This window comes from Hippopotamus amphibius, chromosome 10 (assembly GCF_030028045.1).
Source record: "Hippopotamus amphibius kiboko isolate mHipAmp2 chromosome 10, mHipAmp2.hap2, whole genome shotgun sequence".
In the NCBI taxonomy this organism is placed as follows: domain Eukaryota; kingdom Metazoa; phylum Chordata; class Mammalia; order Artiodactyla; family Hippopotamidae; genus Hippopotamus; species Hippopotamus amphibius.
This window is the reverse complement of record NC_080195.1, coordinates 114706313-114775695: the sequence shown is the minus strand read 5'-3', so window position 1 is coordinate 114775695 and position 69383 is coordinate 114706313. Positions and strand designations below refer to the sequence as shown.

At 52.1% G+C, this 69383-nt stretch overlaps 2 protein-coding genes across 5 annotated transcripts; one reads left to right on the top strand and one right to left on the bottom strand.

Moving 5' to 3' along the window:
• Positions 1-18439: 18439 nt before the first annotated feature.
• NDUFV3 (NADH:ubiquinone oxidoreductase subunit V3) lies at positions 18440-27980 on the bottom strand. Of its 2 annotated transcripts, XM_057697586.1 has the most exons (4): positions 27871-27980; positions 26770-26890; positions 20526-21611; positions 18440-18667 (listed from the first exon to the last, which is right to left on the bottom strand). In XM_057697586.1, the coding sequence occupies exons 1-4, from the start codon at positions 27922-27924 to the stop codon at positions 18516-18518; spliced, it is 1413 nt and encodes a 470-aa protein (XP_057553569.1). In that variant the 5' UTR covers positions 27925-27980; the 3' UTR covers positions 18440-18515. The 2 variants fall into 2 exon arrangements, with proteins under 2 accessions (XP_057553569.1, XP_057553570.1); XM_057697587.1 differs by lacking the exon at positions 20526-21611 and having other exon boundaries at positions 27871-27938.
• Positions 27981-39246: 11266 nt separating this feature from the next.
• WDR4 (WD repeat domain 4) lies at positions 39247-69123 on the top strand. Of its 3 annotated transcripts, XR_009047723.1 has the most exons (12): positions 39247-39359; positions 41008-41073; positions 42216-42359; positions 48188-48344; positions 48773-48885; positions 50303-50363; positions 55203-55301; positions 56991-57055; positions 57824-58007; positions 58732-58801; positions 59072-59990; positions 60172-60309. XR_009047723.1 is itself a non-coding variant. In XM_057697054.1 (11 exons), exons 1-11 carry the CDS (start codon positions 39271-39273, stop codon positions 60366-60368), a joined length of 1245 nt encoding a protein of 414 aa, XP_057553037.1. In that variant the 5' UTR covers positions 39247-39270; the 3' UTR covers positions 60369-69123. The 3 variants fall into 3 exon arrangements, 2 of the variants coding, with proteins under 2 accessions (XP_057553037.1, XP_057553038.1); XM_057697054.1 differs by lacking the exon at positions 59072-59990 and having other exon boundaries at positions 60172-69123; XM_057697055.1 differs by lacking the exons at positions 39247-39359; positions 59072-59990 and having other exon boundaries at positions 41028-41073; positions 42216-42307; positions 60172-69123.
• Positions 69124-69383: the final 260 nt, after the last annotated feature.

Sequence of the window (69383 nt, the reverse complement as noted above, 5' to 3'; positions counted from 1 at the left end):
TAACCAACCAGAGGGCGGAGCGCGCCGGCCGTGGGGACCAGACGGCAGGGCAGGAGAAGGCTTGGGGTTCCGGGCAGACCCGGGCCTGGGCGGGAGCCAGCGCGCACTTCCCATTTTAGGGGGAGCCAACGCGCTCAGGCAGGCGGAGGAAGCACAGAGGCAGGAGCTGTGAGATGACCAGCGGGTGCCGCTGGCATCGGGCGCGGGCTCAGCCGCCTGGGGCCCGGTCGGGAGTCCTGGGCTTCGGAAGCTGGGCTGGTGAGTTTCGTGTGCCGGCATGGCTGGGCTGCGGCGCCCAGTTGTGCGGTCAGACACCCGTCTGGATGTCGCCGTGAGGTATTCTTCAGACGTGATTAATGCTGAATCGGTTGACTTGGAGTAAAGCAGAGCAGCGTCCTCAGTGCGGGTGGGCCTCACCCGATCAGCTGAAGGCCTTCAGAGAAGAGACGGGGGTTCCCTGGGGAGGAAGGAACTCTCCCAGCAGACTTCTTACAGAGCTCCCAGCCTGCCAGCCCACCTGCAAGCTTCAGGCTGGTCAGCACGCACACGGCACCAGCCAATTCCTTAAAATCAATCTCTCTCTGTCTGTGTCTCTCTCTCCCTGTGCATATGTCCCTATCTACCTACCTATCGTCTACCTATCTATCATCTCTCTATCTGCCTGTCTATCATCTATCTACCTGCCATCTATCTACCTATCATCTACCTACCTATCTATCATCTGTCTATCTGCCTGTCATCTATCTACCTATCAACTCTCTACCTGCCATCTACCTACCTATCTATCATCTCTCTATCTGCCTGTCATCTATCTGCCTGTCTATCATCTATCTACCTGCCATCTATCTACCTATCATCTATCTACCTGCCATCTATCTACCTATCATCTATCTACCTATCTATCATCTATCTACCTATCTATCATCTGTCTATCTGCCTGTCATCTATCTACCTATCATCTATCTACCTGCCATCTATCTAACTATCTATCATCTATCTACCTGTCATCTATCTACCTATCTATCATCTATCTACCTGCCATCTATCTACCTATCTATCATCTATCTATCTACCTGTCATCTATCTACCTGTCTATCATCTATCTACCTGCCATCTATCTATCTACCTATCATCTATCTATCTATCTATCATCTATATACCTATCATCTATCTATCTATCTATCTATCTACCTACCTACCTAATCTCCACCCTGTTGGTTCTGATTCTCTGGAGACCCCTGAGACAGCACCCCTTTCTGTCTCTACTTAGGCCCTTTGTAATGGCACTTTGAGGCCACCAGGAGAGCGGGGGACAGAGGAGGTTCGTTTATTTACTGCACTGTTTCGTCCTTCCCAGTTGTGGATGGCAAGGTCACCGTGGGAGGACTCTGGAAGGCTCAGGTCTGGGTTCTTCCTAGAGGGACGATACAGTTGGGGCTCAGCCTCAGAAGACGTGCTTTCAAGTCCTCCTTCCTCTCTGCCTACAACCGCTGTGTCCCTGGGAAGGGTGCCCTCCTGCCTGGAGGGGCTCTGGCCGCCCACCTGGGTGAGGAGGAGTGGGGGGTGGGGGGAGTGGAGAGGATGGGGGGGACAGAGGGACGGCGGCCTAGCTGCAGGCCCCTCTCCCACCCCTGCCTGCCACCGGCAGCACTGACCTTTGCGGGGCCTGGGGTCTCTGTGGCTCTTGTGGGGAGGTGGACGATGGAGGCCCCAGGGGAGAAAGAGGCGGAGTTGACACGTGTTCTCCTGCGCCCAGGACAGCACAAAATTAGCACAGAAAGGAGCATTAAAATGAAAATTTTTTCTTTTTCTTCTTGCCCCCTCACTCCTGGCTGTTCTCCTGCTCTTGCTGAAACGAATGTTTACATCTCTTGAGACATCAGAGGACAGAGCCGCTGTTGCTACGACATATTTTCAGTGAGAAGCAAAGAAAGAGAAGCAAGTGGGGGCGGGGCGGGGCGGTGGGCCGTCCCCGGGGGCTGTGCCACCCTCTCGCTGCCTTTGGGCTGGGCGGCCTCTTGCTCGGCTGTGTCACCATGTGTTACATTATCTAAATGCGCTTTTAAACAATGCAAATCGATGCACTTTTCTTACGTGCAAATATTAGTCAGGATCAGTGGAAAGGTTAAAGCATAGACTCGGACTTCCTAGGTGGCGCAGTGGTTAAGAATCTGCCTGCCAGTGCAGGGGACACAGGTTCGATCCCTGCTCCAGGAAGATTCCACAGGCCACGGAGCAACTAAGCCCGCATGCCAAAAAAATAAATAAATAAAAGGTAAAACACTCATCTCTTAAAAAAAAAAAAAAAAACAAAACATAGACTCGTTACTGGAAAACAGAAAGCGCTCATGTAATGAGAGACCTGGAAGGAAACTCCGGGTCCTTGTACAGGGAGAAAACTGCTGGGACAAGTTGAGGGTTCGCGGTAGCTGCAAGGGGCCGTGCAGACGGGGCCGGGCCTCGTCCCAGCCAGGGCTCCTCGTGCTTCGCTAACTGGGCGTCCTCTTTCACTGCCTGCAGTGTGAACAAGGAACACAAAATTTGCCTCCCCAGTAAGGATTCAGAAGTCTTGTTTAACGATGAGGTGGAATCACTCAAAATTAGCTAAGCTTTTGCTGATTGTGTATAAAAGTTCTCAAAGCCTTTCAAAAAGCATTTCTTACTTATTCCGACTCCCCCGTAAGCTTATTCACAGCATCTGATTTTCTCACAGCCAAAGGGTTTGCCAACAAAGATAAGCTTCCACTTCCTCCTGTTCCAATCCTCAGCCTTCCTGCATTCCCGAAGACACGTTTGCTCTCTGTTTTAAAAAATTAAGGAGGCCTTGAACTTCCCTGGTGGCGCAGCGGTTGGAATCCACCTGCCAATGCAGGGGACACGCGTTCGAGCCCTGATCCGGGAAGATCCCACATGCCGTGGAGCAACGAAGCCCATGAGCCACAGCTACTAACCCTGTGTGCCTAGAGCCCATGCTCCGCAACAAGAGAAGCCACCACAATGAGAAGCCCACGTGAAGCAACGAAGACCCAATGCAGCCAATAAATTAATTAATTAAAAAAAGAAAGAAATACTGCAGGAGCTTTAAAAAAATTAGGGAGGCCTTGAGCTACAGAGTAATTTGAGGTACACTTTTCAGCAAGCTCCACACTGCCTTTCTCCACAATTATCATTTCTCCAAACAGCTGTGGGTCCCTGTCTCCCAGGCCTGGAAGCATGAACTGCTTCCCCTCCATCAGGCCGCTGGCAGCTCACACAGAGCAGCGCACACCCTGACCTGGGAGGGATGCTCTTGATAGAACCATGAGATGGTCTTTCCCTTTCAGAGCGTTTTGCACCAGTCTCTACCTGATGCTCTGTATCCTGTCCCAGAAAGCGCAGCAGTTTGTAGGAAGCTGCCCACATCTTCTCAAACACGCATCTTTCCAAGCAGGGGTGGGTGTGTGGATCTGCTGCGATGCGCCGACGGCCTCTGCCACGGGCCCCGATGCTCTGTATGACGCCGCCCCGCATCCCACAGCGTAGCCTTGGGCTTGTGATGAGCAGTTTCCTGGATATAGTGGCCTCTCCCATCAGCTCACGAGTCCCCCACGCTCAGGGCACCAACGTGAGTCGGGCTGGTGGGAATTAACCAGCTTCTGCAGCTTGCTTTTATTCCATGCACTCGTCTGTCTCTGGGAACCAGTGATTTATAAATAAACATTTATTATTCGTCATTTACGAGACTGGAAATGTTACACATATGGAACTCCAGAAATAAACTGTCAGCGACCGGGCAACATGTTTCTGATCTATCGCAAGTGTATTTCCTATGTCAACGATCTGCCCAGATGGCCTTTCAGGTTGTCATATGAAGAGATCTTCCCGTGTAGCATCCAATGCTTTGAAAGTTTTATCTTCCTCTCTCATGGCCATGCTTCCCATGGGTTCTAATCTATTCTCTGTCTCCTTGTCAACAATACCTCAAGGTGTGATGCAATAATTGGAGGGCCAAGGAGTAATAACTCGGTCTTGTGTTTACGAGGCATCCTTCTCCAAGGGATGCAAGGTCCTCTAAGGACAGCTTGTACACAGGCGCAGGTATTACTGTTATCTTTGTAACCTTTTCATTTTGGAAATTTTTTCTTGCACACAAGCAGAGGGAAGAATATCATGAACCTGTGTGTGCCCATCATTCAGCTGTAAAATTATCAACATTTTGACAATTTTTATAACTTTTTTTTCATCAAAACAAACAACTTTTTATCAAAGTATAGTTGATTTACAATGTTGTGTTAGTTTCCGGTGTACAGCAGAATAATAATGTATGTAATCTGAATTCTTTTTCAGATTCTTTTCTATTATAGGTTATTACAGATATTAAATAAAGTTCCCTGTGTAGGACCTTGTTTATTTTAAGTATAGTAGTGTGTATCTGTTCATCCCAAGCTCCTAATTTATCCCTTCCTCACCCTTTCCCCTTTGGTAACCATAAGTTTGTTTTCCATGTCTGTGAGTCTGTTTCTCTTTTGCAATAAATTCATTTATATCATTTTTTTAGATCCCACATGTAAGTGATATACGATATTTGTCTCTGTTTGACTCACTTCACTTAGTATGATCATCTCTGGGTCCAACCATGTTGCTACAAAGGGCATTGTTTCTTTCTTTTTCATAGCTGAGTAATATTCCGTTGTGTGTGTGTGTAAATGTGTGTGTGTGTGTGCGTGTGTCTGTATATGCCATGTCTTTTGTATCCATTCATCTGTCAACATTTTGCCAATCTTGTTTCATCTATTTCTCATCCTTTTTTTCCCTTTACATAGATTAAAACAGCCCCAGACATCATGCTATTTCGCTGCAGTAGGATGCAAGTGTTAATAATTCCACTTTGTGGGGAAATAGAGGACTGAAAAGTACACCCAGAACGATGCCTTGAGTCTGCGGTGGAAGGTAGGTGCCAGAAGCCGCTTTCCCTCCATCCTAACTGTGCTCTGCAGATGGAAGCAGCCATCCCAGCACGACTGACTTGCTCATGCAGCCAGCATGGTGCCCTTGACACAGTGTCTGCTGGAGCGGAGGTCTTCAGCCAGATCATCACATGGGTAGGTTTATCTCAGCCCACAACTATTTAAATAAATTAAGAGCTTACTTCCTGAAAGTAAAAATCAGAGTCCCTCTAAAGAATAACTAGGAAGCTAAGTGCCCAAGATTACATTTACTCAGAAGAATGTTCTTTAAAATCCAAACATATGGAGTCGTAAAGAATAATTATGTGAACTTTTGTTCAACTGCAACCCTGAAAATACTTATTTTTGTTGTTGCATTGGCAGTTCCAATGTTCCTGTGAGGAGAATGACAGAAAACACCGTCTCCCGCCAAGACGGCTTAAGTGCGGGGGGTTTTCTGTTGAGCTTTGGGTGCTGGGATGTCACGGGAACATTGCCAGACGCATCCCTGCCCTCTGGCCTCCCCACAGGGGTGTGGCTTCCAGGGCGGCTCCCAGAGGCCAGAGGACCAGTTTGGGAGTCTCCTTGGCCCCTTGAGGGACCCATGGGCAGCTGCTGTACAACAAGAATTCAGCTCTCTTTGTCCCGGCTTCCTGGGAGGGGCCTCTACCCCTCAGACCACACCTGAGCTTATGCTAATGAGGGGACTAGTGTGACCCCTTGAGCGCTTCAGGATGGGGACCCATTTGCCAGAAAGACCACCCATGGCTTTAGGGGTGGGGACTTGGAGCTGAGTCATGTCAGGCTGACCTCTGACCTCCAGGGAGGGGAGGGGGGCCGGAGATTGGATTCAGTCACAAGATCAGCGGTTCCGTCGTGCGCCTGTAACAAGCCTCTGATAAGAACTCCAGACGCTGGAAACTCAGATAAGCGTCCTCGTTGGTGACTCCTGTGGCTGGGGGGGGTTGGGGGAGGCCCACCCGAGGGTCCCCCCAGACCTCACCCTGCAGCTCTCAGGACGGTGCTTTCCTGAGTTCCGTGAGTCATCCTGGCAAATAGTAGAACTGGAGGGGGTGGTGGGAACCCCCGAATTTGTAGCCAGCTGGTCAGAAGCACGAGGGGCCTGGAACCCCCAAAGTGCAGCTGTTAGGGGAACACGGACTGAAACCGCCCGCCCCGGCCGGGCACGATCGTGGCCACCTGCACGCGTTATCTGACAAGAGGTCATCCTGGTAAGGAACGCAGATCTAACAAGCCACCACCAACCAGGAGAATTCGGGAAAAATCAGGAGGAGAGAGGAGGTGCCAGTCCACATGTTCTACCCACCTCCCAGAACCCTCCTTGCTGGAATCCACCTTGGCTGAGTGATGTGTGTACCTCCAGGAGGGACCCTGAGTCAGAGTGACTTGCCAGAGACACCCTGGAATCTCACCCCATCACCATAAAACTCGGACTGTGCGTCACGTGGCAGAGCAGTCCTCGTGGGTCCCCTGACCCTGCTGCTCTCCGTCTGGGCGCCCCCTCCCAATACAGTCTCCTGCTGTGTCCGCACGGGTGTCTCCTCGGACAACCCATTTCCAAGTGTTAGACAAGAGCCTGCTCTCGGGCCCTGGAAGGGGTCCCCCTTCCTGCAACACAGCTCGTGTCCGGAGTGAGGGTGGCCTTGTGGGGAGTCTGCAGGGACTCTGGAGGTGGTGTCAGAGTCGCACCGTTCGCCCCAGCCCCCTCACCTTGGGCCCGGAGGTGCCTGGTCGAGGTCAGTCCCGCGATCACCCCCAGGTCACAGCACACCACCTCGGGGCCTGGGGGCCACCCTCTGTGGGGGAGGTGGGACCTCCACCGCAACCCTGAGCCTGGGATGGGTCAGGACTGGAGCAGGTGCCCTAGGATTTCTCCCTGTCACTGCTGCATGTGTGTTTGAAAACAGCTGTATTCGATTTTATTATCAAATAACACACATTGTTAAAAGCCCAAATATAGACGTAAACAAATAAAGATGTAGATGCCGATAAATGAAAGTATAGTAAGTTCCCTACATACGAAATTTCAAGTTGCAAACTTCCAAAGACGCGAACGTGCCCCTGGGTGCCAGCTGTTGTACTGCACTACTATACTTTTCAAGGTACTGTACTGTGAGATTAAAAATGTTTTCTTTTTCTTTTTTTCTTTTTTACAGTAAACGGCATATATTTAGGGTGTACAATTTGGTATCCCAATCTCCCAATTCATTCCCTCCCCCAACCCTCCCTGCCTTCCCCACTTGATGTCCATATGTTTGTTCTCTACATCTGTGTCTCTATTTCTGCCTTGCAAACCGGTTGATGTGTACCAAACAATGTTTTCTTTATTTTGTGTTTGTTTTTTATGTATGATTTGTGTGAAAAGTGTTATAAACCTATTACAGTGCAGTACTACATAGCCAATTGTGTTAGTTGGTACCTAGGCTAACTTTGTTGAGCGTATGAACGAATCGGACTTACAAACGGAATGGAACTCGTTCCTATGGAGGGGACGTACTATACCCCTCCCCCGTGTCCCATAAGCTCTCCCTGTGCCCTGGAAGAGATGGTCTTTTCAGGGAGCTCCCAGGGTTTTAGGGGAGAGGGAGGAAGGCCAGCCTGGCTCCCACAGGGAAGGTGGGGATGCTGCCCCCCCTCCCCCAGCCCTCACCCTGCCCTCTCCTTCTCTGTGTCCTGAGAGGCTACTGCACTGGCTGCCCGTGGGCTCCTCCTCTGGCGCCCACGTGGGCTGGCCAGTGTGGCACCTTCCGAAGGCAGAGGGTAGGCAGAAAGCAAGGGGGCCACCACGGGTGCAGGGTCCTCGCCCCCGCTGCAGCCTCATGCATTCACCTGCCTACCCCAGGTTCTGGGACCACCCCCCCGCCCTCCCCGTGCGGCTCTCGGCTCTGGATAACCCCACGTGAGGAACCGGCACTGCCCCATCCCTTGGCCGCAGCTCCCGTCCAGTGCCCGCAGGAAGTGTCCTCAGATGGCTGGGTCTCTGTGCCCTGGGACTGTGTGCCACTAGGCCTGGCCAGCGCAGGAATGCGGAGGGGGCAGCAGAAGGCAGCCTGTGCCCTTGGGGAGCGGCCACCACCCGACCAGCCCTGCGGGTCATCGTGGGGAAACCCGGCTGTTTCTGGTCCGACCAGGTCGTGGTAAGAGGGGACAGGCCTGCAAAGGTGACTGAGGACAGAGGGCAGAGGACAGGTGCCCTCAGCTGCAGACCCTCTGTGCGGTGGAAACGGTGAGGCCCCTCTTCCTTTGTGGGCCTGGGGTCTCCCCGGTGTCAGGTGTGGGAGACGCACCTCACGGGCCGACAGCAGCAAACACTGGAGAGACCGCGGTGCCCACACCCCGCTGTCTCAGGTTATCACAGGACCAGGAGATGCCGAAGGTGTTACCGTGGCAACAGGGGCCCTCCCGCATCACTGCGACGCCCCGGAGTGGAGCTTCTCAACATCTGGTCCAGTCCCACCTGCTCTCAGTTACTGAGCATTTGTCCAAAGTGCGGGTTATTGGTGCTAAGCCCCAGGAAACCCCCCTGCCCCACACGACTTAGATAAGACGGGCTGTCCGAGCTCCCTCACGACTCCCGCAGGACACACAGAAGCCACCCTTGTACACAGAGACCCTCCAATGTCCCATTCTTTGTCTCGTGAATGGTGAGCCGAGAGTAGAGTTGTTCCCCTGAAAGCAGCTGGACGCAGAGACCAATATTTCCGTCCAGTGAAGTGACTGTCTCCTCCCTCGATGGCCCTGCAGATAAAGCCCAGGCAGGACCACCCTGCTGAGGTGCTCTGATCTCCGGTGGCGGCCTCCCCTCACTGCAGCGGCCTGAATAAAACCAATCCCCGCTCTCCTTTGTTTTGTCCCCCCAGCTCCCACCCTGGGCCCAGGAGTCAGCGTTCTCGCCGGTGCTCTTGGGCGATTCCTACTGGGTCAAGTTTGAGCAGCTCAGTCCTGGAGGCGGCAGCATCAGGGCATCTCAAGGGCTGCACAGTCCAACCTCAGACAGACACTACGCACAGCAGGTGAGGGACACGTGGGCGTCCGGATGGCGAACCTGCTCTCCAAATGCACGTCTGTCCTTGGACTCAGGGGACCGCTCTGATTTGTCTCGGGGGAGTAAATCCAGATCTCATAGATAGAAACTGATTTAATAAATCAATGGTAAGACTTTTGGGGTCGAAACAGCCTCTTTACACGCCTGGGACCCAGGCTCTTTCCTCACCAGGTCCCCCCCCATGCAGCCTTTTATTGGTTTGTCATTGTCCCCTGCTGACAACGAGTGACCTCGTCCCTGGGAATATCAAACAAACTGCAGCGGAGGGGGCCAGGTTCTTTGGCACAGAATTCCTGAGTCAAAGCCCGAGGCTGTCAGCGAGGGGGGAACAGCTGTGAGGGCCACACATCTGCGAGTCATTTGAAAATTTTATGATGAATAAAAACGATCTATTACACAGGCTCTTGCATTATGTATTAACCTCCACCATCACACCTCCGACAGTCTTTTGTTGAACACATATTTTCCTAAGGACACTCCAACTCCAATAGTAGAACGTGGACTATCCAGTGACACTCCAGGAAAGTCCCTCCTCACTGTGTTGTCAAATCCTCAATAGCAATAATGACAAATCTAACATTCAGTGAAAGGAGGAGAGCAAAGTGGAAACCCCGGGAATGCTAAAATTGTGGAAAAGAGAATTATGCGTTTTAGATTAAATAACCAAAAGATTGAGCAAAGATATCAGAAACATCAAAAGATGCTGAAAAATAAACCTTACACATGGTTCAAGCACCACAAGCTCTTTAAGCTGTCCTCTGTGTGCAGGTGAACTGCGTTTTTGCTGCAGCGCCTCTGGTGAGGCCACCACGATGCTTTAAAGGACCTGGTGCACAGCAAGAAGGGGGAGGGTGGGAACTGAAAGCCACAAGCAAGAAAAGGACCTGCTTAAGGATTACATACAGGATGGATACACAAGAAGGTCCTACGTAGAGCACAGGGAACTGTATTCAATACCCTGGGATAAACCATGATGGAAAAGAATATGAAACAGAATATCTATATAACTGAGTCACTTTGCTGTACAGCAGAAATTAACACAGCATTGTAAATCAACTATACTCCAATGAGATGAATTTTTAAAAAAGAAAGAAAGGGACCTGCATGAAGGACCACAGGCCAGACTGGAGCTCGCCCCGCCCACGAATCTCGCTGTGCAGTGTGGACACGTTAACTCTATCCTAAATCCATCTCCTTCCCTTCCCGGTCGGCATCTCAGGTAGGACTGTCAGGTCCCCAGCACCCGCGTCAGGATTCAGCAATGCCTTTCCCCCTTTCTTTTTTTCATCAACTCTATTGTTTAACAATTCGCTCTGAAAACAGCTTTCGGTGCATGAGGCTTGATCTGTTTCCGTGCAGTAAACCCACATTTTAATTTCGTGCCAGAGCGTCCTTTCTGATCTGCTTTCTCCCGATTCCGGCAGCAGTGACTGCCATATGTTCCAAGGCAGCCGGTGTTTTCCTTTGGCTTCCTCCAGCTGGCTCGGCGCAGAGGAGGATATATTTTAAGCTCCACACTTTAAAAACCTTGGCAAAGCTTCTGATGAACTAAAAACATCAAGATATACTTGTAACTTGGGCTCTGATTAGTTTGGATTTTGTAAGGTTTTAACACTAGTGCTTCAAAGAAAGAAAAAAAGACTGGGGAAGCCAAGGTGACAGGACAGACGCCATCCCTCAGGGGCTGGTCCCGCTCCTGGGCAGAGCTGGCATCCCAGGACAGAGCGTGGTGGTCCAGGAAGCCACTCCGTGGCCCTTGGAGCCTGGAGGCGGCTCTTGCCAAGGGGATGCAGGTGGTCAGTCAGGGCTTGACCACCTAGGAAAGCACAAAGAAGCTTCTCTCCAGCTTCCCAAGTTTGCCCCTTCAATGTGCTTGCCTGGCTGCCTGTTTTAGACCCGAGACTGGCACGGCTGTCGCTGGCCTTATTCTGTCCCACGTTTGCCCCACCTGCTACATCTCTCTTCAGCTGGGGATTCACGCGGTGCGGTCAACAGAGGAAATATCTTCAACCTCATTTGGTAAAAAGAGTTGCTTTTTTCTTTCTTTCTTGAAAAAATTTTTTTCAAAGATTTAACATTTTATTTTTGAGTAAGTAATAAATTCATATACTTCAAAAATCCACATGGGTAAAAGGAACATACGTGGAGAATTTGGGTCCTACCCACGTCTCCATCTGTCACAGGCACAGTTCTAACCCGGACCTAATCATTCATGCTACCCTACTGTCTACACTTTGTGGAATCCCCTCTCCTCGAGTGTGGGTAGATTTTGCTTAACCGGATTCTGAGGAGCCCGCTTTCTGGGACACCCATTTCCGTCTTCACCCTGTGCCCGGCTGAGGTCACCCCCCCACCTCCCTGCCCTCGCCCCACAGTGGCCGAGGAGCTGACTCAGTTCACTGTTTCATTCCCAGCATCACTTAGGTTGATACTTGCTTTGTAAGTGTCAAACCCGGTACAAACGGAAGTTCCTTTCCTATGCATTACGGCGGCAGGGACTGCTCGGGGCACAGGGCCCGGGGGGTTTGGAGGAAGGGAGTCTGCACCCCTCACCTTGCCCTGGCTCTTCCTGCGCCCCGATATCAGGAGAAGCCAGTGCTGGGTCCCCCTCCCCTTCCACTGGGTCCTGTCCCCCCCTCACAGAAGAAAGGCTGGCTTCTCACCCATCTGGAAGCCTGCTCAGTTACGTCATCCCAGGGATGTTAAAAAAAATCTCCAGGGCACCCCGCAAAGAAACAGCTGGCAACATCGGAGGATGCCCCCACGAATCGAGGCCCCGGGACCCCGCGGTGGGGCTGCGTCTTCCCTGGGCTTGTGTGTGTATTTCTGTTACGAACAAAATGCAGTGTTCGACACAGATGTTTTGGCCTGTGTCAGGATGTTGCGTATTTGGGGAAGGGGCGTGAGAACGGTGCCCCCTCCACCTCCCATTGCGGAAGAAGGACAGGGGTCCTCAGACAGAAGATTAGACTCAAAGTCGGATCCCCTCCCCCTGCCCGAGGGTACGACTCCCAGCTTCCACCAGGCCACAGCCTTTGGCAGGTCCGAGACCCCACCTAGCTGTGAGTCCCAGAGCTGGGGTACTCAGTACTTGTGGGGGTACTCAGTTCCTGTCCAGGAGCGCCTGCTGCACTCTCCCTGCAAGGAAGCGTGTGGGGAGCGCTCAGCTGCACGGTTTTCACAATTTTGAGGCGGCAGGGAGAAGTCCTCACTTACTTCTGACAGATCAAGGTAACATTCTCAAGTAAAAGAAAGAGATACTGGAGAAACGTGAATGTTCTGTGTCCTCCAGACTTGTGGGGAAAACAGTCATTGATTTTTGCCGAAAGACAGTTGCACACTATGAATCCACACTCCTTGTCTTTTTTAAACGTGGGGCAATATTGCCTGCGGTCACTCACGCCCGCCCACACGTACGTGTTATATTTAGATGAGCTGAACGGGAAGTGGTGAGGCTTCTGTGTGAAGATGCACTTGGCCATCCTCACAGCATGTGTGCAAGCTGGACACTGATCCCAGCCTCAGGGGCGGCTCCCCCGTAGCCAAGGAGACAAGCCTCAGTTCCCTCCTGGGGGTGGGGGTGGGGGCAGCCAAGCCTCCATAGAGTCAAGTGGTGTCAGATTTGCAAAAGGAAGGTATTTGACCACAACCACTTAAGACCACAGTCTCTTGGAATTCCTTGGTGGTCCAGTGGTTAGGGCTCTGTGCTTCCACTGCAGACGGCAAGGGTTCGCTCCCTGATTGGGGAACTAAGATCCCACAAGCCAACCCCCCTCCCCAAATCCACAGCCTCTTTCCACTCAAGGGTCCTCCAACACTTCCCCTCCTGGCTGGCTTAGAGTGGCTGGTGGGGCACACTTGGTCTGGGTTTAGAGACGTGTCTGTGGGTTCACACCGACCTCCTGTGTGGCCTCCGGGGATGGTCCTGCTTCCCACTGGGCTGATGTGAAGATGGTGACCAGAGGGGAGATGGAGGTATGAACATCACAGACATGTGCTATGACCATGTCACATCACCAGGAACGTGTGACATGACCATGAACGTGTAGCATGCTTACAAACATGTGACATGAACATGAGCTATGATCATGTCCCGAGAGGCTTGGCGGCAGCAGTAGGGGAGGAGAAGAAAGTTTTGAAATGCATGGAGCCAGAAGCTAGTCAATGGAAAATTCTTTAAATCATGAAATACTGTATCAGGATATGGTTCCCCTCCGTACCTAGACGACAGAACCTCTGGCACCTAAAGAGGTATGTCACGCCGTTCATCAAAAGATCACATTATTTTTCTGGATTTTGTAAGGTTTATGGTATCTACCAAATTTTAAAATTTATAAACTATTTTTTCTCTTTCTAAATAGTATTCATTTTCATACCTAATTTTGAATTCATAATTCTGCATTATTTTTATTTAAAAGAGCTCTCCAAATTCTGTAAGATTCAGGCTCCACAAAACCTGAATCCATCCTCAATAGTGGTCTATACTTTCTCTCTTTTTTTTTTTTGCCATTAATTTTCATTGAACCTCTTCTAGGCTTAAGTACTAGTCATTCGTGGATATAGGAACTAATTGAAAAAAATAATTGAAACAAATCACTAAGAAATACACATCCAGTAAAAACTTACTTTATAAGTTTAGAAGTGTTTGTTAAAATTGGACTTTATAAGTAGGTTAGTAAGACTTGCAAAAAAAATGCTTTAAGAAAAATTAGGTTTTTATTAAGATTGATTACCGTTTTTTAAAAACTTTGTTTCAAAAAATTTGTTAAAATTTTAAAATAATTAAAAAAACTTAATATTAATTTTAAAAAGTTTCTTCTGTACAAGAATCTGTCAGACAAAAAAGAACTCATCTGACACTTTAAAAAATAAAAAGCATTAAATTACTAAATGTTAACAGATGGAAAGAAATTGAAGTAAAAAGGAAGGAACTGCTAAACTTCAGAAGCACATTTTTTTCAAGACACGGGTTCCTAAAGATCCCACTAAGGCAAGACCCAGCCGGGCGAGCCCTGCAGGGCCCAGCCGCTGTCCACCGAGCTTCTGTTTCAGGCCTGGCTAACTTGCCCTGAATGTCTCGCTGAATCGCTCTCTCAGGCTTTCTCCCAGCCCCCTCCTGCCTCCTCCAGTCTCCTGGGCTTATTCGACTCTTCCCGAGTCAGGGTTCGCGGCAGTTTCACTGCCTCACCACCCAGCCCCCGATGTTCCATCCTAGTTCCGTGCAGGGGCCTGTGTGGTCAGCCCGGGCCCCTCCACGCTCTCCAGTCCCTGAGTTCTTTCAGCTCCGAGTGGCTGGATGTCACTGGCTAGTTTTCCTCCCACCCAGGGCGCGGGGTGATATACTCTCTGGAGAAAGGAGTTAGAAGATGGTATATGTGGGGGACAGACAGAAATACTATCGCCAAAGGCTAGTGTCCAAACGCGTGGAAAAGGAATAGAAAAGGAAGGTATTTAGAGATATACTACAGGGAAATTTCTGCAGAATGAAGAATTGTGTGTCAAATAATGGAAAAGGCAGGTAGAACAAGAAACAGAGACACGTGCTTATGACCAAAGCAACTTGCTTCTTGTGCCTCTGCGCCTGAAGAAGACACGTCCTCACTCACGCTCAGTGGGGGAGGTTGTCAGATGATCGCATATCACAGGCTACAAACACCTGCGTTCACACGCTGCTGGACTGGACCCTTCAGGGCGGCAGCTGACCGTGGCCATCAAGGTCTCCCAGGATCACCTGGCCATGCCACTGAGAGGCACCAGGCTTGAGAGCAGCATGCCACCCCTCTGCCTGGGGGAACTGCAGTGACCCGTTTCCTCTCTCTGCCTCAAGTGTCTTCCTTTTCAATTTTATTCTCCATGTAGCGAGTAGGATTTGTAAAAGTCTTTTTACTGTGAAAGTTCCCAAGGACTTAGTAAGTTACAGAGACCAGAATCACCACCTTCTGGGTGCCCATCACCCAGGCTCAGCAATGATCAACAGTTCCCATGCCTTTATCATCTCTGCAGCTCAGCCCTTCCCGTAACTTTTGTCAGAATAGTTCAAGCAAATTACCAGTTAAAAAAATAAAAATAAAACCAGATAGTTGATTCTTCTCCCGCAGGACAGAGCCTGTTATGGACTGAATGCTTGTGGACCCTCCAATTCACATGCTGAAGCCCTGAGCCCCGATGTGATGGGAGGAAACGGTTCGAGAGGCCATGAGGGTGGGGCCCCAAGATAGGATTAGCGTCCTCATAACACAGACGCCAGAAAGCTTGCTCTCTGGCTCTGCCAGGTGAGGGCACAGGGAGAAGGCAGACATGCAAGCCAGGAAGACGGCTCTCACCAGACGCTGAGTCAGCTGGCACCTTGATCTTGGATGTCCAGCCTCCGGAACTGTGAGACAGTGAATGTGTGTGGTGTAGCCACTGAGCCTGTCGTATTTGTTGTGGCAGGCAGAGCCCTGGCTGTGTGGTTCAGTGCCAGTACTCGCCACATGAGCCATACCCAGTGCTTTCCCAGCACCCTGGCCTGTGCCTAGCCCACCGACGCCTCGGAGACCGGCCTTCAGGGCCCCCCCACCAGCTACCCCTGCACCAGGGAATCCCTGGTCACTGCCCAGCGCTCAGGTGAGACATTAGGGGACACACAGCCTTCTCTGATGCACGTCCACCCTCACCTCTTCCCCACAGCCCACTCCTGTCATGAGACTCGGCACGTGGCCTGCAGTGGCTCCACATATGCCTGCTTTCCCAGGCCGTGAACTTGGGAGAGGCCAGCGGTCCTTACCGTCTGTGAACCCAAGGCCCAGACCTGGGCCCAGCGTGGAGTAGACATTTAGACGGATGTTGGTTACAGGCCTGTAAGGGTGAAAATGACTCAAAAAGGAGCATCACTTCAGCTGTTCATTTTATGCATCTCAGCCTTGGGCAGGTGGGGTGGGGGCGGGGGGAGGGCAGGGGAGAAGGCAGTAGGACCGCGTGCGGAGCCCCTGCAGCATATCGCATGGCCAGACTTTCAGTGAATTAAATGATGTGTGGCCACCCCATAACACTGGGGTATTAGTACTTAAAGCTGCGGCCCTCAGACAAACCCTGCTCTCTGCCTCTTTTGTAAGGCCCACAGCAAGAATAGTTTTTAACATTTTTAAAGGGTTGGAAAAAAAGAATGACTGAGCCACACTGACAGTACATGTCACCACCCAGCCCATTTATGAAAAGCGTCCACCCCTGCTTTAACAGGACAGATCGGGTTGCGTGGTTTCTGTCCCACGCAGCCTCCCCGCAGGGGGCAGCACATTGTGGTGCTGGCAAACTCTTTCTACAAACCTTTGACTGCGTCCTACACGCGAGGTGCGGGGCCATGGCCAGGGCCAGACAGCACTGGGGGTGAGGGGGGAGCCGCTGAGTGCTTCCTCGGGCTGGGAGACAAGCAGGAAAACATCAACTATCAGAACACAAGGCCTGGGCTTGGAAGCAGGATCCGAAACGCCACAGGATAACCTGCTGGGTTTCAGGCACTGAGCAGCTGCGTGGCGCGAGAGCCGGGACCCACCATATGCGGGGCCTGGACGCGGGGTCTCCGCACAGCCTCCTGCACTCCCAGGGACGTGTCGTAGCAGGTGTAAGAGGACCACCGTCTGGGAAGACGCCAGAGTTCAGGTGACGCGATGGGAAAAATATGAAGAGGTAAAATCACTCCCTTACTGAACTCGGAACATATTAAGCCAATTAGGAAATCTCGCGGAAACGGAAGCAGTGCCTGTGGTCATGAATCAGCTCGTTTCTGGAAATTCACCTTCAGGAAACGACATAAAATACAACACGAGGTACGTTCACACAGATGTTTCTGGCCGCACTCTGGAGGGAGAACACGGGAACTGACACTGACACAGCAGGCTGCACTCACGTTGGGGACCCGCGCGTTGCCCCCAGAGGGAGGTAGGGCTCTAAACGCAGAGCCAGGCCTGGCGCTGTTTATTGGGGCCCCCATGCCTTTCCAGGGGGTGGGGCAGAGGGAACCAAACTCCTAGCCCAACAGCACTGGTTCCAGGTGAAACCTTCACGCAAACTAAAATATATTCGGACTCGTTTTTATCTAAAAAGAACTTCACCTCTGCAAGGTGTTACCAGCCCCGGGAAATGCACTGTGGCATCAGTCCATGCCTTCCCCGCACCCTCACACACCACGGGAGTCCTGTGGGCCACAGTGTGAGGAGCTGGCTATCAAATGAAAAAAAAAAAAAACCACCCAGGATAGAAAACTCTACATACATTATGTGGTTGTATCTAAACAAAATGACGACGACCACCACCACCACCCAGGGAACTTGTTCAGTGTTACTAATGGTTGGGTTAGCATAGGGAATTTTAGGTAATCTTATTATTTTCCATTTTCTTTGTTTTGGTAATGGGGTTTTAGTACTATTATAATAAAAAATGTGATTAGAAGAATCTTGCTAAGTTGCTAAGCCTCTGGGGTGGTAACAAAATCCGAGACATGATCACAATACTAGTTTTCAACACCATGTTTTCAGTCTTGGTATCCTTACTTGGACTCATTTTAAGAAACGTGGGATTATAGAAATGTGAGTCAGAGCTTATAATACACTGTACTGTTAGCTGTAAATTGACTACAGGCCAAGAACCAGAATTGAAATGAAACAAGACCCAGGAGTTTGGGCACACAACCAGGCAAGCGTGAGAACAGGCAAAGCAGGAGACGCTGGTGTGCAGACAGGCCTTCTGCTTCGGGGGGCGTGTGGTCCCAACAGATGGACCCAGTCTCTTACCTCCAGCGGCCTCACCTGGATGTGCTACTTTCTCAGAGCAGACTGTTACCCTGTGCCCGTGGAGGGCCGGTGCAGACACCGAGCACACGCCAGAGCCTGCTCACATGCACGCGCCTGGGCCTGGGGAACATTCCCTGGGTGACGGGAAGTCACTCACCACCCCAGAACCTCCGTACAAATAAGCTCAGTCTGCCGCGCCACCCGGGAACAACACGGCTGCCGGACCCTGTACAACTTCCATCGGCTCGAAACGTCCCCGAGTCTACATCGCAGGCCCAGGTCAAGTGAACAGAAGAATCCCGGTCCTTTTGATAATAAAATGCCATCATTTAATATCATAATTTCTTTGCGATGCAGCAGTTAAATTGTGTGAAACTCCTACTTCCGATTCACCAAGAACTGGGCCTAGCACGTGAGAAGACCCCGCTGCACTAATCAACAGCTGCAGGTGAAGCAGGTCTAGGCTACACGGACGGGGCTGAGCACGGTGAAGCCCAGCGAGGGGAAGCACCGCGGTCCTCCACGCGTGTGGGGCTGTCCAGGGAGCCACGCCTCACAATCACAAACTCCCCGCACACAGATGTTTCTAAACACACGGTGAACAGATCACCGGCAGGAGTGCGGCTACCTCACGACTCACTATGGAAGGTGTGGAAGGGAAACCAACGCTACGCCAGGCCTCAAGACCGTGGAACGGACTTTATTTCGCAGGTGAGAATGCACAGACACCGAAAGGTTAATCTTTAAACTGAACTTTCAGTGGCGAGGAGACTCTCGTCCTGAAGAGGGCTGAGGCATCCTGAACTTCGAGAGCTCCAGGTTTAGGTCTAAGAAGGTGTACGTGCTGTAGTCATGGTGCTGGAGGTTCTTGTAGGTGCTGTTGTCAAACGGCTCGGCTGGCGCAGGCTCTGTGGGGGAAACACAATGCCCGTGAGGACCTCAGACAGGGAGGGAGCTTCTGAACGAGTCAGCTCACACACTCTCTCTCACATACCAAGCATTCTTCATAAACCCTACCTGTAGTGAATACACTACTTAGAAAAGCCCATAAAGCAACAGCATCTTCAAAAGAAAATAAATTAGCTGAAAAAATATACTAAAACATATAGCCTCAATAATATAAGAAATGGAATAGTTCTTACAATGTGTCTTAACATCTTACTTTGTTTACCTCTAGACCCTGGACTTTCAGAATCTTGAAAATGCCAAGAACAGTTACGGAGGGACTTTCAGGTCATTTGAAGATGCAGAAAAAACAACAAAAAGTAGATCTATTAAAAATCTGTTTCTAATAGAAATAAACCACTCACAGAAGAAAAATTTAAAAGCAGAAACTACGTGAGCCTTCTAAGTCTCTAAATAATAGAAAATTAGATAAAGCCCAATGGTTTTAGTAACAGTGACACAGTTAAGGGGAACTGGAAATGAGATGTGTAGTTTCTGTCGTTTGACTTTTTTTGAACAAGCTGTTGGTATACTTTAGACTCACAGACTAAAAAATACTTAGCCTTATTTCTTTAAGTGGAAAAAAGAATTAAAATCCACACACCTACACCATTGGTGACCTTAAAACTATGTGTGGATGAAGCAGAAGACACTGCTCTCCTGCAGCGTGACATATGACACGCGACACGATGATGGCACGATGGCACTGGCGTGGGTGACGGCTGAGGCTGGGTAAGTTCTCACTGACCCTAAGCCACTGCCATCAGGACTCTCGCCACTTCTCACACAGCACAAAAAATACCTACAGTTTTCCACTATTTGAATTCATATCAAAAGTTTTGTTTTTCATTTTTTCGGTTGTATTAAAACAAATGATGTCTTATTTAAAGAACTGACATCTTTCCAATCTCAACAAGCAGATGCACCCTTACAGTCGACGTGGGGAAGGTGCTGACTGAAGGGAAACAAGCGTTTAGAAAACTCTTATCCAACACTGATCCCCCTGGAGGGCAAGGTGCCCGGCAGATGTGCTGGGATTGCTACGTAGTTGGCACTCCCTGTAGATGCTGCCCCTGCAAGTGAGCTGCGCTCCTGGGCAGGGTCTTTAGCCTCTGAAAGGCAGAGAATATTGGAAAAATAACACAACCGTGAAAAATTAGAGTGAAATTATTTTAAAAAAGATTTGCAATCTGAAAACTCCTAATTCTCTGTGTTATCATCCTGAAGATTTTACAAATTTACAGAATAACTAAAACAGCAGCATCAGGAAAGCAGTTCTTGCGTCTGGAGAGGCCCGGCAGGCGCTGGCACTCTGCGTATTTATGAAAGAGGGAGAAAATGGAGAGGGAAGAAAACACACAAATCCTGTCAACAGAATGCAACCAATAACAATAATTACAGGCAATGTCAATTAGGCAAGGGGAGGCTTTAAAAAGAGGAGAGAGCAAACAGGAAGGAGCGGGTTTGTTAGCAATGCACTCTGGGAATTTAACAGGACCCCCCTCCACTCAGTGAGATGCTCTGCAGGTTCAAGAAACGGACACGTAGACACCCTCAAAAGTTAAGGGTGGCGAAGCTGAACTGCCTATTCTCACAAGTGACACTGGTTACGGAACAGCCGAGTGCTAAGGGCATACGCTTTCACTGTGAAACAAATGTGAAATGTCTTAGGAATTTTTATCCATAATGAACATACACCCCTCAGCTTATCTGAGACAGTGTCAGAGGTCATATTCCTGTTACAGACTCTGATCACGTGTAACACGTCTTTACAGTTCACAGTTCTTGAGAGTCTAACCACCCCCACAGGACAAGGTATACCCTGTGTGTCGTCCATCCGAGTTGCTGAGGCTTCGACGATTCCGCCCTTTTCCTCAAGCTTTGGTACCGCTGTCTTCTCATCAGAAACGTCTTTACTGGGAACAGGGCCTGGCTTTACATGTTTCATTGGTAACTGAGCTTCCAAAATCTCCGTCTTCACCTCTAAGACTCCTTCTGCTACTTGCTTTCCCAAATTTTCTTTTCTGGACAGGGGAAGAGCCACCTCCCCATCAGGCTGCGGTGCTTGCTGTTCCTTAAGCCTTTTGCTGGCCTCAGGAGCCGCTGGCAGCCGTCTTCCCGCTCGGGTTTCTGCTGCCGCAGTGGGCATGGGGCTGCCGTGTGCCTGTGTGGCTAGCCCTGATTCTGTACGGTCAGACAAGGCTGTTTTAACTTCAGGTGGCTTCTGGCTTTCTTCACCTGCTTCATCTGATCTAGGTATTTTCTGCGATTGTTTCTCCTTCATGTTTTGCTTCATGAACTCTCGGGCTGCGCGTGACGTGGGTGCTGCGGTTTGTGGTCTGAGGTCTCTCCTGTCCTCCAGTGGCGGACTGGAGGCCCCTTTCCTCTTTGCCTGGCGGGGCCTCTCTGGAGAGGCGAGGTCTGGATGCGGCTGCTGTGACGCAGGCTTCTCTTCTGCAGAGACTTCAGTCTGGGGGGCCCTGCCTGCAGAGGAATGAGAGGCCTCTGCCACAGGAAGCCCTCCTCTGCGCTTGCTCTTCACCTGAGGACCCGCTTCTGAGCGGTCACCCTCCTCGTCAGACTCCGAATCAGAGGAGCTGGACGAAGATGAAGGTGATGATGAATCATCCGCCCCTCTCCCGCTCTCCTGGGCTGCTTCGGAATCGGAACCCTGTTTTCTGAATGGAGACACAACTTTCTGAGGAAACTCTACCAAAGTCTTTCTTGGTGAAAACTTCAGAAGCCCTTTGTCCGGGAGCAGCACGCCGGCATCGGGGTTAGGGCCAGCTAGGGTCCTGCCCTGGCTCACAACTGACGGGGAAGAAGTGGGTGAAGGTAAGTTTTTAGACAATTCATCTGCTGGTGGGGTGGCTAGCTGCTTGCCCCTCTCCTTTGGTTCCACTACATCTAGGAAACGGCATAAAGAGGAATATTATTTTTGATATTTAGTAAAACAGCATAAATTCATCAAGGCCACAGACACTTCATTACAAATCACCTTGTTATTGACAGTATCTTCAACATAATCATCTTAGGAACTCTTCCACAGAGACCCACTCTTAAGTGAAAGCCAAGTCACATGAGAGAGAACAGTAAAGATCATAGATGTTTCTCTTGGTAGCTGAAAATTTTTAAGGTGGGATTTTTACCAGAAGTAACAATCTCGTCTCCATTTTTCACAGCGAGAGCTTCTTGATTATTATTTTTTTAACTACCTCATCTAAATTTAAGATAAACTAGCATATAAAGATATTTTCAGATGATGAAGTTTTAGAAATGTATAATTCCTTAAATCCCTAAAAAAATTGGTGCAGCTCGAATATTTCAAAAATTACCTGTATTGCATGAACCTGAACTTTCTGAACAAAACAGCAAAGCAAAAGTAGAGGTAAGAGCCTGGTCTGGGTCTGGGGTACCCACATGCATGAGTTTAAGAGTTGGGGATCAGAGTGAGGGGATAATGTGGTTCAAATGTAGGTGCCTTGAGAGAAAAAAAAGTCCTTCAAAGTTGTGTCATTTGGGGATTTCTTCTGCCAAGGAAAAGTATTACAAGACCAAAAAAATCTAAAATAACTTAGTATCATATATATCATTGGAAACAATGAGTTTTAAGCTGTTACAAAAAAGTGCCAATAGAGAAGTGTTAGATTTTTGTAGAGTCAATTAAGAAAGAGAATGAAATCCCACGGTACATTCATTAGAGCTAATTTCACTCAATCTTCTCAAGTGGTAAATCTTTTTTCACCATACAGATTAGAAGAAAAATACAGGACAAGTTTCCATAAATTAAAATTATTTTTCAAATCTAAAGCAAAATTTAAAAAAATACATTACAGAGGAGCAAACTCTAAATGCAATCTTTATTTTCAAGTCTAGGAGTCTATTTTATACTAAAAAGTATACTACTTCTTTAAAATGGAAAAAAAGTGTGTTTCTAACTTTACCATCTTACTGGTATCCAAAAAAGTTTCTAATTGTTTTCTGAGCTCAGGGACATGTGTGTGTGTGTGTGTGTGTGTGTGTGTGTGTGTGTGTGTGTGTGTGTTGTGTGTGTGTGTGTGTGTGTGTGTGTAAAACAGAATGATAGAAAATGGTCACAGAAAACTGAGGAATAACCAGAAATAATCACAAATGGGCCAGAGAGAGGTTCATGGACAGTGGAAGAGGATAAGACTGAACAGCCAGAGCAGCAGGCGACTGTTTAAAACCATCCCCCACAAGGGGGGGGGGGGTCAAGGAAGGGAGGGAATACGGGGATATGTGTATAAAAACAGATGATTGAACTTGGTGTACCCCCCCCAAAAAAAAAAAAAAAACCGTCCCCCACCCCTTCCACCCTCTACCCCCCACCCCACGCCCCACCTGACTCTGTGCTACCCCAGAATCTGCATTCTGACTGCAGGAGCAGAGCTCCAGGACCACGTGAAACAGAGAAACAAGGCAAAGGCATGCACATGCACATGCACTTGAACTGTCTGTCTTTCTAAACCAAACCTGATAGAGCTTAGAAATTCCTATTAGCAACGTGTAACAATGTGTGACATAGCCTCCAAACCCGCATCATTAATCCACTTTTATGCTGAGCATGAATTTTCCCAGTGTGAAAAATTACCTTAAAATAAGGCTTATTTTAGACAGGCTGCTATCTAATTAAACCTCAATCTTCCAAAATTTATTGTGGATATTTTTAAAAATGTAAATAAGTTATTAAAACATTATAGGTTGATTTATCACCAATGGAAAATGGAAAGAAAATTTCAAATGATATAGATTATTTCGTTTGAAAAAGACAACTTCTGTCTACCATATGAAATAAGAATGCTTTAAAGTATCTTTTTATTCAGGCTTAGTTATGGGGATAAATCCATGGAAAGGCTGATAGCCTATAGTAACATACATTGCTTTTAATTGAGACCCAACCTCTGCCCCACTGCAGCACAGGCCCTGTGACTCAGAAGGAAGGCTGCCAGAGTGATCTGGAGCTGCCACCAGTGACCCCTGTGCCAAGTGCCAGTATGGACACGTCTGCATTCAGTACTGCAGGATGATGTCACCTGGAGACAGAGCCACCGTGCACAGGAACGACGGCTCTCACTCTGAAGGTAAGTAACGTAAGCATGACTTTACCAGTTTGTTTTCATGAAACCCCTTGCATCCCTAGAGGCGGGATGCCTGTGTACTCTGACAATGTTTTAGTTTGAGTGTGACTTTCCTTGAAAGATAAATATACGAAAACACAAAGCTACCTAAATAAGACTAGCCATGGAGACACCCCTCGCAGCACCAGAGGGGGACTTTGGGGATGGTTTCAAACCCTCAGAGACCATTACAACCCAGGTAAATAAGGCCTACGAACACTAGTGACAGCACAGGGACAGGAAGTCCCCTACTGCTTCTCCATCTCCTCTTGATTTGAATTTCCTGAATTTCTTTTGTGCTCCTTGAAAAGCAAGGGAGGGCAGGACCTTCAACTTTTTAGTAGTCCCTTACTGAAAGCAAAAATGATTTTGGTGTTTGAAACAGATCAGCAACCTTACAATACCTCCACATCTCATCAGTAGGTCACAAAACTAATTTCAGAAACAAAGGTACAATTCAACAAGATGTGAAAGGATAGTTATTCAAATTTGATATGGTAATTAAAACTTCTTTTTACATGTTTTTTACTATTTAAAAAAGTTGGGTTTTTGTTTTTGTTTTGGATTTTTTTGGCCACACTGTGTGGCATGCGAGATCTTAGTTCCCCGACCAGGGGCTGAACCCGTGCCCCTGCATGGGGAGCACGGAGGCTTAACCACTGGATCGCCAGGGAAGTCCCTGTTTTTGTTTTAATGAATACATGAGAACTGAGATTCTCTTCAGAGGCAAGACAGCACACTGCTGATGAATATGGACTGTGGGGCCTTACTGCCTGGGCTCCAACTGGGCTCCACTAGTGACATCTGTGTGACCTTGGGCAGCTTAAGAGTCTCTCCCCAACTCCACATTCTCATCTATAACCTGGGGATACGAATAGTACCTACTCACGGGGTTGTGATGACCAGGAGAGAATATATGAAGTGCTTTAAACGGTGCCTAGCAAACTTGGTTAGAATTAAATACATCATGTCCCTACTTTCAGAGATTCCTCACTTTTCAAACTGAAATAGGGACTTGAAATAATCAACTCTGGCTCCTTGACAGATTCTTTAAAAAGCAACACAGGAGTTATTCAGCCAATGATTTAATATTGATTGTTTGCAAAATTCAGCCTAGTGATGGAATTCACCAGAATATCAAAGCTGGCAAGCCAGGTGGTTGGGGGGTTGGGGGTGGGAGGTCACCTACTTGGAGACCCCAGATTCTGATGTCTGTGCTCGCAGTGCTGGCAGCTCCCTTCAGGAAGGAAGTGTCTGCTACGAAGAGCTGGAGCCCCAGGTGGAACAAGGGAGAGCGTGTTACCCCGGATGCAGACCCCCAGACTAGATGTGACCCCAAGGTGAGCGCTCAAGACCACGTCTGCATGCTGGAAACTTCCCCTAGAGCTTCCAAAGCTCCCCACAGCGACCAGGCTTTAACCTGGCACTGAGCCACTGGCAGGCCAAAGCCTCTGTATTTTACACTCGCCAATCACTGACACTTCAGGAGAAATACTGAGGCCTGCACATGTCGACTTAGAAGCATTATTTTTTTTCTTTATGCAGGGATTTGTAATTATTTTTTAAATTCTGAGATACAAATGTAATGTGCATTAAAGACAGTGTTGTTCTAAAAGCTGTCCTCCCACCTGACAGCACGTACACGTGACACACAGGCCATCAGTCTCCTATGGGCCCAGCAAGGCTGGCGCGGCACAAAGGACACAGGCCTGCAGAGCCTGCTGCGCCCAGAGGCAGAAGCTTCATGAGCCCAAGGCTAGCTCGCAGCCCAGGATTCCCTTCTCATCACTGTATCCAAAACTGCCCCAGGATGAAGTATTCCATTTCTACTCACATACAGAAGCACGTTTCTAAAAAGGGGGGTCTTTGGAAGAAAGAAGAGTCCTTATGCTTAAGATACCTGTTTAAAAATGTACAGATTAAAATGAAAAAAGAACACCGGCTTTAAAAACGCAGCAGGTACAGGACAGAAAACAACAATGTTCCCGTTGAATCCAGGCCTCCAGCGGCTGGGGCACACACATCACAGGGAGGCTGTGTTTCCTCAGCCGCGATGGATGGTGTGAAAGGCAGCGGGAGGCTGGCTCTCTCAACAACGCGCCAATATTTTACAACCTGCCCATGGTTTTGTGTGCAAGTGAAGGGGGAACAAAAGTATCTACACACCTTCAAACATTCAAACGGAGGAAATGATATTTTGATGAAAATAGGACAAACATTAAGAGTTAACTAAGGTTTCATCAGTTAAGACTAAACACAATGGGCCTGGATTATAACCAGGTTTACACTGTTGCATTTCCTATTTTCCTCCCATGAGGATATCCTACATTGGATTCAGGGGGAAAAGTCAAAACTGGTGATAAAAGTCAAAGTGACTGTGGAAAGACCTGGAAGCAGATTAGAATTGTGCTTCATCCAAGTGAGTCATAATGGAAAACGCTGCCTGCTCCTAACTCCCTTTCCACGGTCGTAAAAGGACGCGTGCAATCCTGGCCTAAGACCAAGTAAAGCCTGGGAGACCACTGATGAGTCCCAGAGATACTGAAAAAAGTCACAATCAGGGAAGAGAAAAAAGGTGTGCTTCACGGCTACCTCAGAGGAGTATGGGATCTGTATCAGGGCCACCGAAATGCCACAGAGCCGCACACTCTGCATCCCGTCCCTACCCGTCCCGAGTTTGGCACTTAGAAAACAGAGAACAGTTCAGGGGTAATCGCTGAGTTCAGCCTGAACGGAGTAGTTAACTGTTATGTTACTGGTGTGTTTGGTCTAAAGTCTGTTACAGACCCTATGTCTGGTATAATCTAGACTTGCTACACAGGAAGAGTCCAATTATGTAGCTAGTAAAAAGCCTTGTCATGCTTGGTAGGTTGATGTATTTACTCTGCATTCTCCTTCTCTTATGACGGCTGTTATTAAACGCTTACGTTTTGGTGGACTTTGCGCCTTGCGATTCGGTGGCAATCCCTTTTCATTCTTCCCTGATTCTGCAGAAAGAGAAACTGTAGAAGCAAGTCCTCGAAACACTCCTGCTTCTAGGAGCACAGTCTGACAAAAGAATGGCACAAATACGAATGTTTTAGAGGAATACCATCTGCACAGCTACTACAGCATGAATAGTATGCACTCATGACAGATAAATGCTTTGCGTGCACAGGGACTATTTCCAATGGTTCTTACGATTTTCTTAATCTATGTGTACTATGGAAATTTGGGAAAATACAAAAGAAGCTGCAAATAAATAAATAAATAACACCTGTGTTCAAGGACCGTCCCTACTAACATTTGGGACTCTCTCCAACCAGACTTTCTCCTGAATATACACTTTTGCACTCTCCAACGACCTATCAACCTACACCACACTGATTCTTTCCGTAAAATGTTTCCCTGTACTTAGCATACAGAGCAGAAGCGCTATCTAGCCGTTAAAAATAACGCACATGAATGACACTTGCTTCAAAACTGTCTCCCACGCACCCTAAGCGGGCAGCACTTTACAGGGCGCTGCTCCTCTCGGCGCACGCTTGCTAAGGCCCACAGCGTGCCGGACGCTGCCTCGGACACTGGACGCGTGCACGCAGCGCAGAGGTGCACGCAGCGCAGAGGTGCCCACGGCACATACGCGGAGGGAAGCGGCCGCTTCTCCCGGCTGCGACCCCGGGGCGGCCTGTGTGCAGACGCTCAAGCGAAGGAGAGCGGGTTGGGGGCTGGACAGGCAGGGGCAGCGGCCTCGCCGACGACAGGGCCCCGCTCCCAGCTTCGAGCGGGTACAGCTCTTGTGACACGAGGCGCGTCTGACGACACACACAGAGGAGCGGCCGCCTCCACACGGAGAAGGCAGGAGCCCCCTCCCCCGCCCCTTCGCGCAGGCGAGGTGACCCGGGCGAGCTGCTCGCGGCCGCCTCGTGAGCCGCGGGATTGTCCACGAGGGTGCGGACGGGCCCGGGCCGCGTCCCGGAGCCCCCGGGGCCCAGCACCAGCGGGGACCCTCGCCGCGCCCCCCGCGCGCCGGCCAGGCCCCCTTTTACCTGCAGCGGCCCGGCCCGCCCCCGCCGCAGCAGCAGCAGCAGCGCGGCCGCCATGGCCGACACTCGGGCGCAGGTCGCACAGGAAGGACGCGGCCGCGGCGCGCGCGCGACCCCCCGAGGGCCCGCCCCCTGGGCGGAGGCGCCAATCACAGGCAGGGACGGGGCGGGGCGGGGTTCCGGCTGCTGCGCGCGCGCCCCGGCCCCTCCCTTTCCCCCGCGCGGCGCCTCGAGGCCACGCCGCCGGGGGAGCCGCCGGTCGAGGGCTGGCAGGTGCAGTTTCCTGTGCGCCCGCCGGCCCGGCCGGGCAGCCCCGAGGGCGGCGGTGGGTGCTCGTCTGGCCTGTGAGCACACTCGTCCTGGGGCCGAGCAGATCGCAGGGGCGAGCGGGGCGCTTACAGCCTGCGGCGCAAAGACCCCCCCCCCCAGGTCAGGCGCGGGCGCGGGGCCGATGTGGTCCGCGGCCGGCCGCCGCCTCGCCCTGCGGACCCGGCCCTCGCTGCCCGCCCGCGCCGCGGCGTGCCGGCGGGCGTTCACCCGAGCGGGGCGGGCCCCCGGCTCAGCCCCGCCGCGGAGAGGCCCTCCGCCTCGGCTGCGGCTGGAGGCCCCTTCGAGCGCGAGATGCATGGGCGGAACGGGTTCCCCGTGAAGCATCCCCGCAGGATGACGGGAACTGGCACCGACAGAAATCCGTGAGCTTGTCTGACGGAACAGCTCGCTGAACCCTCTGCTTTCAGCCTGCCCCCACGGACCACGCCGCCCTCATTTACCTTCGACCCCTCGGCCAGCCTGCGGTCGCTGCCGTGACGGCGGCTTCCGCTCTTTCCCAGGACCTTGGGGTGGGCTCCTGTCCGGTTCCAGCCGGCTAAGGCTGGGTGGGGTCACCAGCCCTAAAACTGGGGCCTGCGCCGGGTGTGGGATGAATGCCCTTTGACATCAGAGGGCGGAAAACGCCACCCCCAGGTCATGCTAGGTGCCCCAGTTGTTTGAAGGCGCCTCCCATGAAGACGCGTGGAGCTCGGAGACCCCTGGCCTCACCTTTTCCCTGCCTCCAGTCTTCTTTCCGCACGCCTAAGACCGCCCGCTTCCCTATCCCGCAGATATCTCGAGCCCCTCACCTTTGGGGAAGTGCATTTAAGACTTGTTCTCCCATCTCCTCGCTCGGCTGGCTGCCTTACGAATCAGCCTTTTCTCCGCTGCAGACCTCGGCGTCTCAGCGTTTGGCCTCCTGCGCGCTGGGCAGGTGAAAATGGTTCCGTAACACCCAGACCCTTGTCGAAGGGGACTCTGGAGCAAAGTGGATGCAACGGACCTGCCACCGTCTACCCTGGGAGGCAAGGACAACTCAAGCCCTGGGCTGGTGATGAGAAAGCAGTCCCTGTCCCTACAGGGAGAAGGAAGAAAACATGCCAGTAGAAAAATCTTCCTTGGCTCAAACAGAATTAGCTCTGTTGCCTCCAGGGGCAAGTTCACGCTCGTCTTTGTGCGTTGTGCTTACTTTACGGGCGACTGACAATATTGAAGGTGATAGGCCACAGCTGCCGCTTGGGGACCCTGATCTGGGGTTGGAAAGTCCACATCACCCTCCTTCACGGGATCCAGAGACCCCTGTTCCCTCCCACCATCATCAGGGCACAGTTAGCTGAAGGGAAACATCTGGCTAGAGTCTGAAGACTCGAGAACAGAGTGAAAAGAGTCAATGAGGTGGGGTCACCAGCCTGAGTGTCTTGAGGAGGGGGCATATGGTTGAGGGTAGCCCTGGGGAGGAAGTGACCCCCCCAGTGAGGGGGGGGGGCATCTTGATGGTTTTCAAAGAAGCAACATGATTATGAGTGTGAAGATAACTGTGGCAACAGTGTATAAGACCAGTGTCGACTGAAAAAAAAAGTGCACAACGTAAGTGTTGTGAGTTAAGTTTTATTTGGGGCAAAATGAGGACTATAGCCCGGGAGATGGCATCTCAGATAGCTCTGAGAAACTGCTCCCGAGGGGGGGGGAAGGTCAGTGTGTATGTGATTTTAGTGGGGGTGGGGGGCATGCAGTCAAGCACGCATTTTGGCGGAGTTTTGCTGCTCATCAGGAGGAGCAAACGTCACCGTAAATGATTTTAGTGCTTTTCTAGATATTTGGCTCATAAAATCGTCCCCTGAGAGTATCTGCGTGAAGGCCTGTCTATGTGAAGGCCTGTTCTGTCGGTTTCTCCCAGAGCGCGGAGCGCCTCATTCCTAATCTCCCCCCTGAGCTCCTTTCAGGCTGTGTTGCAGGTGAGCGGCCGCAGTGGCCAGTGACCTCATCTTCATAGAGGCAGGTGGCAAGTGACAGTTTTTAGTCGGCACCAGGGCCTGAGCCTGGGGGGAGCAGGATCTCCTTGGAAGCCACTGCAGTCAGGTGCGGAGGTTACGGCGTTTGGCCGAAAGGAACAGAAACAATAGAGCCAAGTGCAAGAGGCACACAGAAAATAGGAAAATCAAGCGGAGGCCAGAGAAAGGGCTGGCGGTTTGCAAGTATTTGTGGAGAGGGGATTGTAGCGTATTTATCGGTCAGCTGGGAAACTGGAGACTAGATTTTGCTGATAGTGGGGGTTGTTCCTCAGTTAATTCTCTGCCTGAGCCTTTCTGCAGGCGCCCGTCACCTCTGCCCAGAGCGCCAGCAAGTGCTGACCCAGCATTTTTAGGCAAAACCTCAAAAACTTATGTTTGTCTATTCCTTAATGAATCATAAAATTCTATCTAAACTATTAGAAATCCATCACCCGCCCAACCAAGGGTACATTAAAATTCTTTTTAAGATAGCTAGATAATTGGGCATCACTTGGACCCAGTGATGGGTCCTGAACTCAAAGTGTTAGGGCCAAAGTGGAAAATAAAAATACTACACTATCATACATTCCACACGTGTGGCCTCGCTCTGCATCCTGGGCTAATGCATATGTACTTTGTAAGCCCCAAAGAAATGAATTATGGCATTATCCTATGTAAATAAATATGATTTAATCATGTGTCAAGTTTTCTTTAAACAAAGCTTTCAATAACTGTAGTTTTTCTAATATTTTTTTAGGCTGCATCAGGTCTTAGTTGCAGCACATGGGATCTTTGTTGTGGCACTCGGGATTCTCTCTTGTTGTGGCGTGTTGGTTGTCTCTCTCGAGTTGAGGCACGCGAGCTCAGTAGTTGTGGTTCATGGGCTTAGTTGTCCTGTGGCACGTGGGAATCTCAGTTCCTTGACTAGGGATTGAATCCGCATCCCGTGCATTGTGCGGCGGATTCTTTACTGCTGAACTACCAGGAAAGTCCCTAATTTATTTTTTAAGCAAACTGTAGTGAATTTACAACGTTGTGTTAGTTTCAAGTGCATGGCAAAATGATTCAGATATACGAGTCAAAATTATCTGCACCCTGGCTGTAGAATTTATTTTAATTAACTTTTAGAAAAGACAAATACATCATATTTTGACATAATCTTCTAGCTTTTCAGTACACTTTGTCCATCTGTCAACAAGCTTTTGTATTCCCTCATTAAAAAATGTTTTAGGCTGAGCTGTAAGCCATGAATGCACCTCTGTCTTCACTTCTTCATTAGAAGTGAATCTCTGTCCTCGTAGGGCTGCTTTCAGGGACCAAACAGATGAAAGTCCGTTGGAGCAAGATCAGGACTATAGGTGTCCTTCTTCGAGACAAAACACTTTCTCCATACTGCGCACAAAGTCTTCAATAAATTTAACGGCACCAGGTACACCCTCAGATCACAAAAAAGGAATCACTGCACGCTACTCTTCTTTCGTGCAGATCACAAGTGGGGCATCCATTTTTGCTTGTACCACAGTTACAAATGAACTGATGTAACACGTTCACACCTGCACAGCAGTGACTGGGGAGACAGTTGCCTTGAACAGAAAGCGCTGATAAAACAGTGTGGCCAACAGAAGTTTTAATATAACCAGAGTGCGGATAATTTTTGACTCATCCTGTGTGTGTGTGTGTGTGTGTGTGTGTGTGTAAATTCTTTTCCCATATAGGTTATTACAAAATATTGTGTATAGTTCCATGTGCTGTACAGTAGGTCCTTGTTTATCTATTTTATATATAGGAGTGTAACAGTGTGTTTTAAACTATTGTTTAGAATGACCGCACATGGTATGCCTTGCTAAGTTAGTAAGACGATTTCCTTTTTAATAAAATAATTATAGTTTGCTCAGCAAACAGGAAAAGTAAATTTAAAAGCTTTTATATAAAAAAAATTAAACAATAAGGAAAGTTGAAGTTATATTGGATGTACCTAAAACTGTGTTTTAAAACGTGTCTAATGATTTTACTTCTGGTAGTAGGTGGCCACGACATATGATGAAAACCCTTGAGCTACAAAACACGTAGCAATGCCGGGTACGATATTACAGGCTTAATTTCAGATTCGCAGTTACGTTCTCACGCCAGTTCTGTTTCCCGTGGTCTCTGTTGGCGCCTGTTCATGCTTGCTGTGCAGTGATGTACCGGAAGCTCGTGATTCTGGGCTCTTCTCCGTGGGAATTACCAAGCCCTGGGTTGAATGTGCATTCCTCCAGAGTGGATTTGGGTTTTATCTGCCAGACGCTCCCGAGTGTTTCTTATCTTGGTTTAATGTGATCTTGTTTTTCATAGTTTGGAGTGTTCTGGACCACAGGAAGTGTGTGTCTCCAGGGACCAAAAAACAGAGAAGCCAGAAACCACCAGAAGCTGGCACTGCCTGAGAGCATTTGCCCATCTCAGTAAGCCAAAGCCTTGGTTTAACTGACATCAGGAGAAGAGGAGACAAGAATGGCCCAGAGGACACTTGGGAGTGGGCTGGAGGGCACTGGAGGAAGCCTTGCAGAGCTGCCCCTCAGTGACAAGGTGAACCTGGGCAAAGCCACCTGCTAGCACAAAAATCTAGCAAAGAAAGGCTGCAGGAAATGTGTCTATCTCAGGTGGGGGAAAATGCCTCAAGGCCTATTCTCTCTTGAGTCTGGGGTAAAACATACACATACATCCCATGGTCCAGGACATGCCAAGCTATTTAACTACATTAAAATTAAAATTTCTCTTTAGTAAAAGGTAATATAAAAAATGAAATGAGAAGCCACAAACTGGGAAATCATTTAACTTGTGAGGAATTAGTATCCCAAATACATAAAGTGTTTCCTACTCATTAGCAAGAAGGACAGGCCACCCAAAGGAATCGGATAGGGACTACCTCTGGAGGGGGTTGGGAGACTGGAGTGAGGTTTCCATGGAAGGGAGCCTTGGGGCTCCAGTTCTGTTAGTAATGGTTAGTTCTTAAGGTATATTGGGCGTACACGAGCACTTGCTCTCTTATGTGCGTGGTTTTGGTTTGTAAGAAATATTTCATAATTTATTTTGATGAGTTAAAAAAAACCCCACAAATGTTTTGTTTCATTTGGTGCTTCGAAGTTGTATGATTATTTTATTTTTTAATTTTTTGGCCATGCCATGTAGCCTGCGGGATCTTAGTTCCCCAACCAGAGATCAAACCCATGCCCCCTGCCGTGGAAGCACGGAGTCTTAACCACTGGACCGCCAGGGTAGTCCCGATATGATTGTTTTAGATACCCACTGTTTGATGGAAAAGTTGTAGATTCCAATACCACTACTAGAGACTCTGTCTTCCTGTACCCTGACCTAAGTTTGTCCAGCAAGGTCCTGTGTATGTGAATCCTGCATATATAACCCTACCCTAACTCCTTCTGGATGGACCAACCAGGATACAACTCACACCCAGCTTGGAAGATCTGCCTTCGTGTTTCTCCCATCTCACCAAGTGGCTGTTACTGGAGACTTTACAACCCTCTGATGGACAGAGGTCACTACCAGCTAAGTGAGAAGCTGAGTGCTGCCGTTGAGTAAGGACTCAGTGGTTAGACTACCACTGTCCTCAAGATGAAAATACATATAGTAGCCTGAGAGGGCTTCTCTAACGAAAGACCACAAGCTGGGTGGCTTAAAACAACAGAAATTTACTGGCTTACAGTTTTTTCTGGAGGTTAGAGTCCTAAATCAGGGTGTCAGCAGGGCCAAGCAGCCCCGAGGTCCCGGGGGGACTCCTTCCTTGCCTGCTCCTAGCTGTGGTGGCCAGGGTCCTCTGTGCTGCTTGGTTTTCTCTGCATTGGTCTGGTCTCTGCCTCCATCTTCACAAGGTGTTCTCCTTGCGTGTCTTCACGGAGTCTTCCTTCTCTGTGTGTCTGTGTATCTAAGTCTCCCCTTATTATAAGGACATCAGTCTTATTGGATTAGGGCTCACCCTAATGACCTCATTATAACTTGATTACCTCTGTAAAGACTCTCTCTCCAACTAGGGTCATATTCTGAGGTCCTGGGGGTTAGCACTTTAATATATCTTCTGGCGGGGAGCACACAATGCAAGCCATAACGTATGTCAAAAACCACACCAAAAGGAAGATTATGAGTGACTTTATTTTTTTAATGGAAAAAATGCTTAAGCTTTATTGAGATAGAATTGATAACATTGCATAAGTTTAGGATGTATAATGTGATGTCTTGATATATGCAGAGTTGACCCTGGGACAACAGGGTTTGAACTGCACAGGGTCCACTTACATGTGTACTTTTTTCAAGAAATATAGTGCCTGTACAGACTTCCCTAATGGCACAGTAGCTAAGAATCCTCCTGCCAATGCAGGGGACACGGGTTTGAGCCCTGGTGCAGGAAGATCCCACCCACCGCGGAGCAACTAAGCCCGTGTGCCACAACTACTGAGCCCGTGTGCTGCACCTACTGAAACTGGCACGCCTAGAACCTGTGGTCCACAACAGGCAAAGCCACTGCAATGAGGAGGCCGTGCACCACAAGGAAGAGCAGCCCCCACTCGCCACAACTAGAGACAGCTCGTGTACAGCAACGAAGACCCAATGCAGCCAATAAAATAAAAATAATTTAAAAAAATTAAAAAATATATACTTAGATGCTCCAATACTGGATGGATCTATATCCATATCTATTTTTATATCTATATTTCTGTCTACATCTATATCTATATCTATGTATCTTTATATATAGTGTGTGTGTGTTTGTGTATGTGTTTTATATTTTCTTGATGAACTGATCCCTTTATAATTATATAATGATCTTCTTTGTATCTTGTCACTTTCTCCTGTGGGAGAAGTCATGGGCTGAGATGTCCTCTCTTGGTCGTAAGCGGTGCTGCCTTAGGGCAGGAGGGATGCAGCTAATGTCAGACTGTTCCTCATACTCTGTGCATTGCATCCAAACTTGCATTTTTTTGCTCTGATTATGTGCTGGAACTCGTCCGCTGGAAACTGGACTTCGACAAAAGCTCTTGTTTATGGGTGATTGTCTAAGACAGTGTTTTCCAGGGGCTCCCAGGCTATGGTCAGAGGCCACGGGCTACTGCAGGCTCCACAGCTGGGAGGTCTGTATGCCTGTTGCCTGAGACCTGGGTGGACAAGACTCGCCTGGGTTCCTTGGCATATGGTTCTGGATCCCAGTTTCCACAACAGCACTTTCGTCTGTGGATGGATGCTGACTTGTTGAGTCGGGCGGACAGGTGAAGGATATTTTACTCAGCCATAAAGCTGACATCCCCACAAAGTTTTTACAGGCGTTGTAGTGAACAAAGCACCACCTGCTGGCCTAAAGGGACTGGACAGTTTAAAGAGAAAAAAGGCCTCTGGACCCTTTACTCGCTAAAGGCAGGCAGAGTTTAATAAGAGAGTTGCTCAAAGGGCACATTTTCCAAAGTGAACAAAAAGATGCTGGCAAAGGAGAGCTATCCAAGAGGTCAGATGCGAGAGTCATGAAGAGATACAGCTCAGGGAGACGCTCCCAGTAAGTGGAACGTGCCTAATGCACGAACACTTCCTATTGCTGGGCCCTGTGGTCGCCTTCCCAGTGGATTTCAGCATTGCTGTGGCCCAGCGATTGCTCTGTGCATCCCATCCTTCCCCTTTTCAAATGGAAGCATCTATCGTGGTTATCCTTCCTTCTCTCGCCATTGGCCACACATGCTGGGTGTGTGGGGCATAAAACCCGTTTCTAGTCTGTAGGTGTCTGGACCAGGAGGAGCCACACCTGAGGACCAGCAGCCAACCTAGTGTAGATCACGAGACCCTGCACTTTCAGCCTGAGGCCGGGACTGGATGACACTTTGGGGGATATTGGGAGGAGGTGAGTGTTCTTCAGCTGGAGAGACATGAACAGTTGAGTCGAAAGAATGGACTGTGGCAGATCTGACTGAAAATTGGCCACAGTTCTCCACCCCTCCCTCTATCCGGACCCTGTGTAATGTGACTTCACAGCCCCTCTCATCTGGAGGGGAATTTATTTCCCTGCCCCTGGGATCCTGTTGCCCTTGTGACTTGCTTTGCCCAATAGAATGTCAGAAGTTAACAGTGCACCAGCTCCACCCCTGGATCTCATGAGGTTTTGTGGGCTTTTTCTCCATTGTACCTGCCATGGAGATAAGCCCTAGTACCTTTCTGGGGGATGAGAGGCCAGATGGAGTAGAGCTGAGCCACCCAGGCCATCCTAGACCAGCTAGTTCTCTTCCAACCAGGTGGCAGGCCACAGACACATGAGCAAAGGCCCCAACACCAGAAGAGCCACCTAATGGAGACCAGCCCAAACGGCCAACCTACAGAATCATGAGCTAAGTAAATGCTTGTTGTTTTAGGCCCCCCATAAAAACAATTTTTTTGTTTTTTTTGCATTATTATGGCAATGGATAATGGATACAGTTACTAATAACACTGCTAACTCCTTCAAGAAAATTACCAGGAGAGATGGTAGAAAACCAAATGGCTCTCCATTTTTATTAAAGCTGTAAATGATTAATATGCCTTCACTGTTTTGTAAATTTCAGAGACGTGAAAACTTGGTAATGATTTAACTAGCCACATTAAGAAATTTAAGAAAAAAGCAGCCACATGATCCAGAACTGGAATTTGAGTAGTGAGTTTTGAGTAGTATGTGAAAAAAAATTAGTAAAATATCAAGGCATCATATTAATGCTGAAAATCAGAGTTTACTTACGTATGATAGTAACAATTATAAAAGCCACTTAAACAATACCCTTGTAGACACACATTAGCATCAGACAGCATACATCAAAATAAATTTAAGTAGCACTGCGTGAGACAACAAAAGGAAGAGTGTGAAGATAAAAACAAGCTGAAAACATTTCCATTTAGACTTGATTAAAATTAACAAGGTAAGGTGTAGGTTATGAAATTTGATGAAAAAAAATCTTGAGGAAAATAAGTCTTGCTGGCACAAGTACTGTAAGAATTCAAAGTACGAGGCAAGTGATTTATCATCTCAAAAAGATCAAAATGATTGTTTTGTTTACATCTGATGGTCAAGTACAGATCTTTAAATTTTCATTATACCTGCTCTGCGTCTTTGGTACCATGCAGGATTCCTCTTTTTGAAAAAAATTTATTTATTTATTTATTTATTTTTGGCTGCGTTGGGACTTCATTGCTGTGCACGGGCTTTCTCTAGTTACGGAGAGCAGGAGCTACTCTTTGCTGAGGTGTGCGGGCTTCTCATTGTAATTTTTCTTGTTGCAGAGCACGGGCTCTAGGTGCACGGGCTTCAGTAGTTGTCCCCAGTATTCCTCTTAAATCGTTATTATTTGGTCTCCAACTATATTGCAACTCCAAAAAAACTGCAGTTATTTCTTTATTTCTCAAGGTTGTAACCTGTAACATGAAGGGAGTGAAGGTTCAAGGTCAGTTTAGATACACATATTACAGTTAACTGTATCTGTTAGAATGTGTTATGGAACATTTAATAAGAGGTAAACTACGATCGTAAAGAAAATTTAATTTGCTTGCGAGCCTGGTGGTGACTGGCTGCTCCTTCTAGGATCTCTGTGGTCTTGATATTGTTATCCCATCCGGAAGAGAAGCTATAAATTCACCTGCATGGCTGAAAAATACCCCAGACCATGAGTATGGACCTCCACTGTGCCGGCTAGGTTAGCTGAAAAGAAATGCTGTTTATAGCAGATTCATCTTCAGAAGCACTGTGAAGGCTCCTGCTTCCTCTGGTTACTGCCCAGCATTGAAGCTCCCTTGCAATGATCTCTGTGTGAATCTCCTGCTTTGCTGCTGCCACTTCTTCCCCGCCCCCCCAGCCCTCTGGGTTATCTGTTCTGTGATACAGACTCTCTTCCATCTTCTGCCTCCATGAAAGCCCCTCTTACCTCATTGCCATTAAGGAAGCCCAGCTTTTCCCAAGCATTCTGCTTTAAGTCTGGCTGTACATTCATCCTTGAATCAAACTGGAGGTGGGGTTTGGGTCAGGTAGCTTCCTACGCCTCACGCCTGTCATAATTGCTCTAATGCAAAAACAGCTGATCCTTTAAGACCGTCGACTAGTCGTTCCATTTATTTACTTAGCAAATATTGACTGAGCACTGACTTCATACCCGGTTTTGTGGTGCAAGCTGGGGTACTGGTGACCTGCCAATTTAGTAGGCTTCAGCCCCTGCCTCCATGGCATTTCTAGTCTGGAGACAGACGTTAAACAATTCATCGCGGCGCTGTGCATGCAACTAACGTAAAGCCAGGAAAGGTTCCCCTTTTAAGTGATGACCCCACTGGGATGACACTGGGTGACGAATCAACTAGGGACATAAAGAGATGGGGTGTGCGGAGAACATTCCAGACGGAAGGGACAGCATGTGCTAAGGTCCTGTGGTGAGTGGGAGCGCTGTGCCTATGAACCGGAAGGGCGGTGTGGCTGGAGCGCTGAGGATGAAGAGGGCCCGGTAGGCAACGAGGCTGCACAGCAGGCAGGAGCCGGACCACGCGCGGTCCCGTAGCGGGAGATCGGGATCTGGCCTCTATGTTGAGGAGAACGGGAAGGAACTTGTGGGCTGTGGAGCAGGGGTTGAAGTGACTGGAACCCTTTCCCGGCTTCCGTGTGGGAAGGGGGTCAGCCGGGGGACAGGGGCGGACGCGAGACACGCGAGCAGCGGGCGCCCGGAGACGCCGAGAGAGCCCCACCGCGGGCTGAAAAATCGCAGCCCAGAGGCCCCGCGCTTCGGGCGAGTCGGACGCGTCCCCTTCCGCGCGGCCTCCGCTCCGACGCCACGTCCCGGCCCGGAGGCGACCCAGACCCCTCGCTTCTCCGAGGGCCGAGCGGGCACCAGGCAGGCCGAGGCGCCCGGCCGCAGCGGGAGAGGGGTCCGGACCCGGAGGAGGAGGCGAGCACCGAGCAGGCGAGCGTGCGCCCGCCGAACAAACCCAACCGCGCACGACGCCGAGTCGCCGCGGCCGCGGACGAGCCCGGACGGCGTCCCTCGCGGCGCCGGCGCCTGACGTCACTGCGGCGCGCACGCTTGACGTCACTCTCCAGCGCCGGCAGGGAGCGGCGCAGGGCGGGCGCATGGCGGGTTCCGCGGGGCTGTCGCTGTGCGGGCGCGCGCTGGCGGTGCGGGGCGGCTGCCGGCTGCTGGCCAGCCCCGCTTCGAGCAGGTGAGGGGTCCGGGCCTGCCGCGGGAGCCGTGCGCCTGCCTCGGGGTGACCCCGGGGAGCCCCGTTGTCGTTCCCCCGAGGCCCGCCCAGGGCTCCCCCAGCCGCCTGCCCGGGACCCCGCGCCCTCCGCGGCGGGTCTGCGGCGCCCTTTGCGGGGTCGGCGCCGGACGCTCCCGGCTCTGCCGGGTCCGGGGGACGCTGGTCGGATTCTCTCTGGCCTTTGGGGGGGAAGGCAGCCCTCGGCCGCCCTTGGGGACAGGAGTTCGCCCCCGGGCAGCACGTTCGGTGCGGCCTCCCTCGCCTCCCTTTCCCGGCGTCGGTGCGGGTCCCCTCACCCCCGCCCACACCCCTCGACCCCGCCCTTCTCGCCCTTCCGGGTCTTGCCTGACACCCCCTTGCCCGAGGGTACCCCAGAGCCACCGCGCTCACCTCCCTAGGGGCTCTTGACAAGGTCCCGTTTTTGCTTCCTCTAATTTCACGCCCCTTCCTTATCGTTCCCGGGATTTTAAAATCAGGAAGTGTTTGCTGATCGAATAATATTGACCCGGCCTCTTGCATATTAATAGTGGTCAGTTTCGGTACCTTGTTTCCTTTCCCAGGGCAGGTCTCATTCTCCCGTACTTGAAACAGACAACATGTCTGTCAAATGTAAAAGTACTCTCTTTGTTCTTTGTTCAGTGTTTGGTTTCAGAGCTCCAATAAGGTGTTAAGTGTAGATTTCACAAATTTACTCACATACCTGTTGTCTGCCTCAGGCTGTTTCGTTTTAGAGCCTTCAGGTATCTAACACAGGCCACAGAGGTGGGTAAAGTAGACTCCATCCGGTTGCTTCCCTCCATACCTTTTGAGGAAGCCTAGTGGCTGCTGGCTGGCACAGTTTCTGACTTGGAGGACTGCTTCTCTTCCTGCACTGCAGTGTTCCACGTGGAAAGAGTTTGGCTGCAGTCACTTTAAAGGCTATAAATTTGTGCAGGATGTCTTCTCTGTGCCAGGCACTGGAGGGAGAGCTTAGTGTCTGATAGGGAAGGTGGGCGGCTTCTATATTGGTGAGTGCTTGGCAGCCATGAGAGCTTTTCTGGGGCAGATGAGACATTTTTCTAAACAAGTGATAGCAGTTTTAAACTTGGGTACAAAAGACCCACTGAAAACTCAGAATATAATTTCTTCTTTTTTTTTTTTTTATTTTATTTATTATTTTTTGGGGGGTACATCAAGTTCAATCAACTGTTTTTATACACATATCCCCGTATTCCCTCCCTTCCTTGACTACCCCCCTCCTCGAGTCCCCCCCACCCTACCCGCCCCAGTCCTCTAATATAATTTCTTCTTACATAGCCATCTTGCACTGAGGTTCGAGTTATTAAAGAACAGTATATTACTTCCTGTTGAGTTTTGGTCCTCATTTATTTCACTTAACTGATTTTTGTGGACAGACCATACTGGTTATGTATGGCAAGTATAAATAGGTTAAGCAAATAAAGCTCCTTCACTGTTCCGTGAAATGTCTTATGGAGGTGGTTTCTTGTGGATAAGACCCTTAGTATGCAAATTGTTTCTGATCCAGGTTAGGAAAAAAAAAAGAAATGAACATTATAATTAACAAAGTACTTCTTTTAAAATATTTTTGTTATTTATTTTATTTTTTTAGTGACGATGACAGCGTCTTCATATATGATTGCAGTGCTGCAGAAAAGAAGGCACAAGAGCATAAAGGGTGAGGTGATGGGGAGGCCTCTTCAGGGCTGATTCATGGTTTGAGTAATGGGACCATTAAGTCTAAGAAGCAAATTGTCTTATTCTCTGAATTTTTCGTTTCTGTTACCCGGCTGTGTGGATAAACCAGGTGCCACCTCCGGAGAGAAATGCGAAACTAGCTTTCAGAGTAGACATTAAGAATATCAGCACTTTTTAAAATACTTGAAATTCGTTTTTGTCAATAATTATTTTATTGGCACTTTGAAATAACACAGTGCAACTTTAAATGCATTGAAAGCAGGTGTATGAAATTAACTTCAGCGAATTGAAAGATAAAGTAGAGTGGTCTTTTTTAAAAAAATTTTTATTGGAGTAGAGTTGATTTACAATATTGTGTTAGTTTAGGGTGTACAGTAAAGTGAATCAGTTATACATATATGTATATCCACTCTTTTTTAGATTCTTTTCCCACGTAGGTTATTACAGAGTATTGAGTAGATTCCCGGTGCTGTACAGTAGGTCCTTACTAGTTATCTATTTTATACATAGTAGCGTGTGTACGTCAATCCCAGTCTCCTAGTTTATCCCTCCCGCCTTTCCTCCCTGGTAACCAGAGGTTTGTTTTCAGAGTGTGCTCATTTTGTATAGTGGTTTTCTTTAGAAGAACTGGGCTTGGGGGCCCACTTTTTTTTTTTTTTTTTAATATGATTTGATCCCTCCCTCTAGCTGTGGGTCAGTTCAGGTCCGTGTGGGAGTGGGCCATATGATCTCTGAGGGTCTCTCCAGCTGTGTTCTTTGGATTCTGTATGCCGAGAGACCTTTCTGTTTAATTAGCTTCACTCCTTGAAGATGAGAGTGTCTTTGGGCTTCCTAGGTGGCGCAGTGGTTAAGAATCCACCTGCCAATGCAGAGGTCACGGGTTCGATCCCAGCTCCAGGACGATCCCACATGCCGCGGAGCAACTAAGCCCGTGTGCCAAAAAAAAAAAAAAAAAGATGAGGGTGTCTTTAATCCTCCATGTCCCCTTAATATGTTTTATATTCTGTCTACGTGAACCTCATCGCATTTTGTGTCTGGTCGCATTGTAGACGCACAGGGCTGACCTGGGGGCGCAGCCTCGTTTGCTCAGGTAAGGCCTGACCTGTCTCCTCTCTTTCTCAGGGAGGATGGACAGCCCGTGGATAAGGGGAGTGACACGATTCTGGCGTCCACCTTCTCGAAGTCTGGCAGCTATTTTGCTTTAACTGATGACAGTAAGCGTCTGATTCTTTTCCGTACAAACCCATGGCAATGTCTGAGTGTCAGGTATGAAATGCTAACATTGCGTCGTTACCGTGTTGAATGCACAGCTTACACTTGCATGCCCGTGACAGTAGTGATGATAGCGGTAGTGTAAGAAGCTAACCCGTAGCCCTGGTTCTGTGGCAGGAGCTGTCTCCAGTGCTGTACTGTGTTAACTGGTTCAGTCCTTGTATCAGGCCCGTGGGTGGGGCAGAGGCTTGTTCTCACCCACACCCCTGCCCCGGAGACTGGAAGGCAGCTCCAGTCACTCAGCTCGGCTGGGCCCCGTCCCGGTCACTGGCTGCAGAGTCTGGGCCGCTATGCCACCCTGCCTTCCAAACAGTGGCAGAAATAGAGAACACCAGCATGTGTAAGTTGAGGTCCCTGGGCCACAGTTTTCACCTGGAGGGTTTTTAAATGCACTTACTTGAGCATCTGAAGGGCTGAGGGCTCAGCGTTGATGGGAGAGGGTGTCACTGGCCAGGTGCGTCCTCTTGTCCAGCAGAGTCCTGTGCGCACTCTTCGTCCTTGTTATTCCTCTCCTGAGTCTCTCTCTGTCACTGCCGCAGAGGGAGGGGCGCTGCGGTGTGTGAGCCCTCGCTTCCTGAGAGCTTCCTTGTCTTGTTAGCAGAGGGGTGAGTGTGCTGGCACTCGGCTGGGGGCAGCTGTAACTTCCTTTGGCTCTGACGCTCTCCCAGTCTGCACCTTCTCTGTCTCCTTAGGAGGGTGCAGGCTGGCTTCGTTCTCATTGTTCTTTGACAGTGATGGAAACACCCACGTGGAGCAGAGGCGGGCCTGTCCCCTCCTCCTCGCCTTCCTGAGGCTGCAGGGTTGCCCTTTCCTTTATAATCAGAGATGAGCATGTACGGTTATGACGTTCTCACTACTGAAGGGCCGAGGTCAAGAAATTTCCTGCTGTAGCCGACTCACACCTGTACTGGGGACGGCTACACCTCTAAGATTTTTATTTCAGCTTATTTTCTAAGAGAAGAATAAAAAGCCAAATTCCGGGTGGCATCAAAAGCAAGGAATACCCACTCTGCCCGCGATTCCAGTCAGGTTAAAAATAAAGGCCAGTAACACTACTTCACTTTTCCCTTATGCGTGTTTTTGTGTATTAGATGGGCAATAGATGCTCATGATTGAAAAGCTTAAAACAAAAATTAGAAGGATACACAGGGACTCTCCCTCCACCCCTGCCCTCCAGCTGCCCCACCACAGGCAGTTACAGTTTCCAGCCCCAAAATGACCTTTAAACGCGTGTTGCCGGGCAGCCACAGGGTAGTCGGTGGTGCTGCCCTTCCTGCCGTCGTGAATTCCCGCCGCCCTTAACTGGAGAGGCCCGTGGGGCCGCATCCTCCTGCCAGGATAGCCGGCACGTGAGCAGGTCACGCAGAGCACAGACGATGTCACGTGTCTTTGGGATTCAGGGTAATCATCACCAGGGAACTTGGGGGTTTCTGACCCTGAGCTCCTCCACGGGGATCCTTGCCGGTGGCCTTGGTTTTGTTTCCACAACCTGTAGGGAGTGGGGCGGGCAGGCCAGCAACAGCGATGGCGGGAGGCGGTGGCTGCAAGTCAGCCAGGGCTGCTGGAAGAGCACCACAGCTCAGACGACAGGTGTTCAGTCCCTGCTGTCCTGGGGGTTGAAGTCCAAGATCGAGAGTCAGCAGCATTGGTTTCTCCTGGGCGTGGCTTGTAGACGGCCGCCCTCTTGCTGCCTCTTCACATGGGCATCCCTGTGTGTGCCCAGTTTTCCTCTTGTAAGGACGCCCGACATGTTGGATCAGGGTCCGGCTGAGCAGCCACGTGGCACCTGAATCAGCTCGGTAAAGGCCCTCTTTCCAGCACACCGCGTTCGGAGGTCTGGGGGCGCTGGATTCCAACACGGGAATCTGGAGGACACGGTTCAGCCCATAATACTAGTTACCGCCCTTTCCTGACCCTGACTGCTGAGTTCATCTGTGGGGCCTCTGCACCTTACATCAGATTCTCACAGGGGGCTTTGCCCCAAAAGATGAGAATCAAATGATCTGAAGGAATCTGGTGGCAATTCTTTTGCTAAAGTAAAGACCATCTGCCCATGCTTCTGGAACCTCCGCGAGCCACCGGGGTACTTTGAGGACGTGCACACTGTTCTCTTTGCAGTGTGTTGTATTATAATAGAGCTCTGATGTCCTCCAAGGATGTTGTAAAACTGCATCTGACTCCCAGGTTGGCGAGGGGACCTGGGCAGTGATCAGAGGACCCCAGGGCCAGGCCCGGGTCAGCGGAGACTTGGGGTCTTCAGGGCGTGTTGGAGGCACACCGGAGCCGATGGTAGAGATGCCACTGCTGGTCAGTACTTTGTGAAGAGTGGAAACCGCGTGCAGTCCCATTGTGGGGATCTGCAGTCGTTTTCTTGACCTTCTCTCTTGCTGGACAGTTTTCATTTGCATTTCACTGGTTTCGCTCTTTGAAAAAGCACTTCAGTGAATTATCATATACAGACATAATTTTTCTCATTTATCTGTAAACGTTGCCACAAATGAATTGCCACGTGTGAAGACATGTATTTGTAAACGAGGGAGATGATCACAAATTGCCTTCGCGGAGTGTGGGAGCAGCACCCCCCACCCCAGCGCTGAGTCGCATCCCGCCTTGGCCTTGGGGCCGTGGGAGAGGGAGGCTGGGACCTCGCACGCCAGCCCGGTTAGGAGCGAGGGAGCAGCTTTGCCCCAAACAGCATCGTGTATCTTGTGGGCCGCCTTCGCGTGCCCTTTGCTTTCCTGCTGGGGTGGTGGTTCCTTTTTCATCTGGTTCTCTGTCGGGGAGCTTGGGTTTCCGCGTGTGTATTACACGCGTGCATCCACACCCTGTCACCCTGCCGTCCCCTTGCACCGCGTGTGGGGCGGCAGACTTTGGATGCGCCTCGGCCAGCAGACTCTTCCTCTGGCAGCTGTCCATTGCTGTCCGGGTGTGCCTGTGTGCAGACCTGCGCTCATGGGGTCTGCGGGAGGGTAGCTGAGGTCCGCGAAGCCTGGGGCAGGTTCTCAGGGGTCCTCTCCGGCCCCTGGAGCACACTGTGCTTCCTACCACAGCAGTTTTTTCCGTTCTCCCCCTTGAATTTTTTTGTTCATATAAAAATTCGGAAACCTCAGAGAAGGCCAAAGTGGGAACAAAAACAGATCACCCTGAATCTCACCACCCAGAGATCCCTGGTGCGAGACACCACGTGCCCCTCCAGGCTGCCTCTGCACACGCGGCGTTCGTGTCCTGGGCACCTGCCTTCCCCTGTGACAGTTTCCTCTCGGGATCTGTTTCGTCCCCCCAGAGATCACCTTGTCCCAGGCCGGGAGACCACAGGCCTGACCTCTGTTTGGATGAGGGCGATTCTTCACCGAGGGGTGGGCCCCTCGCAGCAACACTGAGCACTTCAGTGAAGCGCAGGTGCAGGTGGGGGGTGCAGGCGTGCTGGTGGCGCGGGGCGTTGGCGGTGACCCTGCACGCGCTCTGTAGGTGGCAGCTCTGGGCCTGCTAGCAGGCGGGCATGCAAGCGCACCGTCCCGTCCGTGTGCATCCCGCGGTACATGGAGATTCCCTCTGGACGTGGGCACGGGGCATCCACACAGCCAGCCCCACTCCTGGCTCCTGGTACCGGAGCTCCTGCCCCTCTGCTGGGGTGGCACGGCAGGCGCCTAGGGCTCCTGGGGGGCTCTGGCTATTCTAGAGGGGTCCCGGCTTGTGCAGGGTCTGAGCAGGGGGGAAAGGTGGGGGTCGGGGTGGCGTCGGGCTTGTGAATGAGAGAGTTTAGGTGAGGCCTCCTGAGCACGGGGCAGGGCGGGTGTTCAGATGCCTGGTTCCTGTGAACACGCCTCGTCCCTCTTCCACGAGGCCTGTGGGTGTGGACTGAGGGGAAGGTGCTATGTTGTTTTGTCTCCTGAAGGTCCTGTATCAGGGCTTCTCTCCACCTGAGACCCAATAACCCCTGGGGCCGAAGACCTTAGTGGTCTCAGTGCCGGGCCTTTTTGCCTTTGTTTGTCTGCTCTTGGCTTTTAAATTGACATCAGTGGAATAACTTTGTATAGGAGACCCTTGCATTAGGTGGTGTAGAAGACAGATAAGTGGTTTGCTGAAGTTAAGGAACCAGATTACAAACTCCAGGGCCTCTGTCGTGTTGCACGCTGGCCGCTGGAGAAGGGGGGACATGGGGCTGGGCCAGGGCCAGCCTCTGCTCGGGGGTCACGTGCCGCTCGTTGCCTCTTCCTGTACGTTTACCCCGAGCTCAGTGCCTTCCTTTCTGATGAAGCTTTTGCAGAAGGAGAGCGGGGTGAGCTTCTGTCTCCGGGGCGATGAAATGCAGTGGGCGGGTCCAGTGGGCGCCTCCCTGGAGGGGGCACAGGCCCCTTTGGGATCTGAGGGGGCCTCCTCAGAACAGCACCCACCCTGGTACAGCTGACATCTAGTTCATGCGTGTTTGACCGGCCGGGGCCCCGAGCGGCCCAGAGCTCACTCCAGCGGGCACTTCCTCTGTCCCTGGCAGGGAGGAGGGGGCCACACCCGCCCTGGGGGCCTGAGGAGATGGGCTGGCCCTGAACCCGGTGACTCCGTGGAGGCAGGGAAAGCGCTGAGGCCCCAGACCCTGCCGAGGCTGAAGGTTGGTGCCCCCCGGGCTCGTACTGCTGGGGCGGCATGGCCAGCCCACTGGTGGTCCTGTCCCATGACCTGCCCCCCACCTGTGTCCTGACACCCTGGGATCCTGACTCCCAAACCTGCTCCGCACAGCCAAGCCACATCCTGGAGTCGTTGTCCGGACGAGCTTAGCCTGAGAAGCTGGAAGCCCGCAGCTGGCAGAGGACAAAGGGGCGCGATGTGGAGCGGGGGGGGAGGGGGGCCCGCGACTGGGATCCAAGCCCATTGTTCCCGGAGGACTGTCCTGGGCCGATGCCCCCTAGGAGCCCCCCACAAGGCCGTGGCCGTGCTCCTCACAGCTGCTTGCCAAGCCCGTCAGGCTGCGCGGCTGGGTTGCTTGGGCAGTGCAGGCCCTTTGTTTAAATTACAGCCGCTCCGCGAATTCTGATTAATCTTGCCCAGAGTCTAATTACTTTTTCTTGTCATTGTTTTCCCCACATTTATCACAATACGCCTCCTTGCTGGGCTGCACTGGCGCCGAGGAGCGGAGGCGGCCCTACGGCTGCCGAGCCCTGCGGTGGCGCCTGGAGCCCAGCTGGGCGTCCTGATCACTCCTCTGTCCTCTGTCCTCTCGCCCCTCCCTCCCGAGAGGTGGGCCGGCGCTGGGGGGGGAGTTCTGATGGTCCCTGTGTAGGGGACGTAGTTCCTATAAGGTTCAGTTTCCATTTCAAGCCGACTTCTGGAGTCTTGGCTGTGGTGAGCCAGGTGCCGTCTGCAGGGATGTTCGCTCTTTACGGGGACAGTGGGTCCCTTCCAGCCTGCGGGTGACAGCAGAGCTGGGACGGCTCTATGTGTAGGTAAACGGCAGCAGTTTAGGAAGCTGATGTTTAGGAAGCTGGCCGTGGTCTCCCCGATGTGGGAGAGGAGGCCAAGGAGCGATCCCCGCTCCGCCCCCAGCATTCCATCAGGACCGTCTTCAAGCACATGGCCACGCTGAGGGGGTTTCACGTTGGGCATGTAGATACCCACCACCCAGATTCTGCCATCAGGAGCACGTTTTTAAAAGAAAAAATATTGTGAAGGTTAATTTTGTCTGAGGCATTGGGGCTGTTTTCATCTGTTTTTGGCACCGTCTTTGGTAACTGCCATGCGGCGGGAGCCGTCGGGTGGGCAGCTTGCAGGTCAGCGGCGGCCCTGGTGCTGGCCGTGTAGGCCGACCGTGGGCATCTCTGGCCTTGTAGGACCGTGGTGAGGAGGTGCACGGCCCTGACCTTCACGGCCTCCGAGGAGAAGGTTCTGGTGGCGGACAAGTCTGGAGATGTTTATTCCTTCCCGGTGCTGGAGCCGCACGGGGGCGGCACGCTTGAGCTGGGACACCTGTCGATGCTGCTGGACGTGGTACGTGGGCGAGGTGCTTCACTGGCTGCCGTGCGGCTTGGGGACGGGGAGGGGCGGCTGGCCTGTGTGCCAGGTGGGCGGCCTTGGGCTCTGCTGTGGGCGGGGCCCCAATTTCAGAAGGCGACGCTGGCAGCCGGGGGCGGCGGGGCTGGGGTGGGACCGTGCAGGGACACGCAGGAACCAGGGGGGTCGTGAGGGGCAGATCCGCAGGACTCGGTGACTGGCTGGATGTGGGGACATGTGAAAGGAAGGAGAGGAAGGTGACGGGGTGCTGGAGACGGGAGAGGGCACGGCCGGGCTGGGGCGGGAGCAGTAGGTGTGTGGGGCAGCTGTGGCCCTCGGGGGGCTCCTGTGCTGGGGCCCGGGCTGGGAGGAGGCGAGCCGGCCGTGCGGACCAGCCCCTCTGCCCCTCTAACCCTCGTGCACAGGCTGTGAGTCCTGACGGCCGCTACGTCCTCACTGCTGACCGGGACGAGAAGATCCGGGTGAGCTGGGCCGTGGCTCCACACAGCATCGAGTCCTTCTGCCTGGGGCACACCGAGTGAGTGTCCCTCCCCCCAAAATACACCGAGTGAGTGTCCCCCACAACATACACCGAGTGAGTGTCCCTCCCCCAGCATACACCGAGTGAGTGTCCCTCCCCCAACATACACCGAGTGAGTGTCCCTCCCCCAACATACACCGAGTGAGTGTCCCTCCACAACATACACCGAGTGAGTGTCCCTCCCCCCAACATACACCGAGTGAGTGTCCCTCCACAACATACACCAAGTGAGTGTCCTCCCCCACCAACCAGCGTACCCTGAGTGAGTCCCTCCCCACCTTCCTCTGCAGAGGGAGGGTCAGGCTTGAGACACAGGCGGACCCTTCAGCTGGGAAGCACCCCCTCCCTCTGCCCCCTCCCTGCTGTGCTTTCTTCTAAAACACCAGTTCCAAGGACAGTATGAAAAACAGTGTAAAAACAGCTCATTTGTTAGTTTGCTACATTGATTGCAGGTTGAAATGATAACCCTTTGGGCACATTGAATCAAGTCAAAACCTAGTATTAGAGTTAACCTCACCTGAGTCTGTTACCTGTTTAGCGTAGTTACCAGCAGATGTGAAATGCCCCTGGCGGCTCACACCGTGGCTGGGGCTGGGTTTCTGTTGGACGGGCCGTCCTGAGCCTCCGCAGACACCTGGGGTCTCCTGTGGCCCGTCTCCCCCCGTGTCCTAGACTCTGGGTGGGGGTCTTTATTGCTGTCTGAGCCCTCGGCACAGCGCCAGCCACGCAGTAGGTGCTCAGTGGGTGTTTCAGTGAATAAATGACCAGTCATTGCTCTTGAAGAGTCTTGGGTAAGGCCCTGGAAACTATGGTTTCCGCCCCTTTCCTGTTGAGACATGGAAGCAGCTCGTGCCCCCTGTCGTGGACACGCCCCCCGGGACACAGGCTGCGTTCATGCTGCTTGCTCTGGGGAGGGGCCGGCTGCGGGCAGGACGGAGCCCAGCCCAGGGTGAAGCTCTGGGCGGCCGGGACAGGGACAGGGACAGGGACAGGGGCCCCCTCCCACCCCCCAGGGGTCCCCAGGTGCCCGTGAGTTAGCAATGGCTTTAGAGATGCTGGTGCATGACTGGCAGCACCTCCCTCCCCGCCCCCGCCCCCAAGGCTGGTGCCTGGGGGGCTGGGTTGCTCGGGTGAGGCTCCGTGGGTGTGACTCTGGCTGCGGGTCAGTGGCGCTGCTTCACCGCCCCCCGCCCCGTGCCCGGCTCGCAAGTCACCCTGGTGACCCCGTTGATGTGTGTGCTCGGGGGCAGCTGCTCTGGGGCCTTTCTGGCAGGCGCGGCCTGGAGTGACACGGCCTGCTCCCCGCGCATTCACGCGGCTCCTCTTGGCTGCAGTCCGGGCCGGGGTCCGGGGTGACACGGGCCGGGCGGAGTCGCAGCAGCCCGGCTCACCCTCTGCTTCTCTCCACCTGCAGGTTCGTGAGTCGCATCTTCGTGGTGCCCGACCACCCCGAGCTGCTCTTGTCCTCCTCCGGGGTGAGTGCGTCGCTCCCCACGTGCACCCCGGGCCGGGGCCCCCCAGCAGGCAGCCTGGCTTTTGTCCCCGGCCGCGAGCCTTGCCCGGGCGGCCGTCCACTAGGTGGGGCTGTGGTCCTCAGTGCAGGGCTGGCCGCGCGCTCCCTGCTTCAGGGCTGTGCGCGCGGGCGTGTCCGCGTGCTGAGCTGGACCGCGTGCAGGGACTCGGGCCTGAGAGGCCTTAGAGCGTCATGGTCTCAGTTAAGATGGTGGTGGATGGCCCTTTCCAAATCCCAGAGGGACCTGGTCAGCCCTTCTCCCTGACCCGCCCGCGTGAGCGCGTGGAGAGGGGCTGGCACTTGGCCTCGGGAAGTTTGATCAGTAGGCGCAGCTGCTCCGCCCCAGGAGCCGGGCCGGAAGCCCTAGCAGGTGAGCGGTTGGAGGCGCCTTTCTCTAAGGAGTAATGTTTGGAAGGACCCTTAAGCGGCGCTTTTGCTGAAGTGCAGGTGTTGAGTTAACAGGCTCTGCTTCTTCCTTTCTTTTCAGGGGCTCTGCCCACAGCCCTGCATCCTCGCCTTTCCACCTTTGAGCTTTTTATACAACTTGGTGGGCTGGGGGCCTCATGGACTCCTGACAGGCAGGCCTTCCAGGTCGGGGCCGCGTCCACTTCCTTCACGTGTGCTTTCTCACGGGCTTTTACTTTTCCGTTCTCTTGTCCTGTTCTTGAAAGCGACGTGTGGTCCTGTGAAAGTAAAGAGAAGAAAATAAAGGTGCTAGAGTTCCCAGAAATAGCCAGTTTCTGTGAATTTTGCTATAAGGCTCTTTTATAATAAAAAATCTTCAGGCACACAGGCAAGTGTAGCGTGGCCCCCCTTGCTCTCGCCACTTAGTTTTGTCAGGTCCAGCATGTTGCTTCTGCTTCTTTTAACAGAAATGCAGTAGGGCTGCGCTGGCCGTCCTGCCCGTCCCACTCCTGTCCCACCTCCTCCAGGGCCACCCAGCCGGGGTGTGGGGTGGTGTGTGCTGTACACGCTGTGAAGTGCCGTTTGTATGTTTATTTAAAAAGTCAGATCCTGCTGTACGGCTTAGGATGGAAACTAGCCCCCCCTGCCCCACGCCCTCCGAGGCCGGCCTGGGAGCCTTCAGCTGTGGCCTCTCGATGGCCCGTGTTTCCAGACGGCAGGAGTCATCTGTGTCCGCTCTTACCATCTGTGTGGGCAGCGGCGGTGTCCTGCCTGTATCCCCTCCCTCTTTGCTGGTGGGCTTCTCGTCTCCTGAAGGTGCCCCCCGCGTTGTTTTGGGGGTGCACGTTATGGGGCAGCTTTCTGAAGGTGTGGGGAGGGGGCGTTAGGGGCCTGCCTTTCGGGAGGTGCCCTCCGCCCCCGGCACTTGGCTGTCGGCGGGTGTACGCAGATTGTCAAGCCGTTGCTCCAGGGTTTCCTCTGGTGTTCAGTTTGCTTGGTTTTCTCCCCTCTGTTTCTTTTGAGACGTCTGAGGCCATCGCGTCTGGGTCCTTTATGTGGGGTCTGACCGGGGGGCCTTTTCATCCCGTGCTCTGGAGAATGATGGAGTGTGGAGGGTGGGGGATGTCGCAGGGGGCCCTGAAAATTAGCCACACGGTCGGTGGCTCCTTCTGTTACGAGGCTTCAGGTCGACAGACCTGGGAGTCTTCTTAGGTTCACGCCCTCTGGAGCGCCGCCCCCCGCCCCACCTCACTTTTCCTGGAGTTTGTGCAGCTGGATGTTGGACCCGCTGTCTGACTCTCTGATTCTTTCCTTCATGTTTTTTCTCTCATGTTACTGCTCCCTATTCTGCTTTGGGGGAGATTTTCTCAACTTTATTTTCCAGCCTTCTGTGGGAATGTTAATTTCTGCTATTAATTCTAATTTTCAAGAACTCTTTCTGGTCCTTGGATTGTTCTTTCTTCACAGCCCCCATTCTTGCATCCTGAATGCAGACCTTTGATCTCCCTGGGGTGGTGTGGCATGTGTTCTTTTGGGGGAGGTATTTTCCTGTGTGTTTCCTTTCCTGCCTGTGTGTCGCCCACCTTTTGAGCTGGAGGTTTTCCCCGATGTCTGGTGGTCTGCCTGTGCGTTTACGACATTGGGGTTGGGTGTGTGAGCCTGGTTGTCGGAGTTGAGCACTGGGCCGCCTCCTTGGGACCCCACGGTCCACGTGGGTCAGTCGGTCCTCCTTTTCTCGGGGGGGGCGGGGGGTGTTTCCCATCTGCATCCTTTGGGGGTAGGGGACCCCGGTGTCCCTGAGACCAGGGCCTCTTGTTCCTGTTGTCTGCAGCCAGCAGCCAGGTTCTGTCTGCATCTCCCGCCGTTATCTTTGTCCTGGAGGGTTCTGCTCTGAGCACCCTTTGTCGCCTGGAGGGGGGGTTGGGGGCGAGTGGGGAGACCTGCAGACGTGCACTCATCTCCCTGTTCATCAGCCATATTCGTGGCAAGACATTTATACTCACATCTCAGCACCCAGAGGTTCCTGCCCTTAACCGTTCAGGGGAAGTTAATTTTCCTCTTTTTCTTTTGCTCATTTTAATCACACAGAGGTTCTGTCTCATTGGACTTCGTATTTGCTCTGCAGGTGGACGTGGCCTCTGCCTGTCTGGTTTTAGTAAAGATTCCACTCACCAGAGGGGCTTTCCGAGGTGGATGCCAGCAGGGACCCGGCTCCATTTCACTCTCTGTCTGGGCCTTCTCTTTTAGATGCGTGTTTCTGTTTCCTGCCACCTTAATGAGTGTTGTAACAAATATTTCTTAATATAATCCTCTCTTCTTTTTTATGTTATTGAGGTAATGTTGGTTTATCATGTGTAAGTTTCACGTGTACAGCATTGTATTTGGACTTCTGCACACAGCAGCGTGCTCAGCACCGAAAGCTTAGTTTCCGTGCGTCACAGCGTGATACAGTGCACCCCTTCACTCATCTTGCCCTCCCCCACCCTTGGTGACCACTTGGTAACCATTACTCTCTTCTTTGTATCTACATGTTTGTTTTTGTTTGTTTTCTGTACTTTTTATATTTCACGTATGAGTGAAATCATATGGTATTTGTCTGTCTTCGTCTGACTTATTTCACTTAGCATAACACCCTCCAGGTCCATCCATGTTGTTGCAAGTGGCAAGATTTCATTCTTTTTTTATGGCTGAGTAATGTTTTGTTGTGTGTGTGTGTGCGTGCACCACATTCTTCTGTTGATGGGCACTTAGGTTTAATTTTTTGAGAAATCTTCATAATGTTTTCCATAGTGGCTGCACCAATTTACACTCCGACCAACAGTGCGCAAGGGTTCCCTTTTTGCTACATCCTCACCGACACTTGACATTTGTTGTCTTTTTGATAGTAGCCATGCTGGCAGATACAAGGTGGTACCTCATTATGGTTTTGATTTACATCTCCCTGATGGTTAGTGATGTTGAGCATCTTTTCATGTGCCTGTTGGCCATGTGTATGTCTTTTTTAGAAAAACATCTGTTTATATCCTTTGCCCATTTTTAAAGGTTTTTTTTTTTGTTGAGTTGTAGGAGTTCCTTGTCTGTTTTGGATATTAACCATTTATCAGATACATGATTTGCAAATATCTTCTCTCATTCTGTTGTTTGTCTTTTTGTTTTGTTGATCATTTCTTTTGCTGTGCAGAAGCTTTTTAGTTTGATATAGTTCCATTTGTTTATTTTTGCTTTCTTTTCTGTGCCTGAGGAGTTTTTCTGCCAGTACCATGCTGTTTTGATTACTGTAGCTTTGCAGCATAATTTGAAATCAGGGAGCGTGATACCCTCCAGCTTTGTTATTCTTTCTCAAGGTTGCTTTGGGCTATTCAGGGTATTTAGTGGTTTCATATAAATTTTAGGATTTTTTTTATGTCTGAAAAATGTCATTGGAATTTTGATAGGAACTGGATTGAATCTTCAGTTGTTTTAGTTAATAACGTACATTTTAACAATGTTAATTCTCCCAATCCACGGGCACGAATATCTTTCCATTTGTCTGTGTCTTCAGTTTCTTTCGACAACGTCTTACACTTTTCTGAGTATAGGTCTTTCACCTCCTTGGGTAAACTTATTTCTGTTCTTTTTGGTGCAGTTGTAAATGGGATTGCTTTCTTAATTTTTCTTTCTTTTAGTCTGTTGTTAGCATGTAGAAACACAACAGATTTTGTACATTGATTTTATACCCTGAAACTCTAATGTATTCATTTATTATTTCTAGTAGTCTTTTGGTGGAGTCTTTTCTATATATAAAATCACATCATCTGCAAACAGTAACAGTTTTACTTCTTTTCGAATTTGGATTGCTTTCATTTCTTTTTCTTGTCTGATTGCTGTGGCCAGGACTTCCAGGGCTGTGTTGAGTAAAAGTGGTGAGAGTGGGTATCCTTGTCTTGTTCCTGATAAACCCTCCCTTTTTTGTTATTTTTGGAGCCCACATCCAGGCCGTGCCAGTTGACACTCTCATGGGTAACAAACGGACGTCCTCTTTTCACCCATTCTTAAACAGTGACATGGACAGCTGTCACGTGTTCATTAGCCCCAAGTTTCTCCCCATGCAGATGCATGCCCACGGATGGGTCCCTGTGTGCACGTGTGTGTGTGCATGTGTGTGTGTGAGCACTCCCTGCCTGAGCACAGCAGGCGTTGTCTTTGACCTCCATGTGACAGGTGTCTCGTGCCCTTGCCCATTTGGCTGTGTGGGGTCACCCATGTTTTCTTAGTGGCTCGCGTGACTCTTTGCACAGGTGTTATAAGCAAAGAGCCTGTAGCTGGGAGAGAGGCGCCCTGGCTGTCGCTGAGTCACCCCCACCGCCTGGTGAAGCCCCGGTGCCTCACCGGGTGCTAACTGTCCTTGGTGTTGCAGGATGGCACCCTGAGGCTCTGGGAGTACAGGAGCGGCCGTGAGCTGCATTGTTGCCACCTGACCAGCCTGCAGGAGCCGGCAGAGTCCCAGAGCGACAAGGTAACCTCACATTTGTCTTGGGTTTGTCGGAGGCTTGAGGGCACCTCTCCAGTTGTTGGGATCCTGTGGAAAAAATTCCTTTTACGTTGGAGAAGTTTTATTGCTGTCACTGCAGACTTCTTTCAGCTTGAGAGGAATTGTGTATTTCAGACTTTGAAGGCACCTTGTCAAGTCAATGGGAGATAATTTATATTATATTGCATTTGAACCACTAATTTACAGGAAGGCCTCTAATCCTCTTGGAAATGGAAAAAATAGTGGTGCCTGGGAGGGGCGGGGCTGAGCACACCCAGGGTTCCCTCCCTCGTCCATCGTGGGTCAGCCTCAGGTGCCCAGGGTGGTGCACGGGCCAGTGCGTCCCAGGTCAGGGCACCTGGGCCCTCAGGTGTCGGGATCTGCAGGGGAGAAAGTGGGGCTGCCCTGATACTCCCGGGTGGCTGACCTGTGTGGATGGGGTCCAGGGGGTCACACGTGGACGTCTCTGCCAGCTTCCAGAGGCCTGGCTGGGTCTGGCAGGGAGGGAGGGTCTGTTCACGCGTCTCCCTGCCCTGCAGAGCTGGCCCACAGGCTGAGGTCGCGACGGCCAGGGTGGTAGCCCGCGGCATTGGGCTTTCCCGCGTGTCTGATGAGAGCTGGGCCTGAACTGAAGGGCTCTCGCCTTGTCCTGGGCTTTTCAGTTCTCTCCTCCACCCCGAGGCCGCTCTGCAGCACGTGGGCAGGCAGGCCTGACCTGGGCCAGAGCCCTAGGACCCCAGGGCTGCGGCCACCCAGCCCAGTGGCTGCAGGGGCCTCCGGGTCAGTGGGCTCCAGCTGCTCTGGCTGTCCCCATGGGCGCCTCCCCCTTGGGTTTCTGCAGCCACGGTGCCCTCTCTGAAGTCTCAGCAAATAGAGGCCTGCGTGTTCTGCCTTCTTCACATCCACGCCCTCCTAAACCTCCTGTCGCCACTGGACAGCAAGGAGAGTGCAGGGCACGTTGGGGACCGGAGTGAGCAGTTCCCTGCACGAGCCAGGGCGGCCCCCGAGAGCCGTGCCCCCTCCACCCCCCCGGCTCTGACCCCAGGCTGCTTCTGCCAGGTTGTGTGGACACGCGTGTGCTTGCTGTCTGCAGTCACAACCCCCTTTTTTTTGCCTTCATAGTTTTGCTGCTTATTAGTCTTTCAGGCAACATCATGACTCTAAAATACCATGCTATACATTTTCCTCACTGAATTTTACTCATAAAGTCACTCTTATTTATGTGAGGAGGGGGATGAGTTTTGCCATTCCCATTTTATAGATTCAGACACTTTAAAACAGAGACTGAGCAACTCAATAATGTATTGCATCGGCACTAGTGCCAAAATAAACGACAATGCATAGGAAGTAATTTTTTTTTATTCCCTGACAACCCCTTTCTTTCTTCCACGTGTGCTCTCTGTCCTCCTTGCTTTTTGACCAATTCCGTTGGCCTCGGAGACGTTGCCCAGGCTCCGGAGGGCGGACGAGAGCCACGGAGTGGCCTCTGCCGTCTGCCCTGTGTGTCGGAATAACCTGTGAACTGTGCCCTCGCTGGTGTCCGGAGTCCTGCTGTGTCCTCTCTTTGCCTGGGGGGACCGTCTGTCCTGCAGTGATGCTCGCGGTTTGAACAGAGCAGCCCGGCGTCGGGTCCTGACAGGCCGACGTCGCTGAAACCACTGCTTTTCCTTTCAGAGGTTTGCTGCGTCCAGGATCACTTACTGGTGCCAGGAGGACTGCGTGGCACTCCTGTGTGACGGGTACGCCCACGCGGACCCCTGGTTCCCGCGGACCCAGGAGGGAGGGAGTGGCAGCTTGTGTCTCTGAATAGGAGGCTGGGGCGGCGTGTCTCGTGCAGCGTCTCCCTGCAGTGAACGTCCCTTCACGGGCCCTGCTGGCGGGAGGGGCGGGCTCCTTCCTTCACACCTGACCTCACTGGCTGTGCGCGTCCACGAGTGTGAAGGTCGCACCGGCCTCCAGGTGGTCTCCTGCACAGCTGTGGCAGAATCCACCTGAGGAGGTCCCTGTTCAGCACGAGACCTGTGGGGGCAGGCGGTGCTGACAGGGTGGGTGTGAGGAGCACGGGCCGCTCCCCGGCCCCCTCCTGAGCGTCGTCTGCGTGCCGGGGACGGTGCTTGGGGGCCTCCCGCGTTCTCACTTGTCCCAGCCGCGAGTCTGGGCTCTGTGGCTGAGCTCCTGCTGAAAATGAGGATGCAGGGTTAGAGGCTGAGACGCTGGCAGCCGTGGGCTGGGGCTGAGGTTGGTGCCCAGGGTCCAGTCCACTGCTCAGCGGGAGGAGTGGCTGTCTCCTCTGCGTGGTGTCGTCTTTGCTGCGTGTAACCTGCCCCAGGGCTTCGGGACCGGAGCGTGCGTTAGCTCACACTTCCCGGGTCGGGGGGCGGGCGCAGCTCGGCTGGGTGCTCCGGGCTCAGGCTGTCACGAGGTTGCAGCTGAGATGCTGGCGGGGCTGGCCTGGGGCTGAGCACCCCTGGCCCTGCGTCATAACTGTCCCCTCTCTCCCCGGGAAGGCTGCCGGTGGTCTACCTCTTCCAGCTGGACGCCCCCCAGCGGCAGCTGGTCTACAAGCAGCAGCTGACTTTCCAGCACAGAGTGTGGGACGTGGCCTTCGAGGAGACCCAGGGGCTGTGGGTCCTGCAGGGCTGCCGGGAGGCCCCCCTCGTGCTCTGCAGGCCCGTGGGCGGCCAGTGGCAGGTGAGACGGGTGGGCCCCCGCTGTCCCCCAAGCTGGGGGGTGGGGGTGACAGCTGTGACCCCTTTCAGCGTGATCACGTTGGTGCCAGAGGCCGTGTCCTGGGAGGGCAGCGGCCACAGGGCTTGCGACGTGGGCACAGGGAGCTGGGTGCCTGGCCGGGTTCCTCAGTGTGCTGGTGTTGTGGGGGGAATCGCTGTCATTGGCACATTGTTCCTGTGAGTGTCCCGGCCCACAGGTGGGGGGCCCTGGGTGTGTGTCCTTAACGTTCGCAGCCTGAGCACAGCCTCGTGCTGGAGCAGTGGTCCCGCTGGACGCCGAGGGGCCCTCCTCACAGGTGGCCTGTGTGTGAAGCAGGGATGTCACCTCCCCCCGTCCCGCGTCTCTCAAGGCGCTGCGGGGAGGCCCAGGGGACGCTCGCAGAGCCCTTTGCAGGCGCGCACGTCCTTTGCGGGTGCTTGGAGCTGCCCCGACAGCTCGTTCAGGTATTTTCATGTGAAAACTCGCCGTGAGGGGATGCCGCCCACGGGGCCTGTCAGCGTCCAGGCACCTTAGGCAGAGTCGCCCGTGACGAGCGGGCAGTGCGCGTCCTGGGTTTCCTCGTGATGAGCTGTGGTCGCTGCCGCGCTGGATGAGCCAAGGAGAAGGGCGCAGAGGTCGGCGCAGAGGACAGGGCTGTCTGTTCCTGAGCCATTTTCTGATAAAGTGTCCCCATTCGTCTTCTCAGCCTGTTCCCGAAAGTGCCGTGTTGAAGAGGGTCTCCGCTCACCTTCGGGAGCACTGGGCCATGTTGGAAGGTGAGGGTGAGCCCTGGCCCGGCCTGCTTTTCAGGGTCACATCTGCCATGGCCGCGGGCAGAGGCAGGCTCCCGAGCGCGGTGCCCAGCAGGGAGCCGTTCCCGTGGGTGAGGATGCGGGGCCCGTGGCGGGGAGTGCGTGCGTCCTCGTCAGCACGGCCGAGCTGCTGTGAGCTGGTGCCTGCCCGGCTGCAGGGCCGTGGCGGGGCCGCGCCGTCGGTCCCCTTGGCGGCGATGCGGGTGCCGAGAGCCCCTCTGTCTGTATTGGCAGAAGGCGGGCTCTTGGGACGCAGCTTCTGGCCGGGTCGGGGGGTGCTTTAACGCAGCCCTGAAACTCGGGTGCCTTCACTGGAGTAAAGAAGTCGTTGCTCAGAAGACTTCTTGGGAAGACAAACCACCATCCGGGTGGAGCGCGGGGCCCCCGAGCTGTGGGGACGCAGGCGCAGCTTCGGTGTCTGTCGATGCTGGAGCGGCCCCCGCGTCTCTCCCGGGGTGACGCGTGGGCTCCGTGTCCCCGCCAGCTTCCTTCCTCTCCCCTAGGGCGACGGGGGTGACAGGGCTGTGTGCTCCCCAGCGCTGTGTGGTTTTGCTGGGGCAGCGCTGTCCCTGTGGAGCTGGCGCAGGGTAGCCCTGGGTCCCCGCCTGGCACAGAGAGCCACCCACAGGGCCAGGCCCAGGCGCGGGCCCTGCTGAGTGTCCTAAGATGTTCTGCACGTGAAAGACCCTGTTAACAGTGGGCGCGGGGCGGGGGAGAGACGCTGGAGGACGCTTGGAGGTCCCAGGTGCAGGGCAGGGTCGCGCGCTTGCTGACAGGTTCCGTGGGGTTTCCCGCTGTGGTGAGGTGGTCTCGGTGGGGCTGGCTGGGGCCCCTCGAGCCTTGACCTTTACTGAGCCCACGTCCGTTGCCTCTTGCTGCGTAACCTGTCAGCCTGTGCTTAGAGGTTTCGGACAGCACTCTGCTCACCTCGCTGTTTCTGTGGGTCCTGCGGGTCCGCTCCCCACTGGCTACACTGGGCTCAGGTTCACCTGCCGCGGGGTCTGCATCTGGGCCATTCGGTGGTTGGAAGGATTCAGGTGCCCGCTGACCCTTGGCCAGAGGACACCTCGGTCCCCGGCACAGGGGATGCAGCCATGGCCTGTGCGCCTGGTCTCCGAGGACCCCCGCCCCACCTCTACGTGTCCTGCTAGAAGTGAGTTGATCCATCCCGGGGTTCACGCTGGAGGAGATGCTGCAGGTCCACGGAGAGCAGGGTGGTCACCGAGTTCATTCCCTGTGGCGGGAGGGTCCCTCTAGTCCGCCGGGTCCCCGCTAGAGGCGGAGCCCCGAGTCCTGCCTGGCACGCCGCACCCACTCCTGTTCCTCCCGCACAGGCTCTGCTGGTGCAGACGGCGGCTTCAGCAGCCTCTACAAGGCCACCTGCGACAACATGACCACTTACCTGAAGAAGAAGGAGGAGCGGCTGCAGCAGCAGCTGGAGAAGAAGCGGCGCAGGGACCCACCGCCCGGGCCCAACGGGCAGACCAAGAAGATGAAGGCGGGGGAGGCGCCGCGGAGCTGCTCCTCCTAGCGTTAGGGACGTGCCTCGGGGACACGCCTCGGGGTTGCTCCTCGGGGATGCTTCTCAGGGACACTCGCCGCCTCGGGGCAGCGGGGTGTCGTGCTCGCCCCTCCCGCCTGCAGCTCCTGGCGAAGGCCAAGGGGACGTCATTCCCGACTCAGGCTGGGGGGCGGCGAGGTCCATCCCGGCTCAGCGGACACCTGGGGCCATGGACGGGACCCTGGGCTCTAGAACATTCTGTCGCTGAGCAGACCCCCTCTGGGCGGAGGGAAGCCGTGCAACGTGTCAGCCGCTCCGCGTGGGCAGCAAGTGCTTCCCACCGTCCCTTCACGGTGTCGGGAACAGCACCCCGAGGTTGTGCGCTTGTCCTCTCCGGCTCGTCCTGCGCGGCGTCCCCTAGGGGAGCCTGGAAGCGGACGTCGTTACAGCGGGGCGGTGGATACCTGGGCTTTTCTGTGGTCACCTGGCCCTCCTGGGTGGTCTGCCATGCTGTCCAGCAGATGGCCGCGGGCTGTAGGCCTAAGAGGGGTTAAATCCTCAGTCCTCAGGTGGCACTGGCTCCAGTGCTCAGGCTCCTTGGCGTGCGGCGAGCTCATCGCCAGTGCTGGTGGGGATGTTGGTGGGGACGTGGGCTTGTCCGTGAGGACAAGGACGCATGAGGACGGAGGAGCCCCGCTGGACACTCATCTGCAGGGAAGTGATGGGTGATGCCGTGTACGCTTGTTTTTGACTTGAACTTTTGCACATGCTGCAGGGCAGGAGGGTCAACTGAATTCTAATGACTGGTCGATAAAGATGAGCTTTTTTGCAGCTTCTGGAAATTTTAGCAGCAGCATGTGAAACTAATCTCAAAAACATATTGAGCGGAACCATTTTTGATGAGCGTGCTGTTTCTGATTGAAACATTCGCTTTTTGATTTGAAGAAGAACGTTTGTTTGGTTTCACGGGATACTTGGAAACAGACCATTTTGTGCATCAAAGGCTGGAACACTTCACATTTTTCCTAAGTGCCTCGTTTTGCTTTAAACTCTGATCTGAAAAGAGTGCTGTTTGTGACCCGCTCAGGGTCACTTCCCACCAGGGACATCAGGACTTCCCCACGTCGGGGGCTGGCTCAGCCAGAGGCGGAGAGCAGCGGGGGTGCGCCTGGGACGGAATGGGGTGCCTGGGCAGAGTCGGGGCGCCCTGGCCGTGGTCCCGTAGGAGGAGCCTGGCCTTGGTAGCACTGCTTTGGGCACAGGAAGTGTTTTTGTTAATAATCTGCTCTGAAACCAGTAAAAACCAATAATTCTTGGTTTTACAGGAAATGTAGGTTTGTTCTTGTTGGTGTCTTGGTCTGATAGGGGTCAGCAAACTGGCTCGCAGGCCACATCCTGCCCGTTGACCAATTTCCTGTGGTCTGTGAGCTAAGCATAGTTTTTAGATTTTCAAATGGTTGAAAAAAATCAAAAGAAGAATATTTCGAGATACATGAGTGTCCTTAAATAAACTTGTACTGGGACACGACCACGCCTGCCTGTTTGGAGGTGGTCAGTGTTGGCTTTGGGGCTGCAACAGTGGGGTGGGGTGGTTGCCACGGAGACCAGATGGCCTGCACAGTCTAAGATGCTTATTATCTGGTCCTTCACACAGAGGCTTGTCAGTCCACGTGAAGGTGTCTCTTAAATCTGTGTAGTGTTTTAAATGAGCTGGTTCATTTCCCCGCGTTCCTTGTGGTCCCTGAGGGCAGGTAGGTGGAGCAGCCTCTGAAACCCTGTGTCCCGGCTCCGGGCGGTGGGGACGGCGTTGAGGGGTGTGTGAGGCTGGCCTCCCGCACCTGACGTAGGTTAGCAGGTAGTGCCCGGCAGTCTGTCCAGAGAGCAGAGTGCAGGTGAGAGGAGCCGCGAAAATCTGCGTTTCCGGGGATTGTTTTCAAGTTCCTTACATTCTTATCAAAGCTACGCGTGCACATGTCAGAGACCAGACTGTACTGACAGGCTGACTGACCGTGATCCAGTCTGCTCCTTCTCCCACACCCCCTCCCCACTTGGGTGACCCAAGCCTCTGTTCCGGGGGCGTCGGCCACCGGGAGCCCAGCAGCAGGTGGGGGGAGTGCGGTGTCCTTCCCCGTGGGCTGCATCCCTCTAGGACTGTAGCCTCCTGGGGGCTCTGGCTCCACGTGGCCCCGGAGGCAGCGGTGGCTTTTTGGTCCTGACACCCTGTCCACGCCTCTGGAATTAGTCCTTCCATCAAAGGGCTCTAACGGATCGCAGGTGAGCGTGGGCCGAGGTCTCGCTGGAACCTGACTTAGAGACTGTGCGTGCTCACGGGCCCCTGGTTGTCCCGAAGTTTCTTTTCCGGTTGGTGGGCGCAGACCCGCCAGGACCCCCCGTTGCGTTCCCTGGGCTTGTCTCTTCACCTACAGCAGCAGCACCCCCGCCTCCCTCCGTGGCTTTGCCTTGAGAGACCGGGTCTGTGGTCAGCTGATTTGAAAAGCAGTTTCTTTGTCTCTTGACCTTCGGGAGCCGAGGGGCTACGTTGGCTTTCTTACCCCTTTACTTTTACTTATCTCCCATTTTCCATTCTCTTTTAGTGTCTGTATGTTTTGCTTTTGGGGAGGTCCCTTGAGCTTTGTTCCAGCTCATTTATTGATTTTTTTTTAAAGGCCTGGTTATCGTCATTTTGAGTTCTGAGTGGTTTTGTTCCTTCGTTTTGATGCTGGTATGCAGCTGGCGAGTGCACGGAATGCACAGACGTCACCAGCTGCTACACGCGTGTAAGGGCCCCCGCAGCAGCGGAGTGGTCCCCAGGCTCCTTCCGTCCCACGCGCTGCCCAGGCCGACCTGACGCGCCGGCTTGCCGCTTCTCACGCTGCTGTGTGTGGTCGTGGTGGTGGCTGTGTCGTTTTCTGTTGCTGCTCCCCATGTGGAAACACCTCAGTGCGCCCACCCCGCTGCCCGTGGGCGTGTGAGGAGTTCCCAGACCTCGGCTGCGATGAGCGTCTGGTCCCTGCCCTGGAACTCGCGTAAGCACTTCTGTCGGGAGTGCCCTTGCTGGCCCGCAGTCACTTGGACGGTGCAGCCCACCCTTGTTAGTGTAACGCCCACTGTGAGTGTAAAAGTCGGTACATTTTCTTCATCAGCGTTTGAGGTTTAATTTTGCAAAGGTGCAAGCTTGGAGTTGTGGGCCACTGTGTGGGAGCCAGTGAAGCTGTCCACTTTGTGTCGAGACTTAAACTTGATCTTGTTCTCAGCAGGGTTACCTTAAAAAAGCGTGGGTCAGCACACGGGGGGATGCCAGCACAGGGTCACGAGGACACTCAGGCCTGCAGGCAGGTCAGCATGGCAAGGAACTGAGCCTCCTGCCAACAGCTGGCGACTGACCGTCCTGGGAGATCTTTCTAGTATAAATGTGGAGAATGTGCTGTGTTTTTCCTGCAGCACCGTTGCCTGAGTCCTGTGTGTGTTGACGTGTATTTTTCTTTCTAATTTCCATTGTGATTTCTTTGTTCCATGGGCTATGTGGAAGTGTGGTTTAATTTCCAGATGTCTGATGTGTTTTCTTCAGATTTTAAAGATTGGTTTCTGGTTTTAATTTCATTGTGGTCTCAATATACTTTGATTTCTTTCCTTTTAGGTTTATTGAGCCTTGTTTGATGCTCCACAGTATGGTGGTGGTTTCACGTGCCCTGGAGGAGAATGCGTCCCGCCCTTGTTGGCTGGAGGAGGGGCCTCTAAGTGTCCATCGGGTTGGGTTGGGGATGCTGTAGGTCGTTACCAATTTCAGGAACAGCACCACCGTCCTCCTGATTCCTGTGTACCCTCGTCACCTCCTGAAAGCAGTACCTGAATGTCTAACTCTGTGGAATTGTCTCGTTTTCCATTGTCCTAGTGGTTTCTGCTTCCTGGGTTTAAAACTTCTGATATTTGGTGCTCCCACGAGGAGGAGTGTGTGTCCTGATGAGGGATGTCTGTCCCTGGTCCTCTTCTTTGCTCTGAAGTGTAGGTTATCTGACGGTTACAGCCGCTCCGAGTCGGTGTTAGCATAGAATTTCTCTTCTCATCCCTTTTAACCTGTGTATGTGTTTATATTTAAGGTTTGTTTTTGTTTTTTTTGGTAGACAATGTCTTTTTATCCTCCAAATTTTGGATTTTAGTGGAAATTCAACTGAAACACATCTGTGGTCTAAAGTGTTCATTAGTCGCTTTGAAAAGTTTGAAAAAGCAGATAAAACTAATTTTGAGAATATAGTCCATTTAACCAAATACAGCAAAAATAGTGTTTCAACCTGCAGTCTATATACAGGTTATTCATGAGCTATTTTACATTTATGTTTAGTCCTAATTGTTAGACATCTTGTGCGTACTTTACATACGCCCGGCCCCTGTCTCAGAAAGCCGGGCAGCCTAGATCAGCTGCGTGAAAGGCCTTGCCCTGCCCTTCTCACACCCTAATTCCCACTCTTAAGCCGCAAATCAGCCCGTAAAGAGTGACCCTTGGCAGCCCTGGGCACCCCAGCGTCCATCCCAATAGAGGCAGCGCCCCAGGCCCACACGCTTGCGCACGTGCTGTCTCCTCGCGGCCGCGCTGGGTGGCCCTCGGGCATCCTGTGTCCTCCAGGACTGAGGAATAAACCCCGTTCCTCCAAGTTCGCTGACGGCTTTTGCTGAAGTGCGTCCTACAACCGCAAGAACCAGACGGGCTGGTGCAACCACAACTTTCGCCTTGGTGGGGAAAACGTCTGGGGGCTCCCTGGGAGTAATTTGGGTTGTACGGGGCACGTGTGCAGTTTCGTAGGGAAGCTGCATGCCGAGCCCAGGCTGGCTGTGTCATTTCCACTCCTGTGGGCGGTTTCTCGGCATCCTCACCAGCATTTGGTGTTATCGCTGTTTTATCGTATGTGAGCTCTGAGAGTCCTTTATTCAAGTTCTTTGCCAGGTATAGTTTGCAAATGTTTTCTCCCAGGTGCAGCTTCTCTTTTCATCCTTTGAACGCAGGCTCTTTAGCAAAGCAAACATGTTCAGTATTGATGGCGTCCAGTTTATCAGGTTTTCCTTTGGCGGATGGTGCTTTTGGTGTCAGGAACCCTTTTCCTAGCCCTAGCCCCTAAGGATTGTCTCCTGCGATATTTCTAGAAGTTTCATAGTTTCATGTTTTACACTCAAGTCCAAGATCCATCATGAATTAGTTTGTAAGATGTCAAGTTCTGTTCTTTGTGGATGTCTGCTTGCCCGGGCAGCGCTTGTTGGAAAGACTGCCTCTCCTCCATTGACTTGCTGTTGTGGCCTTTGTTGTGGAAGGGTATTTTCACGTGATGTAGCTCTTTAATTTCGGTTTCTTTGGAAAAGTTCCTGCTCTGTCTTCAGGCCGCTCTGGTCTCTGCAGTGTCCGTTCCCCTCTGTGCTGGTGGCCTCAGCGTCTGAGCACAGAGTCCACGCCCAGCTTTGTGTCCCTGCAGCTGGAGCCTCTGCCTTTTCCTTTGCGGGTTGGCACGATGGAAGGCGTGGTCAGTGGAGGTTGCCGGGGGGTGGGGGTGGGGTCACTGCAGGAGGATGGGGCTGTTGCTCAGGGGCCCAGAGGCCTTCCTTCCTGGGCTGTGCTGTGCCCGCAAGCAGCATGGAGTGCTCAGTGACACCCCAGTGGGCTCCCAGGGCACGTCCACAGCACCCCAGCGGGAGGCGTCCTGGCATGTGTCCTGGCAGCACGTCCAGCTCCCAGGGAGTGTGTCTCCTGGTGCCCCGGTGAGTTGCTGGAACCCTGGAAGGAGGCTTTTTGCTCACCAGCCCTGGCCTGCGGGACCTCGGCAGCGCCACCGGCGGGCGGGTCACAGCCACACCCCTTCAGACGAGGTCCAGTTTCCTCCCTGCCACCCCCTGCGGGATGCTTCCATCTCCCTGCAGTCCACAGGTGCCACGCTTCTCAGGCCTGTTCCTTGGACCCTCTGCCTCCGTCCTGGGGGTGCTGGCTGCTCCCAGACCTCAGCTTCCTCTGTTCTTTAAGGTTCTTTCACTTTACTGCGCAGCCCTCTGTTCCTGTTCAACAGTTCTTCATAGAAGAGCTCTCCTCCTCATGTTGTCTGTGTGGTCTCTGCCTCTTGACTGATATGCCTTTGTTTCCCGCGGTACGTGATGCGTCTTCTTTCCCTGGCTTCTTTTTTTTTTTTTTAAGGTTTTTTTTTTTTTATTGGAATATAATTGCTTTACACTCTTGTACCAGTTTTTGAGGTACACCAAAGTGAATCAGCTGTATTTATACACATATCCCCATATCCCCTCCCTGCCACGACTACCCCTCACCCCTCCCCGTCCCGGCCCTCTAAGGCATCATCCATCATCGAGTTGCTCTCCCTTTGTTATCCAGCAACTTCCCACTGGCTGTTTTACAGTTGGTAGTATATATATGTCTATGCTACTCTCTCACTTCGTCCCAGCTTCCCCTTCACCCCCCGCCCCCCCCCCCCCCAAACCCGTGTCCTCCAGTCCATTCTCTGCATCTGCATCCTTATTCTTGTCTTGTCACTGGGTTCATCAGTACCATTTTTTTTTTTTTAGATTCTGTATATATGAGTTAAAAATCTAGAAACAACAAATGTTGGAGAGGGTGTGGAGAAAAGGGAACTCTCTTGCACTGTTGGTGGGAATGTAAGTTGGTACAGCCACTATGGAGAACAGTTTGGAGGTTCCTTAAAAAACTAAAAATACAACTACCATATGATCCAGTAATCCCACTACTGGGCACATACCCAGAGAAAACCATAATCCAAAAAAAAACCATGTACCACACTGTTCACTGCAGCACTATTTACAATAGCCAGGACATGGAAGCAACCTAAATGTCCATCCACAGATGAATGGATAAAGAAGATGTGGCACATGTATACAATGGAATACTACTCAGCTATAAAAAGGAATGAGATGGAGCTATATGTAATGAGGTGGACGGACCTAGAGTCTGTCACACAGAGTGAAGTAAGCCTGGCTTCTTTTAAAGCCCTCCTCTCATCACTGGTTTTCTATAATTTGATCATGGTGTGCTTTGGGGGGTGTGTGTGTGTTTATCCTGTTTAGCATTTGTTGAGTTTCTTAGGCCTGTGGATTTATCGTTTTTATCAAATTTGGAAGTTTCCAAGTATTACTTCTTCACATGTTTTTCCCACCCCCTCTCTCCTTGCCTCCTGCGGCGCCAGCCCTGGCTGTTCCAGACTGCTGGCTGCCGGCTCCCAGGCCGGCGAGCCTCGGCGGCGCCCTCCGGCCTTTTCCTCTGCGTGCCTCCCTGTGGGTAGATGCTGTTTCTCACCTTCACGTTCCCTTGTCTTTTCTTCTGTGGCGTCTAAGCCGCTGTCAATCCGAGGCTGAGCATTTTCCACATCAGATACTGTATTTTCCATCTCTGTAATTTCAATTTTGTTCTTTTACTATCGTCCCTCTCTCATCATACTCCTTTAAAAAAATGTCCTTGAGCTTGTGGTGAAGACGTAAAACGATCGTTTTCAGTTAATTTCAGTTTCTCTGTCCTCCTTGGTCTGTTTCTGCTGACTGGTTGCCTTCTGTTCACGGCGCCCATTTTCCTGCTGCTCAGTGGGTCCAGGAGGTTTTTGTCGGGTGCCTGATGTGACGTTTTCACGGCTGAGTACTCACTTTATTATCTTCCTTTAAAGACTGTCTCTCTCTTCCTGGCAGGCGGTTAAGCGCCTGCCGATTAAGTCGATCTTCTGGGGTCCGGTGTTGAGCCCGTTAGGGCGGCTCTGGAGCAGCCTTTAGAGGGGTCGCCTGCCCCCCTTCTCAGGCCAGCCCTGCAGGCATCCCTGTTGAACACCGTGTGTTCGTGAAACCTGCCCGTGCTGGGCTGGTCGGAGTGGCCTGCGATGACCCCTGGGTCTGGGAATTGTTCTGTCCTCACACGTACTCGTGAGCCTTGCAGGGTTTCACCCACACGTGTGCAGGCTGGTGTTGGAGCACAGGCCCCAGGGGACCCCGGGCAGCATCCCCTCACCTGTGCAGAGCCCTCTTCGCAGGCGCCCTGCCCCACAGCCCACCTGGACCTGCCCTCCCTGGGCTGCGGCGGGAGAATTGAGGCACAAAGTCCTCAGGCTGTGCCACCGGGTTTCAGGTCGGTCCTGGGGGGAGGATGTCCAGACCCCCGTGCCGCCTGTGGTCTGCAGTCGAGTCACATGTGTCCTGTGGTGAGCGAGGCCCGGCCTCTCGTCTCTGACCTGCCCGTGACCGTCCTTGGCCCAGGTGCTTGGCTGTGTTTCCTGGGGGGAGGGGCTGACTTGAAGGTGACCTTTCCAGCCTTTCCTGTTATGTGAATTGCACATCTTTCCCAAAAATGTGACTTTTGGCTTTTTTTTAGATGTTTTCTTTTTAATATGGCCTTTTTTTTTTGGTAGTCAAATTTATCCCTATTTTTATGATGTTGGAGTCTCACACTGTATTTGGGAAGGTTTGCTCCACTCTACACACCTTTGACACAGCTGGTTTAGGAGGGGGGTGTGCAGCAGAAGCGTGGGACTGAGGACAGGACAAGCCCACCTGACGTGGGGAGGAACGTGTGGGAAGACTGTGACTCCCGCATCAAACGCCGTGTATTCCCCCCACCCACCCCCCCGCCGCCCCCAAGCCTGGCTTTTTACCCGTGAAATGGAAGCAAGGCGGTGCTAAGATTCACAGTGGGATTTGCCCGTTTTTGAAGCAGAAAATCACCAGCCTGACATTTGCTGTTATGTTTCGCTGGTTCCGATTCCACAAAGAAACGAAAGAACTGAAATAATAAAGCTGTGTTCATGGCTCCTCTGGGTGTTTTGTTTTGCTCTGATTTTTTGCTGGCCTGACGGGGAGGGGGGCACCTTGAGGGGGAAGAGCCTGTGGGCGGCAGCGGGCCCGGTGGGCGGAGGCAACCACAGAGGAGGTCAGGGCTCCTGGAAGCCGGCGTGCCAGGCCGAGCATCTGCTGGGTCAGTGTTCTCTGCGGCTACCGGCTCAGACGGACCATCAGCCGGAGAAATCAAGAGGCTATGAGACGTCTGTCCCAGCGACCCTGCTCAGG

Coding starts and splice junctions, on each gene's coding strand:
- NDUFV3 (XM_057697586.1), bottom strand. CDS start 27,924: ATGGCGGCCGCGCTGCTGCTGCTGCTGCGGCGGGGGCGGGCCGGGCCG. Junction 21,612..26,769: donor GGCGCAAAGTCCACCAAAAC/GTAAGCGTTTAA, acceptor GCCGTTTCCTAG/ATGTAGTGGAACCAAAGGAG. Junction 18,668..20,525: donor TCGGATGGACGACACACAGG/GTATACCTTGTC, acceptor TTTCCCCCACAG/AGCCTGCGCCAGCCGAGCCG.
- WDR4 (XM_057697054.1), top strand. CDS start 39,271: ATGGCGGGTTCCGCGGGGCTGTCGCTGTGCGGGCGCGCGCTGGCGGTG. Junction 57,056..57,823: donor GTGGCACTCCTGTGTGACGG/GTACGCCCACGC, acceptor CTCCCCGGGAAG/GCTGCCGGTGGTCTACCTCT. Junction 58,008..58,731: donor CCGTGGGCGGCCAGTGGCAG/GTGAGACGGGTG, acceptor TCGTCTTCTCAG/CCTGTTCCCGAAAGTGCCGT.